This window comes from Parasteatoda tepidariorum, chromosome 1 (genome assembly GCF_043381705.1).
Source record: "Parasteatoda tepidariorum isolate YZ-2023 chromosome 1, CAS_Ptep_4.0, whole genome shotgun sequence".
Classification (NCBI taxonomy): Eukaryota; Metazoa; Arthropoda; class Arachnida; order Araneae; family Theridiidae; genus Parasteatoda; species Parasteatoda tepidariorum.
In genome coordinates this window covers 57,796,920-57,869,008 of record NC_092204.1, presented here as the reverse complement: position 1 = coordinate 57,869,008, position 72,089 = coordinate 57,796,920, and the positions used below count along the sequence as shown (strand labels likewise).

Below are 72,089 nucleotides of genomic sequence, written 5' to 3'. Positions count from 1 at the left end.
TTAACTAGTTTCACATGACAGTTTCTGAAATAAAGACAAAAGTTTTCTAAAAATTCATTGACTAAAGCTACGGTCAGAATTTTCAATAATTTAATAAATTAACTAACCTCTTCTAGGCTATTCTTAAATTTGGGGGACCATGGTAGCCCGGTGAATCGGACTCAACTCCAGGTTAGGGGTTCAGGTCCAGGTCAAGTCTTCGGATCATCCTCAGGAATGTTTCCCAAAAAGTCGACAATAATCCATTGTGCAGTAAGTGAGACGTAAATAAAGTATCTACCTAAGATTCTGAGATTCTTTCTTCAATTCTAAATTTGCGAGTTTCTTGTTTAGATCCATCTTTTTTAAGGAAAAAACCGAACTTACTATTTTGTAAGAGTTTTATATAAAAAAAAAATTCTCTTTCTTTCGTTTTTAATCTAAATCTGTAATTTCAATTGTACCTATACCCAGAACTGTTTATCCATTTTCTATTTTTTTTCTTTCGATTTTACTGTTATACACAAACTTCTTGCGAGAAGACATTTATCGAAAGATAGAGGATACAAAATCTAATAAAGAACGCTTTTCATCAACTTTCAATCGCATTCACAACGTTTTGAATAACTTGAAAATCCTCGTCAACTTGTTATGGTTATTTTATACCTTTCAGAGATGAGAATTAGTTGGATTTTCTGGATATCTTAAGAATTCGTATTTAATGAAAGTAGTTGAAATAAGTTCTCGCAAATCTACGTATTCATATCGTTTTTTTTTGTTTTTTTTTAAATGATCATAGAACAAATTTGTCTTGTTGATTGCGCTCATTAAATTTTAGTATACTTGAAAAGTATGTCGCAGTTAAAATGTGGAATTAAAGTTTGCAAAACTTTGATCATTGTTTTTCTTAATTCACATATCATGTTTTAAACCTCTGAAGAGTCAATTCTAAGGTCACCTCTGAAGAGTCAATTTTAAAATCGAAATGGCCTCCAATCAAAAATTCTTTTTTTTTTACTCCCGCACCTTTTAGTAAATATTTCTATTTAAAAGCCGTTAGGTATTGAATAAAAACGCAACAAGCATCGTTGATTTTAACCGTTTAAGGGACATTGAAGTCTCATTTCCTAAATTTTATTTGTGATTTAATCTCAATTATTATAAAGATTGGTTTTTTTTTTCATTAAATATTCATTTATTACCACTAATTTAAGAACGTTTATATCTTTAACAGGTGCTTTAAACAATAATTGTGGGATCATTCATCAGTATGTGGCTGACCGGCTTGTGTAGGAGGCAGGGAACGGTCCTTGCATCAGAAAGGTTCTGGGTTCGAATCCCGGGCAAAGCACATGGATGTTCTTTCCTTCTCTGTACTATCTGTCCTCACTGTTGGAGCGATGTTGGCCCACCTAATATGGTGCCCCTGAAAGAGAGGCCAACAAAATCGCCCTGTAAATGGCTGAATTGACGGATGTTAACACAGGTGGGCATTGGAAGAAAAAAAATCATCAGTGTTTCACAAGATTCTGATTCTTGCTTTTAAAAGTTTTGAAATGCTTATAAAACCTTTCAGATATTCATATTGAATGCCTAGTCTAATACCAAATCCAGAAAATTTAAACTATGATACGCGTCACAGAGATAACTAAACTATTATAAATTAAATATGGAAAGCAGTCTAATAAATTGTGACCTCTAAATAAATTGGTCTGATGATGATACATAAAACGAGTATTTTACTAAAAATAATGAATGTAGAATTCTGGTTAAAGCGTACATTTCAGCTAAGCGAACCTAAAATTTCAGTTTAGTAGGTGTTAAATATTCTTATACAATATGATAATTCTTCTGAAAATATATATAATTTTAGATTTTGCCATAACAAACCTTCAACGCTTAAATCTTTACTTTTCAGCTTCGTTGTATAAGAGACCAAGGATGCGTGAAAAAAATCGTGCCGAGGTAAAGAACTCTCAAGAAAACCTAAGGACTTGTCGGGGGCGTGCAGTTACCAAGGCAACAGCACACTAGAAGGCAACGTGAGAAGACCTCTGTCACGTGACTTACTATCGGAGATCACTTCATCTGTTCTCACACATCCCCCACACCATGACCAGCTAATGATGACACCGAGGGAACAATTCCTTTTAATCTTATAATTTTAAGGCCTGGGATGGTGTTTTGAAGGAAATCGAATGTGATTTGCAATATGTTCCTGTGGTACGAAAGAGGGGGTTGCATCGGCTGACGAGGGTGTTGAGGTGAAACCTCATTTGCGAAAATGAGCCATTAAAGGGCCGCTAATTGAATGGAGGAGAGAATCTGCGATGCATAATTTGGACGCACTTAAGAGATGAAATGCCATAGAAATCTTTTAAGTAGAATGATAAACACCCGCGCCAAATAGGCTTGACTCCGTTGATGTAAAAGGGGCTTAAAGCAAATCAAATGTGTTTTAGATTACATTTATGAAAGAGGACTTATTTATGCTGGTTGTTCTGTCTTTAATAAATAATTTCAGATTTTCTGTCAAAATATATACCCATTAGTATATTAATATTTACGAACTTTATTTATTTATCAAAACTTTATTGAAATCTAACGAAACACTACGTCAGGAGAGAGGATGGAAAACGTCAAAAGCTGTTGGATTGCGAAAGGAACAGAGAGCTGATGAAGGGCGGTTATTAAAAACATCGCGGTTTTATTTGGCAATTAAACAGGTTTTGTAGGTTTTCATTCTATTTTCCTCACTGGTAAAGTAAAGCATTCCCACAACAAGCCGTTGTGGGCTTGGGGGGAGGATGGTCATAGAGATTAAAACACCACAATTTCATGACCATCTGCATGATTGTAGCAATATGGTCAACACTGCGCACAGGCCTTCTTTACTTCTGAGACAGGCTGGTACCCATCAATCTGAAGCTAGATGGGCTTCAAACAGCCTCTGGGGATCGAAGCAATGCATCTTTAACAAAAGTAATTTGATAACATGAAGTAGTCCAACAACTGTTTTTAAAAAATTATGAAACTATTTAACCACAAACTAGTTGTTTTCTGTATACTATTTTTCATTGTGTTTACCGTCTAATTTTTAAAAAAATCTGACCTTGCTGTAACTTTAAAGTCATTTTAAATAGTTCAGAGAGAAAATTAATTCTTATAGTATGGCGAAATCTATTTTTGTTGGTATCTAAAAGAAATCTTCATTTACTATTTGCAACTTGCTTAAGCAAATATCTTGAACAAATTATTAGCACCAACCACACAATTAAAACTCTTAAGACCACCTAGTATATTTTCTCCATCTTTAAATGAGTACAGAAAATTAAACTTCGAGATAGGCAATTTACTAGTTGAAACAGATATTAAAAATGTTTCTTTAAAAAAATTCCGTTGCAATTTGTTTTAAAATAAATAAAGCCTGTGGCAGAATTCAATGTTATGGAAAGTCATAATATTACCATCAATATGGTTTATTTCGCAAAAAATATTTTAAACGACAGACATTTTAGTTTCTCACACATTTGCTGTTTTCAGATGAATTTAGCCAAAAAAGACCACGAGGAAGTAAATCAAGCTTATCTTTATTTCTTCTAAGTGCAGCAGTTGACTGATCGTAAAGACAGGGTTCTCAGTATAACATCACTGACTGCCGTTAGTAAGCGGGTATGTGAGTACTTTGCTTAGCCTCCGTGAGAACCGAGGGTGCACGGTATTGATCTTCGTTAAAATGTTCCTCGACTTCACGTGCAGGTCGTCGGGCTACCACAGCCATTCCCTCTGTAGATAATCAAAATTGTGATGGCATGTCTTCGGATGGCATGTCTCAGGGATGTTTGCTAGACCATCGCTAATAGCCCATTATGCAGCTCAAGTAAGGTGCAAATAAAGTACCTACCTACCTTATTTCTTATAAAATTTAATGAAATATTTACAAAGCTAACAGTTACAGTGTATAGTAGAAGGAGGGTTGTTCTGTGAGCGTTTTTTAAACTACTTGTTACTACTACGAACTACACGCCAGCAAACTGATGAACGATAACTTATACTATTAGTTTACAATTTGATTTGAACTAAGCACAAAATAGCTTTTCTTGTACTATTACAAAAAAAATGTTTAGCAGAAAACCAGGTTTCAATCTATAACCAGAATTTCACATCAGGAGTTCCCGAAACCCAAAACTTAATGAAAGACCAATCTCCGGATTTATTATATAACTCAAAACTATCCTTTCATTTCATTCTATTTATAGTAGATTATTAGACCGCGGTAGTTATCTAAAAGTTTTCATATTGTTGAACTCATTCTAAAATGTATCATTATATACGATTGTAATAAGTGCTTTTAAATACTACCCAAGACAAAATTTATGATGGTTTTTCTTTGATGGACCAACATGAATATGATGGTAACCATCATGAACTTCCATCAAAAACCATCATATTTTATGATGGTACCAACAAGACTGACCATCACCTCATATTAGGAATTGGAACATATATATATTTTATGAAATCTTAAGGAGAGTAGGTAGGGTATAAACCAATAATGCTAAAACTAACATTTTTCGATGTACCTTTTCTCAGCATCTAAATAAGATATTGTTTCAGTTGTTGTTTTTTTTCACAGTATATTTGCATATACATGTTTTCACTGTGACAACTGTTAATACATATCTTCGGCAGAATTTGTTTTTAAAAATTATGAACTGAGAACTTATAATTTTTTTAAAAGTTTTTATCATTTTTAAGCAAAAATCTTTCAAAAAGTATTCTTATTAACGCTAAAACATTATCACAGCATACAACTCAAATATCCCCAAAACATTTCAAAGTGATATTCAGTCGTAACCTTTTACAAAAGAAATAACGCAAAATTCTACAAAAAACTAATTCACCATTTTATTATTCTTTTTTCATCCATCGTTCAAAAACCAAAACAAAAAAAAAATCATATCTATAATATCAAGCTTTTAGCTCGCAACATCAGAAAATGCGTGTTATTACATCACGTGACCCTGACACCTTCCCCCCAGAGTCATATTAGATCCAAAGATCGAATATGGCAAATAATTTAAGGGTCACACTTTACACATAAACAAACTATGTTTCACATTCACCCAAATATTCACTGAATCTTAGGTTTAACTTAACACTAGGTATTTACTTTAATCACCTAATAATAATAATAGGAAAAAATGTTCAGAGTCTTATTTTAGTTTATATTTACAGTCTGGACAATGCATCTGCATTACTAAGTTTCGATCCTTTGATGTGACTTGCCTCAATATCATGGCGTTGAATGGCTAACGCCCATCTCTGCAACCTCGGGCTTTGGGGTGTCGCACTCGTCAGAAATACTAGGGGATTATGATCAGTTAATAAAATAATCTTAGCACCACAGAGTAAGGTTTCAAATCTCTGCAAAGCCCAAATAATAGCATAAGCTTCCCTTTCAATTGTAGACCATTTCTGTTGAGTTGAATTCAGCTTCTGGCTACCGAAAGCTATGGGACGAATATTTCCTTCTTCATCTAACTGACCTAAACAACATCCGACCGCATTTTGAGATGCANTTCCGTCCTTATACCAGCCCCCCCCCCCCCCTTTTCTTCCTAAGTTCTCATTCACTCGCGATAACAACTTTTTTGAAGCAGAAAAATGCAATTTTGGATAAACTTCGAAAATACGAGACAGAAAAAAATTCTCGAATAACTTTTGGTGTAATGGGATACCTGCAAGTGACGTAGTGCGGGTATCCTGATTAGTTGCTGAAACGTGGCACTTGCTTACGGTAGCAATTGTTGTGTTTCTATTCTATTTCAAGTAAGCTAAGCCCGTCAAGAATCAATTCTCTTAAATGACATATTCTATATTATTTGGCATATTGTGTGGTCAAACACAAAAGTTTATAATCGATAATCTAAAAAGTAATTCCAAATAGCAAACATTTAAAATATCGTTCGCTGGAAAAAACGATTTTTTTTTTCTCCTCATTTAAAAAAAAACCTTATAATGTAATGAGTAGCAAATTCCTATTATCCATGTGACATATTTGCCCCCTTTTTTTTATTTAGATCGAATTTTTTAATATAATATTACAGCATGAAAATTTCGAATCTCACATTTCAGTTATCACTTTTCAACGCACTCGATGCCATCTCAATTCCGCGTTTCCATCTTTTTTTTTTCTATTGCAGTTAGAGCAATAGATTTTCTCATAGTTTATAAAATTCCACTATATTACGACACTCTTAGTTTGAACTGCGCATTTGAGTAATCACTTTTTGACAGGCACAATTTGCGTCGATAAATCCATACGGTGTTTCGATCGTCTTATCGGTTCTGATTGCTACGAATTTTCTCAATGATTTTTTTCTATAAACTTTCTATATTTTTATACACTATTTTTACAACCATAAAAATTCAATTCGTGCAATTATTAGTCACTTTTTGACGCGACGATATTACCTTTTTTTCTTTTTGTTCGACATTTTCCCAGGTATTGCTACAGACATCATCCTGGCCTTTTTAAAAACGGATATTTTCATACGATAATATTAGAAACGAGAAATTCTAATCGAGCATTTGAGTAAATACTTTTTGGTTTCCCTCGATTTGCACTAAATTCCTGCGGCTTTTCGATCCGGGTTTTTCTGGCAGTTACTGCTGTTGATTTTTACTTTTTTTTTATAATCTCGATATGTTGATTTACGCTGCTATAGAGCTGCACAATGGGCAACTGGCGACGGTCTCGAAAACATCCCTGTGGGCATGCCATCACAATTTTGATCTTCTGCAGGAGGTTTGGTTCCCTCGCTTTGGTAGCCCGACGACCTGCAGGTGAAATCCAGCAGTTTAACGAGGACCGGAACAGCTCACCCTCGTTTCTTACGTAGACTGAACTAAGTGGATTTTCTACTGTCCACTGTACTTTATCACAATCCAAAAGCATAATGAATACGTGTTTTGGCACTGATAGAGGTTCTTCATCTCTATATATGTGGTATTGTTTGTGCAATTTTACATTTAGCTTTATTCATAATTCGTACATAGGTTTGTATATCTGAAGAAGTAAGGAGTTTTCCTGGGCCGACTCAGTACGAAATGAATTTAAGTTTGCCAGTACTGCTGCTCATTTTGAGATGGTTCCGGAAAAGAATAGTCGTCATAGTATAGCGAAACTATTACTTGATTCGCTTTAATACCAAGCAAGATCTCGTTCCGCCAAACGCTGTTTAGCAAGGAGGTAGTGGGCTCGAATACTGTTGCAATCTAAGATGTATATTTGTGATGACTCTCTCAAACTTGTGCGATTTGTCCATCAAATTAACAAGGACTTTCAAACCGTACTTCATAATAAGCACACAAGCTTGCACATGTATGTGCAACAATAAATTAAATAAATAAAAATTTCTAAGCTTTTGAAAAAATGTTATAGATGTGAGTAAAAAATTCGGGGTAAGAGGGGAAAACGGATTGAAGTTCGCTTCTCTAAAGAAGCAAAACAAAACACTTTCTCTCAAACTTCCTAATTCAATAAGATGAACAAAAACTAGTCGCACTTTTTAAACTAGACGAAGAGTCATAATTTAATTACAAGTTAGGAAACAGCTCTAAGCTTGAACTCAAACAAATGAATATTGATAATAGTCGCGCCCTTTTTTTTCTATCATTCTTTTTACATCAGAATGGAAGAAACTGTTGCTAATCTGTACGGCGTTTAATTCGAAACTGTTGTTCTGAGAGTGGAGGAAAAGCTTTTGATGTTGTCTTGGAAACCGGTGTCACCTTAGTAACAGCGTGGGCTCCGATCGGAATGCTTTAATGGTCGATCGGGTCGATATGTTGTGGCTTCGAACCTTCACGTCCATTAGAAATCACTGTCCCATTCTTCATTGCCCGCTTCTCTAGATTGATGGACAAAAGTATCAAATCGGAGTAGGTGAGAGCTCTCGCTTTTGTTTGGACACAGTTTCCGCTCTGGAGTTCCGAGGATAAGCTTTATCCCAGATTGGATGAAGAACTTCGAAAAGCCTGTCAGGAAAATTCAACGGATAGACCCAACAAAACCGATTAAGATTGAATGGGAACATTAGTGAAATCTCAGCAGATTTGATACATAAATATCTGACAATTGAATCGAATGGGTTTACAAAGTACGAGATTTCAAAGCGAATCAAATATTTGTCAGTAAAATAAGTAGTTTTTAAAAACCATAATTTACTTTCAGATTAAAATGAAGATTCTTTTTCAATCACGCTTAAAATGAAGAGCGTGGTGGATTTTCAAGTAATAAAATCATAACGAAAGAAATGCTCCTCCTCAAGACTATTCTATGATGGAATCAGAAATTTGCTCAAGTTTTTATTTATAATATAAATATTGATAAAATGATATTCAAATTTGATACAAAGATATTTCAGGCATATGTAAAGAATGTTTTTATTTTTAACACATATATTTCTTATTTTCATGCGTTCATTCGGGGGGAAATCGTGGAATCTGAAATGCTTTTCATTTTATGCGTGACAAAAGAAAAGAAGAAGAAAAAATATCCTCTTGAAAAACGAAGTTAAAATTATTTTACTACTTCTCAATTGCAATTTTGTGTGTGTTGTAAAGGAATCGAATTCCGAATGATCAACAAATCTCATTTGTGATGACTAGGAATGTCAACTTATATTACCACTAGAAACACAGTTCTAATTCTAATTTAAGCTCGATAATTTGTAGGAAACTGTACAAAGTTCCGATTGCAAGATTTTTGATCTCACAAACAGAGCAAGTGAAGTAAAACATGGTAATTAGTTGTTTTATGAATTTCTCAAGCCGCCAAAGAATGGAAAAGTTTTTTAAAGAATATGGTAACTATTTAGCATTAAAGTACATCGGAGTTTGAGAATGTACTGGATAATTGTAATAAGTTCAAATGTAATGATCAACACATTCAGAAACGTAAAATATGATAAGAATCAAAAGCTATTCGAGATAACGTTGGAAGCGTACCCCATGGTACCCATGGTCGTACCTCTTCTTTTGTGTTAATTGTTGTATTCTGTCCTGTATTTGTTAATCAATGTTTGGTTAAATTAGACCTTTCCTCCTACTATCCTGAAGAGAAAAAATCCCCTAGAAAACCCTGAGATGGATGATGAAAAATAGATAACGTACCTACAAATCCAGACGAAAATCAATCCAAAAAGACGTAACCAACCTTCTCATTAAGACGTTCACATATAGATTCCTGCTATTGTGACTTAAGGCTTATGTATTGGAAGATATATATAAAATCAAACTGGAAGAAAGAAATTTGTTCTGAGAAATTCAAAGTACGCTGAATGAAGAGATGTATTATATTCCTTCAAGTTCTTCTACAGATGTTAAAAGAAGAAACGATAATTTATTGAGGGACTGTTCCATACATCAAATATTCAAGGGCATCTTTTTCTTTAAACCAAAATTATTCATTAGGTAGACAAAATATGTGAACCCTTTTTCTTTTTCAAAGGAGTTAGCGAATTCGGAAATGAATTCATATTTCTGGTTATTTTTAAGAGATATTTCCTCCAATGGTAGAAAATTTTCGGGTGAAGATCTTTATTCCGTTAAAAGTTTTTTGGAGATGTTGAGAAAAATTTTGATTTATTTCCTGCAATAAGTTCCTCTCAGAAATTAAATTTTGCAAGACGTTTAATTTTTGAAACTGCTAAATCGTTTTTTGTTTTCAAAAAGAAAGAATTAATCAAAGAATCAATTAAAAAAAATCAGATACTGTTACTTCAATAGAAATTTACCAGGAATTTAAAAATGTTGAAATCCGAAATTTATATACACTGTTTTAATTCAATCAGTGGCGTACGCAAGGGAGGGGTTTAGGGGTTTAAACACCCCCCTTGAGCTCAGATAAAAGGGCAAAAATAACAATTTTTGCAGAAATTATGCGTGCTATTATTTTTTAAGACTATATATTTTTATTTGCCTTTTTTTCTCACGGTATTTCTCAGAATACTGAAAAAACATTTACTATAATAGGGTTGTACTTTTGAAACCAAATTCACGTGATACTGTTACGGACTGGCTCCTTTCTGTCCTGCCAGTACAGTTTTCGAGACTAGCTGTCATTCGCGAGGTCTTTACGCGTTGATTCTGGAATCCTAGACGTTCTGTCAATTCGAGAATTTTGAAGATGTGGTGAAAAATTATATAAAAGGGGGAACGGAGTACAGTGGAGTTAGTTAGTCAGACTAAGAGTTATCTCTGCCGCTTGTCTTTCGGAGCTCGTCGCTAAATCTGTTTTATTTTTGTCTTAACAAAAAGTTCATTCAATCGCCGAACCGGTCGTCGCCACTATTTCGACTAGTGAAAAAATCAGTAACAATACCATTGGAGATGCTGTGCTTATTGAAGTTATTCATTCCAGCTCGAAACTTTGAGATCCTAGCATAGCGGATATTTCTGTGCCAATATATNATTCAAGGACATCTTTTTCTTTAAACCAAAATTATTCATTAGGTAGACAAAATATGTGAACCCTTTTTCTTTTTCAAAGGAGTTAGCGAATTCGGAAATGAATTCATATTTCTGGTTACTTTTAAGACATATTTCTTCCAATGGTAGAAAATTTTCGGGTGAAGATCTTTATTCCGTTAAAAGTTTTTTCGAGATGTTGAGAAAAATTTTGATTTATTTCCTGCAATAAGTTCCTCTTAGAAATTAAATTTTACAAAACGTTTAATTTTCGAAACTGCTAAATCGTTNAAAATAAAATATTTTACCTCTTATTATAAAAAAAATTATATTCTTAAACTTAAAAAATAAAAACAAAATTTAACTAAACAATGTTGTCGAAATAAAAAGTTAAATTGTCTAAATTAGGGAAATAATAGTGCTTTATTACAGACACGAATTACTTTCAGTAGTTTCAGAAAATTATGAACAACCCCCTTGAAAAAATTCTGCGTACGCCACTGAATTCAATGCACAAATTGGTGAATAGACGCGATTCTACTATTGATGAATTATTTATAATTCAGTATGTCATAAATGGAATTAACGAAACTCATTCTGAAAATATTATTCTTCGTGAGGCGAATTCATTTTAAGAATCTAAGCAGATATTGCGTACGTATGAAACTGTTGTCAGCAATCGGATCAATAATCCTCAAACGTCCAATCTTCCCCATATACATGATAGCCTAAAACAAAACAACTATAGCAAACCTTCAAAACTGAATGTTTCAAAATCAGCTAAAGTTCCTCAACGTTGTATTAACTGCAATGATATCGATCATTTATCTAAATAGCGTTCTAATCATTCAGGAGGCCCCAAATGTCTATCATGTAATCTGTTTTGTCATAAAGCTACACGAGTGTGACAAAAATAATAATTCTGTGCCTCATGCCAATGTAAATATTGTTCACGAATTTCCTTCTCATATTAATAGGTGTAAAGAAGTAATTATTTCTAATCATAAACTTAACGATTTAAAAGATATACAAGTAAAAATTTGGCATTGCTAAGAAAAGTAGACACACCACCATTGGCTTTTCCTAAACAAACATCATCGGTTCCTTTGATTCAGAAATTATTATCGATGATTTCCCTATCACTATTTCTGTTGTGCCGAATAATTGTAAAAATTACGATCAAATAATAGGCCGCGACGTTATTCAATGAGCAAATCTCTCTATTTCACTAGCCGGAGTTCAATTTTCAAAGATTTCTAAGCCCTCTGATACTGTAATTGAAAATTATGTTATGACAATTGCTGATGATTCTCCCACTTATGATATCGGTCCTAACATTTCGAAACAAACTCGTGTAAAAGTTGAGCAACTTTTAATGACGTATTCGCCAGACAAGACGAAAACCGCGAATATTGAACTTGATATCGTGCTAACTGACGATGAACCAATTTTCCATAAATCCCTACGTTTGCCATTTGCTGAGCTTGATTGTAGACGAACAAGATGACGAATGGGTTAAAAATGGAATTGTTGAACAATGTTCATCTCCGTGCGCTATTCAAGTTGTACTAGTTCAAAAAAAAAGAAGGTAAATCTAGAGTTTGTATTGATTTTAGACGTTTAAATCGAAAGTTAATTAAAGAATAATTACCCTCTACCTTTAATTGATAATTTTAGATTGTCTTCAAAATTACAAAGTTTTCATTACACTTGACCTAAAAAATGAGTTCTTGCACGCTCCGGTCAGTGAAAGAAGTTGTAAATACGCTAGTTACACATAATGGTCACTATCAATTCAGACGTATGCCCTTCGGACTTAGTAACGGTTCAACTTTTATGCGTTATAATTGCTATTGTTATACCGGCTGCTAATGAATCTGAAACTCTCGAGTATTTCGAAAGTGTTCTTGACGTAGCTCATGAACTCGAAATAAATTTTCAAAAATGCCAATTTTTATGTAATAAGATTGAATTTCTTGTACATGTAATGGAAAACGGTACTTGGACACGTAAGAGAAACCCTTCCCCGTCCAAAACTAAAGCCGTTCTCAATCATCCAGATCTCAAAAATGTAAAAGACGTACGTCGATTTTACGGACTTACTGGTTATTTCAGAAAAGTCATGCCTTCTTTCCTATGTAAGGACAGCCCCTTTCAGTTTCAAACATATCAAAAAGCCGCATTTCATAAATTAAAATACCTAATTTCTCAAAAACCTCTCTTAAGTATTTTTAAACACGCATTTAGAGCTGTGTCCATTTTCATAAACACTCATTTTGAGCTGTGTCCAGATGTAAAAGCTTACTGTTGATGTTTACATAATTATTCTGCTTATATTTAAAGATATATTGAGAGATAAAAGGAATTTATGTTCACCAAGTTAGAAGGTTATTCTAACCAACCATTTGTAATACAAGTAATTTGCTTGTACCATTTGAATAATGGTAGAAGCAAAATTAAAAAATTGTTGATTAGTTAAAATATTAAAAATTAATAAATATGTACTAAACAAATATAACTACACTAACATGCATGATAATATAAATAACTAAACAATATTGAAAGTTTATAGAAACAGAGTGGAACCGAAATAAAGAATTTACTTGCAGTTTAAAATAATAATGAATAAAAAAATCGCACACTGAATATAGACCACTCACTCATCACAAATTCTTCAACTTCCCATGAAGTAAGAAAGCTAAATTTTGGATCATGTGTTGAATAGAATTAAAATAGAACTTATAATAATCGCAATTTTTTACAAAGTACAAGTATTTGGCTGGAACTAAATCAGAAATACAAAATTGTTCTTAAAATAAGTCAACTGATCGCAGCATCTTAAAAAAAATTAAATAAACCTAAACCTTTTAAACCTAACAAAATATTTCAATTTTAACTTTCACTTCATTTATGAAAAAAGCTCCAATTTCCAGACTACTTTCCTATTTGTAATAGGTCATAGCGATTAAAGTTAATAAAAATAAGAAAAAAAGTTTCTCATGCTGGTGAAAGAAGAAAGATAACCTTATAAGGAAAAACCTAAAATAATAATAATAATAAATAGCAGCTAAAAAATTATTTCTGGAATGTCTCAACCTTTTAAAGCTTTAAGCAACTGTTTTGACTTATTCATTACATAATGCTTAAGTTTAAACAAAATTTACATAAAATTTTTACCCCGATAAATGTTACCATAAATTTATTCATAAGATAATTTTTTTTTTAAAGAAAGAAAAAACTCATGAGAATATTTTTATTATGAACATTATACAAAACAATGAGATATTTTCATTCATAACGAAGACACACTTCAATGTTGTGATACAATAAAATATAACACTGGTCTAAGGTTTTTATACATTCATCTTGATTGAAAACAACAGGTCGTAAAACTTTATGGGTAAGACAAGCAAAGTGACCACTTTTGATAACTGAAACCGTTGGATGTTGTCAGTGTTTAGTGTAGCTTCATAGTCTGTGTCTGCTTTTAAACTCATTTTAATGCATATATGATATTATGGTGAACGCTCCATTGTATATTTAAAAATAATGGATGTCATAGCAACAGTGGATTTTTCTTACATAAGTCCATTTAAAAGTGTTTCTAGAAGCTCTTCTTTCAGGGAGAATAAAAAAGCTACCGTTTAACTCGTCAAAGCAGAGCTCTAATTTTAAACTATTATATTTACTCTCTTGCTAACAAGAAGGGTTTAGCATACAATTTTCGCATACAGTATTTGCTATTTTTTAAAAACTTTATTGTGTAATATAGACGATGCCCTAAAACATATACAGGGTATAAAAAAAAGTCTCCAAATGCGCAAATATCTCAAAAATATGCATCAGATTAAAAAAAAGTAAAAATTTATTTATTCAATTTCTTTAAAAGTTATTCAATTATACAAAACTCGACCTTCCATCTCAACCCCTGAGGCAACTTCCACCACAAGCTTGAGGACATTTTGAAATTATAAATTAGGACTCCTGTTCTTTATTGCAGATGAGTATTCTCCAGAAAAAAAGTGGCCCATAAGTTTGTGCATTTTGCTTCACAGATGTGCCATGAAAAATAAACATTGGGTACAAGCTGCTTAAAATGGTGATGTCTCGAGACTGATTATATTAAGAACATAAAAATATTTTGCATTAATTATTTTCAATTTTTTTTTTTGAAAAAGATATTGAACAATTTTTTTTTTCAGTCTAATAGATAGCATTTCATTTTAATTTTTGATGGTACAACTCCTCTTTGAAGCAAAATGCATATACAAATTAGTTTACTTTCTCACCAAGAATCCGAATCTATCCTAAAAAAAAATAATTAAGAGCTAATATTTAGAATTTTAATGTTGCTATTCATCTTGACTCTAGGTGATGACAGCGAAAGATCATGTTTAGTAACAATGGATAGCTTTTAAAAAACATTAAATGCGTGTGTCTATTTTCCCTTTTTCAATCCGATGGCTTCCAAAAAATTTTTTGACATCCAACTTGTAAGCTATTTTTAACAACTGTAATATATTTGGGAGTTTTAACACATAGTACTACTTTCTTTAAATGGACATTATTTCTTTCTGAACTGATTATTTGTCAAGTAAGTTAGGTACTAGATTACATTTCTGTACTTACACCATGTCAAACATAACACTAAGAGTATGTACTCAGAAAGCAAGAAAATGTGTATTCAATATTTTAAATGGTAAAAGAGCATATTGATTGTGACAAAAAATGAATTAGGATACATTATTTGCTTTATCATCTAAAAATTGAAAAATGATACATAATTAATTTTAAACCAAATCTTATTATGGGCAACTTAACTTATCTTCCACTTTAAAGTAACAACATGGGTATTTTTTTAAAAAATAATAACTTTTAATAATTAGTGATGTTGGAAAATAAAAACCTTAATGAACAATATATTAGTTGTATTACAAAAATACACTAGTTGCAAGACAAACTTGTGATTACTACAATTATCAAATAATAATATTACATTTTTAAAAATATATTATATCTTTTCTATTCAGCGAAATAGATGAAGCATTAACAATATTCTAAAACATAACAATTTGATTAATTTTCAAATAAATTTGAAAAACTTAATTAAAATAAAAAAAATAGCTTACACTTGTTTAGAGATACATATATAAGAAAATTATGATTTTTTTCACTGATAAAAATAGAGTTAATTCATGTTAAAAGCAGTTAGCCAATAGCATAATTTATTGCAGCTCTTTAAAGGCATGGGATGTAATGAGACATTAAATAGTTCTGTAAACTTTAATAAAATATTAAAAAGCAGTCGATAGAATTAAAAATTCATACTGATAAATACAATGGAAAAGATAAATTACACAATAACTTCAATAGATTGAGAATGTTGAAATAAATATTGCAAGTAAATTTAGAATGGAAACATCCAACATTTTCAAACAAGCTGGTCATTTGAAAAACATAAAAAAACAATATTTAAATTTCATATGAGATTTTAAATAATTAATCAGTAACACAACAATTTTATTGAATGCATTTCTTGAAATTGACAAACCTCATTTTATTCTACTAAGATTCAATACTCTCAAAAGCATTAAGAAAACAGATTCACAAAAGGCACGCATAATTATATTCATTTTAAAAAGGTTAAACTCTGATTCTCGTTGTTACTTCTCAGTTCTCTACAGCAAAATTTTTTTAACCAAATTAGCATTTATTAGTACTGCTTTGTAAATTGATTGTTATCCTGTTATGAAAACCAGGATCTCTCTATGAAAAATAGTACTTTGCGGAAAATATTGTATACAATTGCATTACTTGTAAGTCAATAGGTTTTTAGGACCAATTGTATATATTTCAAATATATATTTCATTGGCTATTACAGTATTCGATAATATGAAAATACCAGGTCTAGTTAAAAAATTAAAAAAAAGACACAGAATTGAATAATTTTCTGTGTTTCTCACAGAAAGCCAAGTATCTAATAACATAGAAAAATTGGTTTTGCTATGTGAGGAAGACTGCAGGTTAAAATACGTGCAGTACTTTTTACGTGCAGAACCAACAGTGGGTTAAATTTTTAAATACACTTGAAGAAAATTATCAATTTAAAGATACCGTTTGAATAATATTCACAAAAGAAATATCAAAAGTCATAAATGAAAATAGTTGATTACAAACTTTTTTTTTACAAGACTGTTTTTTCTTTTAAATATAACTGCTGAAAGCATCAAAATGGTAATAATAGTTTTATAAACAAACAGTTATAATTCTTTCTGTATTAAAAAATTTTTCCAGGCAAAAATTAAAAAAAAAGAAGAAAACTTTTCCTTCTCGAAGTATTTCAACTTTTTAAAAAATTCATCAAGTCTCCAATATTACAGTAAGTTAAATTACGTAAACATAATACAAAAGCTAAAATGACACAGAAACTATGATTCTGCCGTGATGGGTGGTTGCAATGTACCCTCTTCTAATTGCTGTTCTTCTTTAACTCTACGATAATAATTAGCTAAAGTGTGATGAATAGTGTCTTTAGAATATTTACATTTAGAACTGCCACAGTCACAAGTAAAGTATTTGTACTTGATTACCCAAAATTTTTCACAATAATCAAATCTGAAAAAAAAAAAAAAAAAAAAGAAACGNAAAAAAAAAAAAAAAAAAAAAAAAAAAAAAAAAACATTTGTGAAATATGTTATAAATACATCATTTTTAACAAAATAGTTATAAAAACAACTATTCTTTATAATAATTGCTTTTAATAAATATTTTATTACGTAGATGCCTATTTTTTACATAAATACTATTACTGAAAAATTAAATAAAAAGCTAACAGCCTTCTTTCCTCAATGAGGCCACAGCCCATTGTAGGCCTTTGTTTTCCTCAGAATTCCATTCCAAGCTACCCTATTTTTAGCCTTAAACTGACATAGGGCAGGTGGTTGGTCAACAAAACAGAAATTCAGGGGTTTAATTTTTCCTTTTACTTACTTTGCAAAGAGCCGTTACAGCTATTTATTTCTTATTAAGCATTTTAGTATTCATGGACAGTACGCATGCATTTTTTTAAACATTTGAAATACTAATCTTGACTTACTTCCATTTAATCATCAATTTTACGTAATTAGTCACTGAGTAGATAAAATTTGGAAAAGGGAAAGCTTTTTATGTTTTTTCTTTACAGTAAATATTACATACATTTTATAAACAATCTCTTAATTATTAAAGATAAAAACTCTTTATTAAAAACTATTAATTAAAAATTGAGTATTCAAAAGAAATATTTAATTTTCTAAGTACTTGGATGTGTAATATAGTTTGCAATAAATTTACATAATGAAATTATAATTTCTTGAAACTCAAAATATTTTTTGAGTCTACATTTTTACACCAGTGAAAAATTGGAAAACGTTTTAAAAAAACTCACACAATTAACTTTTACACACTAAAATACGGAAAATTACAACAGAAGAAAAAATTATATAATAACCAAACTTACCCTAGTTCTTCATATTGTTTTATGTCTCTAGAACTGAAGAAGGCTATCCGAGGAAAATTTAGATCCTGATGATCAACATACATTTTAACAGGGACTAAGTTAGGTTCACAAAGATGATTTATAAATCTACTAATATTTCCATAGTATCGAGCATCTAAACAATAGGTTTCTCCATCCTATGGACGAAAAAAAATCAAAACAGCTTCTATTTTTTACTTGCATTAAGAACAATTATGACTTTATTTAAAAACTTTACTTAAATGTCACTAAATTTAAAACTTTATTTAAAACTTTATTATTATGACTTTATTTAAATTTCACTAAATTTAACGAAAGAAAGTAAAATATTTTTTTGCAATTTCAAATAAAGATAAAAAGAGATACAGCAAAAGTATAAGGACATGAAATTTTATCAAACAATGCAAAAGTAATATTTTTTCTTGTTTCACACTTACTCGATTGTCTAGATCAAATAAATACGAATCATCAGCTCTTTTATCAGCAGCAGAGTCAGATATCATCTCACCCACATACCTAAATTTTATAATAGTTTTTTTTTATTAGATATGCAATTACATTTAAATCATTTTATATCAAATTTGTAAAAAAAGAAATAAAAATAATTCTAAAATATTATTTAATATACACAGTGTATAGTGAAAAAAAATCTCAAAACAATTTTAAACTTGTTTCACTTTAATGGAATGTCATCAATAGACTGGAATAGAATAAATGCTTTAAGAAAATACTAGAATTTCAAAAGTTAAAGTAGAAAATTGAAAAATCATGATTTATTATGATAGATCATCCATATAAAAAGTAACTAATTTATTATGAAAGAACTTACTCGCAAATAAATGTTCCTTTGGGGATATCTTTCAATGTTCTAACACCCCATCCTTTTCCTCTGGTACGTATGAGCTGCAGCCGACAACTATATTTAAAAAAAGAATATAATTTATCGTTGACTTTTAAAGGTTTATAAAAAGTGATAATAGTTAGAAGTAAAAATACAATAAAAATTGGTCTAGAGCTCTAGACCAAGGGGATAAGCAACAACAACAGTAAAAATAATACTTGTCACAAATGATTTTTGATTCAAATAATAATTTAATCTAAAAAAAAAATTCTCCTTATAAATGATTTAAGGCTGAAATAATACTTCAGTACAAAAATATTATTTGCTAGGGATGATCTTTGGTTCAAATAATAATTGTATACTGGATATAATTTGTGATTCAAATAGTTGAATAATTTTTATGACACAAAAAGAAATTAATAAAAATTTAATTGTAAAAAGAAGTATATAATTTTTGTATATTCTTCCTTATATAATTTTTTAATTGTAGTTGTAAATTTTTACAATACACTAGTAAAACTTCAATATTTTAAAACTTCAGAGGCAAAGAAAAACTACAATAAAGATGGCTGGAGCCATTTTAGCTCCACTCTTTAACTTAGTAATTCTAAAATAAGTTAATAAAAGTATTAAGTATTTTTGACGTTTCATAATTTCATTCAATTTAAGTGCCTATTTAATCATTCATGTGTTAACCTTAAAGGAATATATATAGAGAGTACTTTATACTCGGAATGACGAGGTGGGCCACAGTGATTCCTAATGTATTTTGGTTGGTACTCCATAACCCCAGGTAGGTTTGGGTACCTTTAATAGGTATGAGGTATCCGCAGTTTCATTAAAAACACATATGTATTTTAACTTAATATTTGTTCTTATTTATAGAAAAAAGTACAATCAATTATATCAGAAACTAATTTTGAAACTAATTATATCAGAAACTAAACATTTTGAGGTATAATTAAAAAGTCAGTCCTCCAATTATCCAATTTTTTTGTATCAAATTGTTATCAAATCAATTAAATTACCATAAGAATTTTAATGATCCGTTCTCTAATATATTTCATATGAAATTATTTATGATTATATTCCATGATTTTTGATGTTTTATTGATTTACACAAAAAAAATCTGGGAAGGACCAGACTGGTCCCTTAGGACTTTTTAGGTATGTTGAGCCTTTCTACTGTTAATGCTAAAAGACAAGCTTTTAAAGACATAAACTATTAAACTGATGAAAAGAAGGAAAAAAAGAAACACAATTGTAATACTAAAAAAGAATGAACTTGTTCCAAAGGATACAAAAAAATTTTTTTTTTCAAAATATAAGAAATAAATAACAAGTGTAAATGAACAAATTGAACATTTCTTTATACAAAATTTCCACATTTAAACACTGGATTTAAAACACATTTAACTTTTTTTCACATTAAAACATTTTCCACATTTAAAACATAAACTTAATGATTACTAAAAAATAAAACATAAAACAATAAATAAAACTTACGTTATGCCATTTTGGACAACTCTATTTCGACAACTAAGTGCCCAACATGAGCAAGCCCGATTACATTCAAATAACATAGGTGGATCAACTAAATTAAAATTGGGCAGAAGCAGGCCATCCTATAAAATAAGATAAGTTTAATTAATCTAACACTGCTATGCAATAGAAAAATCAATTGTAAGAAACAAAAAATTAAGTATTGAGATTTTTATGCAATTCACTTTTTCTGAATAAGCTACTTATTGCTAAAAATATTTTTTTTATAAGTTTTTCTGACATTTTATTTTAAACTTCATAGCATTAGAAAGGACAAAAAATAAAAAGTTGTCAAGTTGCTTTTCCTGAAATCTATTGTTATTTAGTTACATTGTTTTTTCAATTGCATAACAGAATATTTTTAATTAATCATAACAAACTAAAATATGAATCTCAATATAAGGAAAAAATAACCTCAAAAGTTACACTGAATTCTTTGAAAAAGAATATTAAATTAGGCCATTCATTGTAGTCGATTTAAGTTAGGTTTTTTCCTAAGCTCGAAATAAATTAAACTATTGTGCTGCTGATTAACTTTATTCTCATTTTTATAAAATATTTAGCTTCAGTTAATTAAAATAATAATTAAAATATAATTTTTTTTAAAAATCAATAAAAACATATGATATACATAACTTACCTTATCATACCAACACTGGTAACTAATGCTTGAACATACACAGTTGGATGACGAACAATCATCTTCACAACTGCAAGACTGAAAAAATACATAGATATATTATATATGAAAAAATATATATATTCAAAATAATATATTTCTTTTTTATTAAGATATTTCTTTTTTATTTGGAATTATTGTGAAAATCTTCTTGGATTAACTACAGTATATTCTTGATATCTCAAAGATTAAGGAATTCTAAAAAGATTTAGATAACAAGTTAAAATGTAAAAAAAAATGTGTGGGATAGCATTTTTTCTTGGGACACAGTAATGTTGAGTGGTGGTTCACGGTGATTTTTCCAAAAAAATTCGTTTTTTACCTTGAAAAGTATTTAACATAACAAAGTTTTGACAAGAAACTCTTCAACATAAATTGCAATTAATATTAAGTGGATATGTAAGATTTATTTATTTTTTTAAATAATGAGGTTTTCGAGATATCAAAGTTCGATATATTGAAAGTATACAGTACATACAATTTTTCTCTCATCTTCAAATATTCAACACAATTACATAAATATTTATTGTTAGTATGTTTCCTTTGCTACTTTTATCATAGTTTTCACTCATATAAAAATATTAATCATTTATGATAAATTGATTTAAAACAAATCAAGGTAGATGCAGTGCAAATTAAAGTAACCCAAAATCAAATATTTTTTTGCACAGCTAACAAAATTTTTACAGGCTGAGAATATTTTGGTAATGAATAGCTAATTGAGTAACTTAACTTTTGACAAGATAGAAAATTAACACTAATGTTGATCATTATTATGAGATAGGTTGGTATAAGTTCAATATCACAATAGCCAGATTTGGTGAACAATGATGAAATCACTTATTCAAATTACTAGATTAACAGTACCCAGTCATGGGATGTGGGCAGGGTGGAACTGGGCCGTGGATGCTGATCGAGAGTTAAAAATAAATCTTGGGATAAAAAAAAAAACAGTCTTTCCAGAAGATTTGCTACTACTAGTGAAATGTAGTATTTCTCAAAAACTTCACATGTCAAACTCAAAACAGTAAAATAACATAATAAATACAAACTTATGAAACCTAATTCCATTGCAATACAACTAGAACAATCTATTTTTTATTGATGTCTGGTGTATTTTTGAATTAACTTAAGTGTAATCAATACAACAGTAATGACAAAAATGATTACTAATTTTTTTAAACGTGTAAGCACCTTCTAAAAAAAAAACTATGAAAATTGAGTACCTGCAATGATGTTATAGTTCTGTCAATGTTCAGGGGCGTTGTTTCACAATTTTCTGTGACATAAAGGAAGTCTAGCGGTGGACCTTCATCATCCACTTCATTAACACAAGGTATAGCAATTTGCTCTTTGCCTCGTGAAATGTCCCTGAAATCAAAAAGTCATAAATTTACATAGTTTCTTAATAAATAAAACAAATTATCATAACAGTAAGTTAGGAAAAAATGTGAAAGACTAAAAGTGTATATTTATAAGTTTTTTAAGAAATAAAACTTACTTAGATAATATTTTTTCGGATCTATGTTGATATTTTCCAGCAATTTTTTTCAACAACATGTTTAGACTTAGTGATAAGTGAGTATCACTAGTCTTGTCTATCACACACTAAAAAATAAAGTTTTATTTTCATGACCGAGAATTAAAAATTAAGAAAAAGAAAACAGATTATAAAAATAGCATAGCCTTCATGAATCAATCCTAATACCTCAGCTGGTAATTGGTTGTTTTTATTTCGTATTTGGACATCAGCACCTCTAGACAAAAATAACCTGCATAAAGAAAAGAAATATATATTAAATAATTTCATAAGTAAGCAATGAAAAAAAAATTATGCAAGACAAAAAATAAACAAACACTTACGTGACACAAGCTAATGCATCTTGTCTGGCTGCAATATGACTAAAAAATTAAAATTTTAAAATCATTAACACAATGAGCTATTTTAACTTATTTCAAATAATTCAATATATCAACACTAAAAAATATAATAAACTCAAACAACATAAACTATATTATTAAGAGTATCAGATATCAAATAATAGTTATCCTTTATATATATATATATATTATAAAATTTTACTTACAAAAAGAAATACAAACTTTAATCAAATAAAGCGTTAATATATTATTAATTTCTTTTTCTCTCAAGTTTTTGACACGATGATGTGTTCTTAAAATATTTATTTTAAGGAAACATTTAATTAATATATCTGCCAAACTTTGAATGAAGGTCTTTGAGACAACTTTTAAACTTTCCAGATATATTTCCCTAACATATATTTAAAAAAATCTTGTAAACTGTCATATCTTATAACTGGGAAATATTCCGTTAAATTCTGTGTAGAAAAAATTTCTGATATGACTTTTTATAATTATTTCAAAAATATTACTCATAAAAATGTTATTTTAATAATTTTATTACTCTGAAAGTAGTCTGATAGCACTGATCTGAAACTGGGAAATATTTACACACCCATTGATTGATTAATATTATATTGATTTTTTATATTTCAAATTGTAAATAATTTATGGATATTACAGAACCTTTGTTAAGAAATTTCTTTTTCAATTTTTTAAATAAATGGCAATATTTTTCTTGGTTTCAATTCTAAAAGAAGGCACACAAACTTAAGATTTAGGAACAATTCTTTTTTTTATATTTACAATGGAAAGAAAAATAGCTGTAAAAAAAATCTTATTTTGAGAACATAGACAAAATCAACAAACGCAATCTAATTCATTATAATTTTCCTTTATTGTTATTGAAAATGCATAAATCTATGCTATAATCAGTTTTAAATCTGCTTATTATTAATAGTAATCAGAGATCATTAATAACCATAAACTTGGGTTATTGGTAAAAATAAATTAACGTTAATTACATAGACAGGTCATTATTAATATGAAGTTATTATAATGAAGTTAGGTAATTATCTATAATAACTGGTTAATGTGATAAATTCACAAAAATTATTCCCTTTAACCAACTTAATTGGTTCTTATAAATAGCCCTTTATTGTTGCCAATTAAAAAAGAAAAAGCACACTTGGGATCAGCCCCTGACCACGTTTTATAAGAGTGCTGCACTATGAGCAAACATTGTTTAAATATTATATTTGTACGAAGGGTTTAAAGGGCAAAGATAAATTAACTTTTAAACAACACCAGTATAGGGTACACTTGTCAAATGTATTGCTGGCAATAGCCTTTAACCTTATAATAACAATAGGGTACTTACATTTACTAATATATTTTAATACAAAACAAATTACGTTTTCTGAAAGCTTTTTTTTCTTCTTGTAACAATGTAAGTTACATAGATCAGTAAAATCTTTATTTCTGAGCAACACAAACTGACTAACACAAACAAAACATTTACAACAATAAAAAAATTGATAAAAAAAACTATATTCATGCTAAAAAATGATAATAATTTATCAAAATTGAAACATTGAAGAAATGGTCTTATAATTTATCAATTAATATTCAAATAGTACAAAGATAAAAAAAAAGAGAAATTTCTTTTAGATAATATAAATATATTATCTGTGTATTACTGAATTTAAGTTTTTTTTCCCCAACTGAATGCAGCATACAATAAATTATTTTATTAAAAAAAAGAAGAACTAATGTACTTACAGTGGGGTATCACCTCTTTCATTTCTAGCATTGATATCACAGCCATAATCTAAGTATAAGTAACTTATATCAACACTGCCAGAGAATGCTGACCAATGTAATCCTGTATTACCTTCCTAAAAATTAAAATAAGATAATCATTTCAAATTTCATTCAAAATTGTAATTGTAATACATAAGACATAGAATAAGCTTACTTTATCAAACCATTAAAGAATAAAAAAGTTTAATAATTAATGTATCTTTTATTTTTTTCTTCAAGAATTTAACTTCAAAATTCTCAAAGTTTCTTCATGTGTAAACTACTTTAATTTTGACAATGTGAACAAAATTTAAAAGTAGCCCCAAGGATTCATTAAGACAGTAAAAAATGTCACAAATTTTTAACTTAGTGATGAAAATTTGCATTAATCCATTCTTACACCTATACATTTGTGGCAAGAAAAATAAATTTTTATTTCTCAGTTTTCATATTTCTTTTGCACCAGTTTTTCCCTATCTGTTTATTAAACTTACAGTAAAATAATCGGAATTAATTATATTCAATTAAATATTTAAAGAATTTCATGAGTGCAAAAGCTCATGTAGCACATATTGCAGCTTAAATTTGATTTATCTACTTAATAAAAGAAAATACACTTAGGGAGCAAGGGAATGAAACAATTTTTATAAAAAAAGAAATTCACATTTAAATCACAAATCCCATTCTTTTTAACCAGAAATCTGAATCAATTAGCTTCAATTTAGTCACGGATGTTTATTTTCACTCCTCTTTTGCTTTTACTATCTTTTCCCACCTCTCCTCATTAGAGTGCTCCTGATATTATAAATAATTTATATTTATAGCAATGTTAAAATTTTATTGCAAAGCTTCTTCATTTACTTTACTTATTACATATTCTTTATGAAACAGAAAATAGACAGCCAATTTTATTTTTATGAATCTGGATTACATTATTTGAAGATAACGCATTGCGCTATTAATTATGAAAATCAAAATAAAATGACAGTCTCATCCTCTTAGTAATTATGATACACTCCAGCATGGAAACAGGCACTACAGATTATCACAACACCTGCAGATTATTTCCCACCACAAATTGTTTTCAAAATAAACAACAAATTGAAAAAAAGTTGCTTAAAAAAAGTAAAAATTGGAAAGAAAATTATTTTAAAAGAGTTTTAGAATAAAATGGAAGAAAAAAAAAGATTTTTTTTTTTTTTTTAATCTTTATTTATGAAAAATTAGGAACACTTTTCTTTTTTAAAATTTGTAAAAAATTTGATACTGAAATAAAGACACTTAATCATTATCAGCAAAGTACTTGTGATGATAAATGAATTTCCTTTAAATATCTTAAAGGAACTTTAAATAGGCACAAATCAGAACATCATGAATTACATTTGTAATTTTTTTTTAAATTAAAAGATTTTATTTTAATATTAACATTAGCATGTTCATCCTTTTGTTCTGATTTCTTTATTAGGCTTAGTATAAACATTCGTTTTTTCTTCTTTTGCAAAAAAATAAAGTATGATTTATGGAATTCATGTTAAACTTAAACAACTAAGTTTCTGAACATAACTGTATTATGATTAATATCTGCAAATTTTACAAAATTTGTGTTAGATTAGGCTCAATTTGTAAAATAATTTCTGCCTGACAGTGTCAAAGTTGCAGATAAATCTGATATCTTGAAGATAGAGCTGCATATTGACCCTGTAAATCCTACGTGAGTGGGCCTATAACTATAGTAAATTCTACAAAATAGTTAAATTGCAACAAATAAAAACAAAATAAAAAAATAAATAAAAATATCTTACACTATCTTTAATGTTAGGATTAGCCCCTCTCTTTAACAAATATTTAACTACTTCATAGTGGTCATGTTCAGATGCCCAAACAATAGGTGTCCAACCTCCATCATCCTAAAATGAAAACATAGAAGTTAAGAAATATTTTTAGCATTACCAAATCAAAATGTCATAATAAAATGATGACTTAAAATATACAAGACAATGTCACTTTACATACATGTTAATCAGCTTTAAAACTAAAGCTTTCAAAAATATTTTTAAACATCTTGATCATAAAAGGAGGAAACAAAATATTAGTGTTCTTTGAAACAATAGGAGAATTTGAATAATTAGAACAGTTATACACTATTATTTAATAGTTGTTGAAAATTGCAACAATTTCATAGTTATTTAAAATTTCAAGTGTTATAAAGGAATAAAAATTCTCTAACTTTAAACCATCCTCTAGGTTACTCAGATAACTTAAAAGAATTTTTGTAACTTAAAAAAAAAACTTTATTTGTACTAATTAATTAGCATAACAGAAGTTACTGCAGGAGATATCTTTTTTTTTTATAGTGCACTGTACACATAAAAATTACTAAATGAGCAATGTGTAACAGTTTATTTGAAATAAACTATAAAAATCTTTGTTAAATGGATATCAATATAAAATATTATGTACAAAAGAAAATAAAGGAAAAGTATGTTACCTGAGCATTTATATCCACATTCCTAGAGCTCATCAACATTTTTAATATGTCTAGGTTTCCATTTTTAGCAGCCATGTGAAAACTTGACATTCCATTTTCACCCTAACAAATTCATAAAATAATAATCAATTAATCATGCTGAAATTTTAAAAATTTCAAAGAAGGCTAGCTCAAATTTTAAGAAATTAAAGTCATAGAATAAATGCAAAATATTAATGGGTTTATAAGACAAAATTTATTTAACTTGTCTTGTGAAAAATAAATAATATGTTTTAGTACATTTTAAAATATATTCTCTTAAACTTTTTTTTTTTGATGCACTAGGTAAAATGTTCATCACTCAATTATTACCCAAATACATAGTGTTTTGATAAAAAAAAAAAGAAACAACATTACCAGTACCAGGTAAAGTTATATTGCTTTTTGCAATCACCTTTATCATAAATTTAATTTATATTTTCCTGATAAAACTAACATTAAGGGAACAGAAATTAAATAAAAAATCAACTGGATTACACAGGCATAGTTTTTAAATACAAGAAACAGTGCAAAAATAATATAATACAATAATTAAAGAGATAAGAAAATGGATATATTAAACCTCTTCTTTAGTCACACTGTGAATATCTATACAAATTTTCTGCCAACAGAAAATTTGGATTGAATTTCAGTAAAACATTTTGTAAGGTATCTATCAATTATCGCAAAATATAATTAAGCTTTTTTTTTTATTCTGAAAATAATTCTTATGGTTATGTTATTAATTTTAATTGCTTTTTTTTTTTTGAAAAAATAAAATAATTCACAATTGAAAAAAATTAAATAAATATTAAAAGATTATTTAATGTAAATAAACCTGCAATAAGTAAGCAATAGGTTAGATTAACTGCAAAATAGCAACAAAAATTATACATAATAAAAAATATTTAAATAATTTTTTTTTCTTCTAAAATGATATTCATCATTAAGCTTTCTTGTAGTACTGCAAGTTTGACAGCAAACATAAAATGGAGCTTTTAGTTTTTTATAATATAATACAGCTATTATAAAATCTGTACTGAAACATACGAGTAAAAAACAAGTTATTTCTGCATATAAATTTATAGAAAAATCTAAGCAACGAAATTCTCTAAAATTTCGAAAAAACATCCAACAAATAAAAGTGTAACTTATCTTGTGGGCCATACAAAATGTAAATTAATATGAAAGATTATATTCAAACTTACTTTAAAATCAGCTAATGCCCCATTTTTAATAAGATAAAAAACTACATCTTTATGATTATTTTCAACAGCTAGCATCAGTGGAGTGTATGTTCGTTCATTCAATGAATCATTAATTGCTCCAGCCTGTAAGAGTAAATGAATATGTACTTAACCTAAAATACCATAATTTATAATTTTAGAAAAAAATTAATAAAATTTAACATTTGCAGCTAAAAAAAAACTTGTTGGGATATACAGTTATCAAACATATACACATTTATATTTAGGCACAACTCCTAATTTACACATTCAAACTGAAAACTTTTTGCACTTACTTAATGGAACAGCTACAATCAATAACTATCCAAACATACACATAATTAGAAATTGTACACTTTTTCAAAACACAGCAATTTAGTGAAACACTAGTGAATTTGGAATTTTAAGTATGTACTGTACTGAGTAACTTTCGAAAATCTCCTTGCTACACGAAAGAAAATTCTTTTTCAATTCCAGACAAAATAGATACTGTAGTACACTTGAAAAGAAAAGCAACATTTCTTTAACAGAAATTTACAAGAATGAACTTTTTCCAGCTATTGAAATATGCTATAAATTAGGGTTTATTAGGTTATTTTGTCTCAATTTCAATTGAGAAAATAGAAAAAAAAATTAAATTAAGAAATTCATTATAAAGGGGTTAGTTAAATCTTGGCCCCACTGTACAGCTTTAGACGAATTTCCTTTTATTAATTTTATACAAAATTTAATTTTAGCAAAAAATGTGTTCACACACACGCAAAAGAGAGAGAGAGAGAAAAAAAGATGAAACAGCTGTAGCAAAAATCACAAATATATTTTCACAATCATCTATAAGTTTTTTACCTGTATAAGTAAATGAACTACAGTAGTTTGACCATTAGCAGCTGCAGCATGTAAAGCAGTATCATCCTCATGATCAGAAAATTTTAAGTTTGGATCAATTCCTCTGGCTGTAAGGAATTAAAATATATATAGAGAGAGAGTATTACATTAGAAAATTTTACAGTTTTTTTTAGTGTTGTTTTTATATGTCAACTAATGAAATTTCCCATGAGAAAACAGTTGTTAAATACGTACACATAATAAATTTCAGAAATATTTTGCCCAACATAGTGTTGTTTTTAAAGGTCAACATAAATTAAATGGATTAATTTCTGCCATTATATTAATTATTCGATATTAAAACAAAATGTAAAGTAGTTCTAAATTAAATACATTAAGATTAAAATACTACCATTAAATTGAAATGAAAACTATAAAATGAAAATTATTATATCTCATTTTTTTAAGCAAATGAAAAAGATTTCCCTTCTTTTCTCTCATGCTGTTTAATTTTCACAAAGCAAATTTATGAAACAAAACATTGCATTATTATTGTACATTGTATTACATAAGTTTCCATTGTATTATTACTTTTTAAAATTGCTCTTTCAACAAAGTGAAAACTTATTTTTGAATAACAACATAGGTGCATTTGTACTTTGTACCCTTATTAATATTTCAAGGTAAATATAATTAATACTTTACAAAAAATAAAATCTTAATTATTCACTTGCTAATAGCATAATACACAAAAACATCGTGTTACCAACATAAAAATCATGTTTTCCACAAACAAACAAAATTTTTGAAAAATATTTTTTTAAACAGTATGAAAATGTGGTTCAACATTACAATTTTTGTGAGCCCTTCAATTGGAAATTACAAACATTTATTTTTCATAATGTTTGACTTTCAGGTATATCATGTTCTTCTGCTTTCCCTCTTCGAGCAAAATATAATAATACTGTTTTTACATAATAATGAATGCTATCTTTTAAGTTTAATACCTAATATGTTCAAAACTTTTAATAAGTCGCCTTCAGCTGAAGCAGTATAAAATTCTTCATGAGTATGATAGTTTGGAATGTCACGATTTTCATTCATCATTTGAAGTAATTTATCCAATTCATCTTTTTCTGGTCCATTTTTCAAGCCAACTAAAATAAAATAAAAAATTTATTTTTCAAATTGAAACAAAATAACAAAAAATACTGTCTCACGTTCATCATATTTTAAAAGCAAAAGAGATTAATTTTGAACCCCAATTTTAGATAGAAGAAAAACTATTGAATCATAAACTAAATGCACACATACTGTTTGCAAAGATAACCACTTTTAACTTTAAGTAAAGTAAAAGGTAAAAAATACTAAAAAATGTTAGAGATTGGAAATTATATTGAATTCTCAAAAAATAAAATTATAAAAATTTAAGAAGTTTTATTGCAGTTTATATGAATGAAAAGAATTAATTTCCAAACTCACCAGATGACAATACTTTTCCTGTGTCTTCTATTCTGTAAGAAAAATCAACAACTTCGTCATCTTTCATACGCTCTACAGCATTAGAAATTGATATTCTTGCTTTCTCAACATGGGGTCTGAAATTGCAAAAATGTGGTATATAAGTAATGAAGAAAGGTTGCATAAGTATAAGCAATTACAAAGAATCAAAATCATTTGTAATACAAATACTTAATAAATATGCTTATATAAATAGATGCTTAATAATAATGCATAAATATATGCTTATATAATTATATGCTTAATAAATATGCTTATATTAAATAGCACAAAAATATTGAAATAAATCAAATAATTTACATAGAAAACTTTGAGAAAATATTTTTTAAATTACTTATAATATAAAACCACATAATAATAATACATTTTATACATAACATGCTGCTGTGTGATTCAGCTATAAGTATTCATATTTATGAATTTTAACATTAAAAGGTCCTCTATTGAGTAATTAATATTGATTTCAATTTACCCATATCGTAGAAGAATTTTCTTTAATAAGGTTGAAAATGATCAAGTACAAATTTAAAGAAAATGGAATTGTTGTGGAAGCCATTTGCAAAGATTATTCTCAACAAATTAATCTGTACTTTTAATTTTTTTTAATTTTTATTTATACAGATTGATACTTACAATGGTTGATTAGTTAGCTGACTTAAGAAAAATGAAGGTGGACTAGCCATATGCATTTCTAAAGTGACATGCTTTAAACCTGAAGTTGCACCACAATGCAAACAAAATGTCCCAATGCCTTCTTCTTTGGACTGACACTGCTCATGATACAGGTGAACAACTCTACGTTTATTTTTAAAAGTCACACATTGGATAAAAGAGCCCTATTGGGGAATAAAAGACATATTAATGAACTCATGCGATTGAGGTAGAAACAAAACAAATTAATAAGAAACACAGACCTGTGAGCAAAAAAGACCACAATAAGGACAAGAATGGTGATGTTTAAGCCTCCATAAATGCATTTCACACATAATAGTGAAAGGTATTTTCACTGAAGTTCGAACAAGTTTATTAGTCACTACAGGATTAGAGCATCCAACCAGCTAAAATAAAAAAAACTACACATTTAAAAAAGTTATTATTATTTTACAAAAAATTAAACACATTTTACACAAGACTATCCCTTGTGCAAACCTAACAATAACCAAACTTTAAAATAGTGCTATCAGATTACTTTCAAACTATAATATTAAGAGTAATAACATTATTTAAATATCATTTTTATGAGTAATATTTTTGAAATAATGCTAAGAGTCATATCACAAACTTTTTCTACACGGAATTTATCGGAAATATTACATAAATTAGACATTACACCTAACATTATCACTTTTCTTTAATCAAATTGCCTCAAACATAACAAAGAATAACACATAAGCAAGAAATTATCTGTTAAATAGTTGCAGGTTTTGACAATTATTTTAAATTATTATTTTATGAGTCAGAGTTTAGAACTTACCTTATCATCAATAGAATCAACAGCTTGGCAAAATACTCCTTCTTCCTCACTTCCTAAATTTGCCTCATATGTATCACCTTCACAAGTACAATTCATTACTGGAGACTGACGACTATTAAACTAAACAAGGAAAAAAAAAACAATAAAATTTAGTACAAAAACACTCACTAAATTAAGCATAGTTTATTATTCTATTATTGTTGCAGAAATATGTTACGATACATTGAGTATGCTGTGAGATAAAATTATATACAATCAAATCTTATTAATATGAACTAATTTTTGATTCCTTATCAAATTATATACAGATACATTGCTTTTAAGCACTTATAACAAGGATATGCGTAATGCGAAATATCTTTAAAGGTGAAATCTAGGTCAAAATATTACGTTTAACGCAAATTATACATTACTATTTACTTCTGTTATCGTAGGGGAACCTGAGTTTGATAACAAAAAGAATAAATATTTTTGATATTGTTATTTTTAGTGTTGATTATTTCATCATTACTGATGCAAAATGAAAGATAATAATTAAATCAGTCTTATGTCTTCGTAACTAAAATAACTTTTATATTGAAAAAGTAGAAGGAAAAAAAAGCCTTTATATGAATGTGGAGGAGGAAGGATATTTTTTCAATAAATCCTAGTCTTTCATTTTTTTTAAACTAAAAATAAGATATTTTGAATTACAAATGAACTATAAAATTATTGTAAAATATACACAAACATAACAGTAAGAATATTTAATACTTTCTATAAAATGAAACAAGTATATAAAATAAAACCAAGGAATTAGTTAGGTTTATAGTTTCTAAAACACATAGCAATATGAAGTAAATGATACAAAATTTTAGAATCCCTGATTTAAATAACCAGTTTGTTAATTTTTATTATCTGAAATATAACTAATGCTTAATCAATAACTGTTTACAATTATACTTCATTTAGTAAAACTAGAAATATTATAAGACCCTACATAAAATAAATCATTGTTCTTTATATATAATAAGCCCAAATTTTTTATAAATAAAATAAAATTAGCTTTGGTCTAATTTTTCAAATATGTTGAGTTGCATTAAAAACTTTTTTGTGTTTTTGAGTATGAAAAAAAGTTTCTCAATTTTTATTACTATTTAATTAATACTTACAATTATATCAATTTTTGTAATGGGGCCTTTCTTTGCTTCACTGTGAGTAATCGGTTGAAATGTCTCAATAACATCTGAAATAAAAATCCTCTTTGGAATTCTTTCTCTGACAAAAGCAATATAAAAAAGCAAGATTATAAAAGTATCGTATTTTACCTTTAGGTGGATCTGGCTTTGGAACAGGAACCTTACGAGGAGCAGGCATAGGATTTAAAGAAAGTAAGCCAACTTCTGTGTCCACAATATCATCTGTGAAACGTCGTTTTATACGTTGCCTGGATTTCACACAAGTTGCAATGGTGGATTGAGCATCAGAATCTATAATTTTATAGAATACAAGTCATTAGCAGGTCTATACTATCAAAAACAAGTAGCTAGTTTAGCTTGAAGCAACATCCAAACTAAAATATATTTTAGAAAAAATTAATTTAGCTAAATAATTTTTTAATAATAAGATATAAAACAAACTATGAATAATTTTAAATAATACATAAAAATAATATTGTACCTTTTTCTGGACTTTCACTGGGGGAAAATACTCCTTCACTATCTTGTTCATCACCACTTTTCAAAGCATTGTCCTGTTCATCACCACTTTTGAAGTTATTGTCTTGTTCATCACCACTTTTGTTATTACTGTCCTGTTCATCCCCACTTTTGACAGCACTGTCCTGCTCATCACCACTTTTGAAACCATCAGTCATTTTTTCATCTTGATCAGATTGATCATCTTGATCTATGTCCATATTTTCAGCAATGTCTTTGGAACTATCATTTATTTTACCCATACTAGAAGAAGAATCCATTTTTTCAGAATCATTTAATTCATCTGTAGTTTGTTCTTCTTTAACAGATACAGGAGATAGCACTTTGGTCTTCTCACTTGAATTCTCTCCTGGAGATTCTTTACTAGGAAAAACAGAATTTGAAAAACTTTCATTGCTTATATCGTCATATTGCATTGTTTTAGGAGTTTCAGATAAGAACTGTTTTTCAGAGTTAGCATTATTTGAATCATCCCACTGCATTTGATCTAAACTTTCAAGGACATCAGCAACATTTTGGATTGACTCACTACACTCACTTACAATTGCAGATTCAGGCTTATTTTCATCAAGTTCGCAGCTTTGTTCAGTATTTTCATCTTGCTGCACATTGTCTTCATCTTGCTCAACATTATCTTCATCTTGCTGTATATTGTCTACACGTTGCTGTATAGTGTTTTCATCTTGCTGATCAATATTTTCTTCTTGTTTTGCAACAGTTTCAGCTGGCTGAGAAACATTTTCATCAGCATTTTTACTCCTGCTTGTATTCTCTTCTTGCTCTTTTACCTCGTTGAGTTTTTTGTCAGCATCTGTGCTAGTAACATCTTGTTTTGATTCTATGGTTTCTACAGAAACTGGAACAGGTGAATTTCTTGAATCGACATTATGGTCATCATCAGCGAGAGATTTTTCTGAAGCACTATACAGATCTTCACTCATCATGCTATTGCCTTCATCAGAATCAAGATAACTACTATTTTCAGTGCCAGCAAGACTGCAGTTATCATCTTTGGATTCATCATTAGATTTAATTATTTTTCGTTTCTTCTTTGACAAATATAAACCATAAGTGCCTCCACGAAAAAACCTTTTCTTCTTTTTCTTTAATTTGCCACTAGAATTGTTACTTTGATTTAAATTACTATTATCTGCATCATCAACTGGAGATGAAGAAACTATTGAAGTAGTATTAGAAAAAGTCAGTTGTCTGGAGACGGATTGGAGACTTTTATTGGAAGAAACTTCATTAGCTTCACTGACATCTTTACGCTTATCACTCAAAGCAGCACTTTGATTATTATCAGAAGTTTTTCTTAAACCAGATCTTAGACTAGATGGAGCAGACTTGGCTGCGTGAGTAGGTTGTTTCTGTAACCTTCTCAATGGCCTTGATGATTCACTTTCTGCAAAACTCTTTTTAGCCCTTTGATTTGATCTTAGTCTCTCAGCAGGATTTTCACTCACAGCATCCTTTTTTGTAATATTTTTTTCTGACTCAGATTTATTTGAAGTCTTACCATCTTCAGTAACTTGATCTTTTTTAGCTTCATTTGATTTAATATTTTTTCTTAAAACTTGACCCAGAGGAGTTTTAAGAGCTGACATGATATTTCCCTGCAACTTTTCCTTGGCTTGTGAAATTAGTTCCGATTTTTGACTTTGTTCTGCAGTTGATTTGAGCTCTTGACTCTTGCCTCTTAAAGATACACCCTCTTTACTTTTTAGTTTTTGCAAAATTTCTTTCTGTTTACCATCTCCAGGTTTTGAAGCGCACATTTTAGCCCGACCTTCACCCCTAAGCACTGGGAAAAATGTAGTTATTTTATGGGAATTTGAAACTGAGCCACTTTGTTCTTCTTTGGAAGTTCCAGAATCATCTTTAGAGGCATTCTTTATTGCAGGGCTGTTAGATGGTGTGGATGCCATTTCATAAATGTGTTGCTATATGTTTGTTTCCTAGATAAGAAAAAATACATGCACAATAAGTAATCAATTAATAAAGATTGTAAATGAAAATTTAAAAAAAAAAAGAGTTGAGCTAAAAACTGAACTATACTTATTCAGCTGCAAACATACAATAAACACAATTCATTCTCACAGAAAAGAGGAAAACTAAAATATCTAGCCATACTGAGCTATTGTTAGTTAATATTTAATTTAGCTACTGTTTTAGACGCTTAACATTGCATTACATTTTACTTTAATCTAAGGAATTTATTCTTTTAAAAATTTTGCATTGAATAATTATTATGAATACATAGAAAGCGCATTGAAAAAAATGATAGGAAAGAAAATTAAACAGTAAACACCTAATTTAAAAATAAATTATCTTATTAACTTATGACAAAAAATACCATGCAAGATGAATTACAGTTCAGTGAGAAAAAGCAAGAGAGTTGAAATTCATTATAATTACAGTAAATATGTGATGTTGATGACTTTATTTGAAAATACTGAATTGTCCATATTTAACCAAACAGTTTCAGTAAAATTTAAGACTAGATATTAGCCATACATTGTAATTTTTTGAAAGAAAGAATTTTTTTTAAAATTTAATGAGTCAGATGTTTAATTTTGTTAATAATATTAAGTATTCCTACATTTTACCAGATGATTTGGTTGGGACATATGAACAAATTAAAATCTAATTTATATAAAAAATATCAGGCTTACATCAAATAAATCCAATTTTTTTTATTAAAAAAAAATCACAAATTTTGCCAATCCTGAGAGTTAGAGCAGTATATTGATTTTTTTTTAAAAAGTGTATAGGTACATTTGGTTTGCTTTTGATCAGACTTAAAACAATTTTATTTAGCTTTTAATCAACTTTTATAAAAAGTTTAAAAGATAAATTCTAAATAATTGTAATTTGAAGAGAAAGAAAAAAAATTAAAAAACAAATTACATTTTTACATTCTGCTTAATGAATTCTATGTGAGCAATCTCTGCATACTATAACTTATAAAGTGAACTGAAATCATTCCTGAGTTAATTTATAGTGTTTAGAAAGGAAAAAAATCTTAAATCTATTACAAAATAAATATTTAATCATAAAAATTATTTATTTAAGGAACATAAATATTTAGGTACACCTTGTTCAACTCAAGGTTAATGGATAGATATAGTTGTGTTCTTTCTAATGCATTTTCTAAATTAAATAATTAAAGGGAGAAGGAGTTTTAGAAGAATTATCACACCTTTTTCTCTTAAAAACTTTTGTAAGCACAAAAAATTTGATGAGAACAGCCATTGACAAGGAAATAACCCCAAAGCTTTGAATTATTCTTAGGTTTTACTATGTTTTGAGACTATAAAAGTATGAAGGAAACTGAGACCAAATACAGGCCTTAGTTATAGTGCAGATGAAAACTTTCTTGTTTGAAAACACAGAAAGGGTTAATATTCATAAAGTAATAACTAAATACAGAATGGGTTTTCAAGCAAATGGAGTATCGGGACTGCATTCAGGCTCAGTGTTCAACTTAATTGAACCTCAGATATGAGAATCAAGATTAAGTATAAAGAGAAAGGTAAGGAAATAATTATAATGAACAGTATGATAACTTTTATTTATATTGTGTTTTTATCAAAAAAGTGATTTAAAAACTGTAAACTGATAAGGAATATTATTACATACAGAAAAATATTTATACATATTTTAATCCTGACATACTAACAATATTCAATTGAACATTAGAAATCAACATTAAGAAAAAAATGTTCTATTGAGCATTTTTTTCTTCAGTACAACAGTAATTGAAAAGTTATTGAATTTAACTACCAATAAATGTTTAAATTTGACTCGAATCTTGTTATTTCACACGTTTGAGTAATTATTTAAAAAATATAATTAAATATTTGAGTTAGCGGTCCACTGACCGTTTTCACCAAGCTAAACAAAAACAATTCACATATGTGCAGTTACCGTTAATATATGTTGTAAAATAAAAATTATTAAAATATTTAAATAACTTTTGATTGAAGTAATGTATTTTTAAAAAGTATGATGGTGAAAAAAATGAAATTTATGCTTGCTTTAGGTGATTGTTTTAACACCTGAAGGCTGGGTGTAACAGTTTCACTGTGACTGTGGTTAAATCTTGTAAGTAAACAAAACAATCAATCAGTAAAGATCATTCATTAGATTTAGTTATAATTAAACAAGGGAAAGTATATCACAATTTTTTTCATATAACCATGATAGCTTACAGAAGGCTTGCAAATTTTATTCCTCTTGCTGTAAGAAATTCCGCAGTAAGTTTTATGCTTCTTATAACTTTTATTCTAATTTTCCTCAAATTTATGCAAAATTTTATTTTAAATTTTGCATTTTTATACTATACAAAATACACCATGAATTAATTGGTTTTCTTCGAAATCAATGTCTAAAATCATTATTTATTGATTCAAACACATTTTTGATTGTCAAAGTATTATGAAAGTCACCTTTAATAGTCTATAATTCAAATATGGAATTAAATTATAAATAATCTCTTGATGGAAAAAGAAGATTCAGAATTAGTATATTGAAGAAAACCTATTGCCATTTTTTACATTGTAATTAGATCTCTACTATTTCTAAACCTCTAGCTTTGCGATATGATGACAGAAAAAAATTTATTAGAGCAATAATTTGGCCTTATTTCATTTGGTCAACAATTGAGAATATGATGTTATTTAAAAGTTCTCTAAATGGACTGAGTAATTCTTTTTTTTCCCTTTCCTAACAGGTTTATTCTCACTCAAGAAGATTAAAAAAAGTAGTCTGCCAAAGCACCTGTCAGCATTTGAGAGCAATTGAATACCGCAACTATTTTACATCAAAAAGTGAGTATTACTGTAAACTGCTAAAAATCATAACAAAAATGCAAGACATTTTTTTGTCAGTGAAAAGTCATTAGCCTACACAGAGTTCAATTTTATAAAAATATCAAATATTATGGTAATTACACTTATCTCATTTATAAAACTTGAGGTGAATATAGCGAATAGTGAATGCATTATATTGCATTGATTTTATTTTATAGTATCAAGGTTTCAGATTTTAGTCTTTTAGATGTTAAACTGGTTACAACTAGATTTCAAATTATTTCATAGAACATAATTAAAAATGTTCTGATTAATGATTGTGATTCTGATTAATGAAATGTTCTTTTATGATTGTTGCAAATTATTATTATTATATATATTTTTTTCAAATAACAAACTTTTCTACCAAGTTTTTTTAAAATTATTTTTCTATTAAAAGAAAAAGCAATAAATATTAGTTTAATCATCTATGTCTGAGGTTGTGAAGCGGCTGTTTATAAATTACAAGCTTGTAAAAAAAATGTGTTATTTGAAATAATAATTAATAACATGTAATACTGAATTATTAAGAGTGAGATTAAGAGATTATTCAATTCAAAACTACTAGCCATACACTACATTGCTAACTATGAAAAAAAAGTAGTGACTACAGTAGTTTCACTATATGTAGTGCACTACTTTGGGCTATCTGGTCGGTCTCTTAATCACCTATCAATTAAGTGCTTAATGCAAACTGGATGTATTTACAAACGTAGGAAATTTTTTTTAAACTAATTTTCTTCCATTTTTTTTTATACTGCAACCTTTACATCACATTTTATAAAAGATATGCTTAGTTTTTAAAATTAGCAATCCTTGAACTGTTGTTGTCAAAAATAACTTTTCTCTCATTAATAGTTTTAATGTATATCATATTTATTTATTTTTATTTGAAATTCTAAAATTTATAATGACATTGATTCTGAAAATACTCTACTTTTTAAGCAAACTAAAAAAATTTCCCTAGGAAAACTAGCAGATATACACAATTTTTAAACTTTGAGGAACAACAATTTTCTTCATAACTTTTATTAAGGACTGGCAGAATAACTTATTTTTCTAAATTTTATTTTGGGAATCTTGATTTAGTAGCTAAAAAAGTTGTGTGTTTGACCTCCAAACAAACATAAAATCTGTGATAGTTTTGTTTTGAACTTACAAATTATGTATCATACTTCGTTAGTTTTTTATGTAAAGATTCTAGTCTCTTTTGAGGGGTCTGCTCAGGCCAAATTTACTACCGTTAAGCAGTACCTTCACAAATTCAACTTTAGAAAAAACGGTAGTTTCACAAAATACTTTATCTTAAAATTTTATTTTTGTATCCCGTAAGAAACGATAAATTTCTATTTTTACCATATTTTTGTGTTGATTTTTTTTATGAAATTTTTATTTTTGACAAATTATGACTAAATTTTCACAAAATAGGTACCTACCAGAAAAACCTAGACAGTCCCCTGCCGTTACAAACTATTTTTTTTCTGAGGCAACTTCAACAGAAAAAAAAAATACCAAAATTTACAAACAAATACTGAAATTTATGAATACATTGATATTATAAATTTTAAGTTAAACAGAATGATATTTTCAGATCATAATTGCCTTTTCAATACAATAGGCCCAACACATAAAATAATCTAACTCAAACTAATTGGAAATTAAACTTTGATGCAGATTTTGGCAACCAGGATATAGAACTAGTAAGATTTGGCAGCAAGAAGAATGACCTGAAAAAATGTTCTAGAGAAAGCCACGGCCCAACCGAGGCTGTCATAACAGTGATAATAATTATAGTCTCCAAATACCCAAATTTCTCTTTTAATTATTTAGCTTGATGTGAATTATTTTCATTCTTATAAGCAATAATTATCATACAAATCAAAATTAAATTTTTATTTCTTAATTCATTAAATTCTTTTGAAGACCATCCAAAGATTAAAATAATAAAAGTTACTTAATTCAGAAATATTTCATGCATATGTAGTTGTGATAAACTACACAAATGATGAATATATTTATAAAATTTCACACATTTTTAATCACTTTTGAAATATATAAATTATGTTTCATCTAACTTTTTTTATTACAGTTTGTTTTGGAAAACTTGTTAGCTTTAATTTATCTGATATTGGAGAAGGAATACGGGAAGTTACCCTCAAAGAATGGTACATTTTATCTTTTTATAATAAACTTCATCTTACAGTATGAAACATGTAAAGAATATGTATTATAACTACTTTCTAATCTAGGGCATTGATTCAAAAACTGACTAATTGCTTGTTCCTTTTTGCTTGAATTGGCTTCATTATTTATCTATATCTATACATATATACAAGTATTTCTTACAAAGATATTATCAAATCAAACTTTTTTATTTATTTAAAACTATGTTATTTTTATGCTACATCAGCTGTATTGTTTTCAAAACATGTTACCTCATTTTCAGAAAAAACTGTGGGAAAGCATATGGTGCAGCAAAGATTTTGCTAAACTTTGAAAACGACATGTTTTTAGGTGCAATTACTTCTGATTCGTTTTACTAAAAGTTCGTCCCTATTTAAAGTAAAAGTAATACAAATCTCCACTGTAAAGATATACATATATAAAAAATTTGTGATTAGTAATTGATTCAGTGATAATAATTCAACAATGAATTATAACCAAAATATGTTTTCAAGAATGCACCAAATAATATTCAGAACATTTGACACACTATAGCATGTAAGTGAGATTACTAGTTCAGAAAACATTGAATAAATACTTCTTGTCTTTTTAAATAATTTGCTAAAATGCTGCCTAGAAATTAGAAAATTAAGGGACAAGACTGACTACTTTGGAATTAAATTGTTAGGGAGGTGACGGTTTAACATGTTGACTGTTGTACTTGGGAGTAAAAAAATAATTTAAAAGTTTTTAAAGTTTAAAAGGGAGTATCTTGGAAAGTTTCACTAGAAAATTTAATTTCATAAAAATTGAGCAATTTGTGATATTCTTATTACCATAAAGTTCATTAAAACTGATCTTCTTTATTTTATCTGTGTTAGCATTGCTTTAAAAATACTTTGATAATCATATTTATAATTTGTTGTTAGTTAATCTATAATTCTTATTTTTTATGCATATATTTATTAATTTTTTACCTGGGAAATAGGAATGAGATTATTTTATATATTATAGTCATTAAAGTACTTCTCAGTTATTGGGATCATGCTTTTCCAAGTTATTGCCAAAGAAATCATTACACACGCATGTACATGTAACTATATACTATACAAGTATATTTATGGCAGTCTTGGCTATATGGTCTCTATAACAGATAAATACCATCATTATTTTTATTAGCTACTTGTTTAATATGATATTTCTAGATTTTCAAACAAAATTCATTTAAAAATTGAGCTATTTTTAATATGTTACATAGGTATGTCAAAGAAGGAGACAAAGTTAATCAGTTTGATAGCATTTGTGAAGTGCAAAGTGATAAGGCTTCAGTAACTATTACTAGTCGGTTTGATGGATATATTAGAAAATTGCACTATGAAATAGACAGTACTGCTACAGTTGGCTCACCTTTAGTAGAGATTGAACTGTTTGAATCTGGTAACTGTATTTTGATTTATGTAATTGTTTTTATATTGAAAATAAATAAGATGAATTGAAATTTTTATACATTTGATTCTCAGCAAAATGTACTTTTTCTAGGAAAAAGTTACCTTTAAATAATAAAGTATTTAATTTGGTTTTGCTACTTTTCTTCTTCTAATGCCCAAGTAAATTTATTCCCCAATTTTTTTTTTACTGTTAATGTAAACTTGAAAAATGATCCTATGTAGTTGATGCTAATTTATTTGTCTTATTAAATATTAACTAACTATTTGCATTATTGCTAATTATTAAGAAGCTAATTTGCATTATTGCTAATAATTAAGAAACTAATATTTGACTTTTAAAATTCTTATCTTAAATTTTACTGTTAAAAAGAATTGCACGTCATAAAAGGTTTCTATGTCCTGATTTTCCTGTTTCAAAATATTCTGTTTTTATTTGTCCTAATTTTTAACATTTAGTTCTGATACTTTAGTTATTTATTTTTTCTGAACATACCACTTTGACAAATGTGCTATTTTTAAAGGATAATTCAGATTTTTGAAAAATATTTCATTCAAAAGAAATCAGAAAAATTAGACATAATGTCAAAACTAACGTTTTTATTCAAATAATGAAACCTGAAACATATTTCAAATGAAAAGGAGTTACTGTGAGCAACAAAATCCCTGTCTTTATCTTCCATTTTTCTTTTAAAGAATGAATTATTTCTGAATCAATATTGGAACAAAAATTATCTTTATTAACCCCACCCTTTTTACGGAATATTTTTCTCAGTGAATACCTCTTTTCATCGTAAGTCAGTAACAGACGCTTGTCCTTCAGGTCATGAACAATAGGTATCTCAAACTCTTGAAGAAGAATTAACTTTTTAAAGAAATAAAACCTTTCATCCCCATTAGATTTTTTTTTCTTCATAAAAATATCTAACTCTCCACTTGTTGAAATTCAAAATATGCCTAATAAAAAAAAAAGCTAAAAACTGTAAATATCCTATTGTGGCTCATTTTATTTTGATGATCTTTGTAACCAGATAACCACACATTATGTTTTCTTTAATTTGTATACATTTATTCTTTAGTATGTAGATTTTATATGATATAGTTTTGAAGTAATATATTGTTGCATGAAAATAACTCTAAATATCAGTTTATGGTTATTTTGATCTCTTTTTATATTGAGGGATCTATTTCCAATGTCAAGAAAATTAGGTTCTGATTATTCTCCACATATGTATGTGGGAGATTGCACCACTTTATATAATTTCTGATCAACTTTTTTCCATGTTTGTTTTATATTTTAATGAGATGAGTTATTGTATTTTTTTTTTTTTAATGTTGTGGAGAGCTAAAAAAATATGCCTCACAAAGCAAAATTTTCAGAGCAGTGGATTATACCATTTTTTGCCCCTTTGTTTCAACTTCTTAAAAATTGTCTAGTGTGTATTGCACCAAAAAACATCTTGATTTTTTTGTAAAATGTTTTTCTTAATTTTATTATGAAGCCTGCCATCTAGATTATTACAACAGTATATTACTTTCTTTTTCCATCAACATGGTATTTTACAGAATCTGTGGCTTGCTATCACGAAATGAAATATTTAGAAATGTGGATTGCACTATTTTTTATAGCCGTTTGTTTCAACTTCTTAAAAATAGTCTACAGTGCATTACACCAAGAACGTCCTGAGGTTTTGTGAAATTTTGTCCTGTCTTTTAATTTGAACCACTTTGAAGCCTGCAATATATGTTATTACAACAGTAGATTTCTTTCATTTTCCATCAACATGACATTTTATGATGTTTGTGATTGCTATCTAAATAAAATTGTTCAACTCTAACTTTCAGTATTAATTCAAGAATTAAATTGTCAAGTTTCAAAATTTTTATTTAACTAAAATTATTATATTCCATTATGTTTACAAGTTTTATTATTAGATATATTTAGTATATCAATTGTTTCATTCATAATTATTTAAATAGAAGGGGGTTGCAAATTTTTTTTTTATTTTTTTAATATTATTTTTTTTTTTTATGTGTCTAGATGACTCTGAGGAGCAGATTGATCAAGTTCAAGATCAACTTGCTGCACCATCAGGCTTAGAAATTGACTTTTCTAGGAAATCTGCCAAAGTTCTTGCTGCCCCTGCTGTAAGACGTATAGCAATGGAAAATAATGTAATTTCCCTTTCCTCAATTAGTCATCTTGTTGCTTGAATGGAAAATATTAGAACAAAATTTTTCTATATTTTGCTTTGCAGGAAAACTGCTTTATCACAAAATTAACTAGTTTTTAATGTTTTTCTTTTCATAACTAATATATATATATNTATCAGTCCTATATATACATACATACATATATATATATACGAAGCAATAAACAACAAAAGAAAAGAATTTAAAAGGAAGTTTAAAAATTTAAGATTTATTAACTGCAAATGATCTGCAAGTACATAGAATTCATAAAATATGATGAAAACATAAAGAAAACAATAAAAGAAGCCAAAAAAAAAATAAGAAAAAAAGGATTTTTAATTAAAAAAAGAAAAATTATTAGATGTAAAAAAATTTTAAAAAAGTGAAAATTAAAAAATTAATGAAATAAATAATAATTAGAAAAATTTTAACTATGAAATGATATCTTGTAGTCAGCCCACATAATTATAAGTGCAAAAAATAATACTTCCTAATATTGCATAAATATAACCAAAACAAAATATTATTATATCAAAATACTATTATGTGAGGAACACCAAAAAAAGAAAGACTGATTTGCAAATATATTTTTATCAAGAAAAAATGCATAGTAAAATTCGCGAGAAAGCTGCAAAGGCATTGTGTATTTACAAAAATCTTGCGGAAGTGATTATAGATGCAGTGGAAAATCTATATAACGCAATTCTCCTACCACACTAGCTGTGAGGGTGTAAACAATGATGTTTGCAGTTAAGAAATTTCTATAACTAAGCAAGAGCTATAAACTTTTTACATTTGTTATTTATTTGCTATGAGGTTAAAATTTCGAAAGCTAGGCGAACCAAAATTTATTATAATTTGTTTGTCGTCATTCTAATAATGCAGTAAATTTAAACTTTTTTCTGTAAATAATAATTTTTTTTTAATTTAAATTTTATTTTAAAGCATTTTATAATTGATCTGTTCCAAACAAACATTGCCATATTTAGTAGGTAAGTTTAAAGATAAGTAAAATGATGTATGTAACACAAAATTCCATAAATCGCAAAGCCCCAAATTTCAAGGTTTTGTCTTTGAAAGATCTTGTCTACTCTTATTGTAGTTGAATTCTCTAACATTCACATACTTTGGTAATATATAAATTTATATGTGAATTCAATTTTTAAAAACTATTGCTTTTTAAAAATGTTTACTATTTTGTTTCTGAATTAGATTTTGAATTATTGTTCTAATAAACTTAAATAAAAATTTGTAATTATTATTTTATAAATTAAATTTGTGGTTTTAGAAAAATATTTTAAAAGACTGTTGCAAGACATCACTTAATACAATGACAAGCCACCAATAATTGTGTATAAATGCATAAGGGTCATTCTCATGAAAATTTTACATTATCCAGATTTTTCATTTTTAGTTACTGTAATGTTTACATTTATTTTATGAAAGAAAAGGCTCATTTTTAAGATATTATTACTTTACATTTAAATGTAGAAACTTTACATTTAATTTTAATTCTGAAATGATATTCAGAACTTAATATTCATTTTATTTTTTTAAGTTGTTATGGATTGTAATTTAGACTTTATGACTTGCTTCTATTTCAATTAATTTTAATGTTTGTCATGACATCACAATATTTTTCTGCAAATTGTATGCTGCTTTTCATGTGTTTAGGTGAAGCTTAGTGATGTTAAAGGAACAGGAAAAGATGGCAGGATAATGAGAGAAGATATATTTGCTCACCTTGAACTTCTTAAGAGCAAAGAAACTATTGGTAAGGGATGAAAAAAAGAATCATTTTATTAGTAATTACTAAGCTCCTTACTTTTAAAAAATTTTATGAGTATCGATTTACAAAGCAAGAATCCAAATATGTATAGTAAAGCTTTTTTTATCTATCCATTATGCTTTTCCAGTACCCAGAACTAAAGGCCGTCAACAAATAACAAGAATAGCCACCTGTGCACACCGCTTTTAAATCCAACTGTATTCTTATGTTCGATGTGTTTTTGGTACAATGATCCTAATAGGACTTATGATTTCCTAAAAGAGTTTGTGACACATTTGCAACTCTGTATTAAGACTGAAGGGCATCACTTCGAAATATGTTAATGTAGTACTGGTAGTAATCTTTTTATATTTATTTGAGCTTTTGGTTTGTGGTATTGTAAGCATTAAAATGGTGTGTATGTGTATAAGCGGCTTCTTGTCACCTTGTATTCTTTGCAGTTCTCTTATTGACTTTCCTCTTTATTGCTCATTAAAGAAATTGCAAAAAGTAGAAAAGTATTTTGACTATTTTTCCTTAAAATCAAACTTATTAAAAATTTAGGAAAAAAACAACATCAAGTTTATGAATGTTAATGTTACACAGCCATTTCTTTTTGCCATCATTGTGGATAAAATAAATGTAAAAAAATTATGTAAAAAATTGCATCATTATTTTCATGTTGAGTGCCACATCTGTCAATGGTAACTAACACTGAACTACTTCCTGTTTTGGCCGTGTCGGACACTAATGACAGTAAAATATTTAACTGACAGTGTAAAATACGATACAAAATTAAAAATTTGCATTGTTTTAAGAAATTACTAAAATTTTAGTTAAAATTTACTTAATTTTTATTTATTACAAATCAAATTTTTGTTCATTTTCATCTATTTCTAATGTAAACATTCCTATACTTAATTATGAATGCTTCTAAGCAGGGCATGTGGCTTAGTGGAAGTTTCCTTTAAAATATGTGCTGCGTTCAATTTGTTAATCAGTGTTAAAATTCCCTGGAGTTAGACAGCTGACAAAAAAATATTTTATGCAATATTTCTTTGTCTTTTTTATTGTTAATCTTTTTTTGCAGCTCAAGTATCCAATGAAATTTCTATGCAGCATTCTCCAGAACAAATTGTTAAAGAACTTACAAAAGTGACACTGCCATTTGTTGAGCAACGTGAAGAAATGCCTGTGCAAAGCCCTTTACCTGCTGGAAAAGATGTAACTGAAGTGATTAAGGGGTATAAAAAGGCTATGGTGAAAACTATGACCAAGAGCCTCTCTGTGCCAACTTTTGGTTATTCTGATGAAATAGATGTCTCTAGATTTTTTGAACTAAAGGCATTTTTTAAAAAAATGATGGAGGAAAGAGGCTTAAAGTTTACTTTTATGCCTTTCTTTGTAAAAGTAAGGAAACTGCATTCAATTTCGCACTGTATAAAATATAGCAATTATTATTGATTAATATTTTAAAAATGATTTTGTTGCTGTTTTTTTAAATCATTGTTCACGTCATTTTAGCATGTTTGTTTATACATATTTTTTTTAAAATTAATTACATCTAAATAGCCCTTTTAATTACCTATACCCTATTTTTATTGATTCCTGTTCTTGTTTCCTTGCTTTTATGAAAGAAGCTTTAAAAATATATATTTCTTTATTTGCCCATAGTAGAGACTATTGACATTGAGAGACTGTTTGTAAGAGTAATTTATAAGAAATGTTATCAAATTCTTTTAAAGAATGCTACATTTTCTACTGCTTTTTCTGTATAATTTAGAATTTACCAATTTTGTAAAATGTCACAAATGCTTAATTTTTTTTTTATGTTAGAAATATTTTTTGAAAAAGAGTAAAAGTAAATCAATTGTTTTTACTCTTGCTTTAATATTAGAATGTTTTGTTGTATTTATAAAAAATAGAGAATTATACTTAAATATGAAATAATACTGAATTAGGACAAAAAAAGCGTAATGCTATATAAAACTTTTTCTATGGGAACTCTACATGCATTTGTGTGCAAACTTTTCTGTGAATGACTGTTTAAAAAACAAAAGTTTTATTTATTTTCCAAACTCCCACTTGGAAAAAACACATAAAATTTAGAAGAAATAGTAATAACTTGAAAAGTAAAGTGTACGAAAACATGAAAGCAAATGAAAAGCAATTATACAAAAATCTATTAAGTATACAGGTAGAAATCTCAATGAACTCATTGAAGAACAAAATGCAAATCAAAAATTGGTTTAAAATTAAAATAGTTTAATCATATTTTTATAAATATATTTGAAAATGAATTTTGGGCATATGTTGCTTTAGCCCTTTCCCAGATTTGACATAGATTTTGTTAGAATGCTACATCTTCAAACTGACTTTTAACAGATTTTTATTTAAGAATATGATTTTTTTATATATTTATTTTATTTTATAATATCAGAACAGATCAACAGCGGAGTATTTATATAATCTGGCTATTGCTAATTATGCTGTATATACTGACCAGATGCAATTTGTCGACATAATATCCATTGCAATCCCTTTTATTTTTCTTCCAGGCTTTATCTTTATCCTTGCTTCAGTTTCCAATTTTGAATGCAACTGTTGATGAAAAGTGTGAAAATATTACTTACAAGGTAAACTTACATGTTGCATCATTTACCCTTTGAAATATTTTGTGAGGTTTAACAAAATCTGAAAATATGCAATCTTAAATCAATGTTTCTTTTGTCTAGTTAGTTTTCTATCTTATGTTGATAATCATTCATTATGAACTATTTGACATTTTTTATCTTATTTAGTTTTGCTTTAGAAAGTTGGATTTTGTATTAAATTGATGTAGCAATGTTTTACTTTTATGGAGTCAATTATGGCAATCTTAATTCATTTCTTATTACTTTTTAGTTTCTAAATTAAAGAGGTATTGGAATGCAGATTGAAATATTCATTGAATTAAAAGCTCTTTTAAATGCTTTATTTTTGGATTAAATGAATGCTTTGTTTAATATTTATTTCATTTAAATTATTTTTAAAATTCATTTTTATTCACAAATGTTCCTCATGTACAGATGATAGGTCTTATTTTTTTACTAAACCCATTTTGATTAAAGGTTAATTTAATAATGTTTGTTAAAATAAACATTAAAAAAAGCTTTCTTTTATTTTAAAACCTTAGTTTTAAATGGCAAAATTTTTATGTTTCAAGACCAAGGGTTAAGAGCAGTTTATGTCCATGAAAGCTGATTCTGAATAAAAAATAAAGGGTGCATGCTCAGACAATGCATATTTTCACTACATGATAACTTTCTAAGTAGAAACTGATTTTCCATGTTATTGGTTTATCAAAACGTAGTAATCTTAAAAATCCAACAGATGGCGATTCAACTGAAATTTTTGTAACAAAATGGACATAAACGTTCTTCCCCCTTGATTTTCATTTGTTTTCTTTCTCATTTAATTTGAAAAAAAAACTGTAAATAACAGATTATACACTTTTTTGTGCAATAATAGTTTGAATAATTTTTTGAAAGATGACCTATTAATCAATCAATTTGAACAAGTGAATATAAAAATTTAACCCTCAATACAAATAATTTTTATCGATAAAATTTTTTTTCTTCCGCAAATAAAACAATAACTGTAAAATTTCTTTAGGCATTGTAATGCTTTCATTGCTGAACTAATTGGTTGAATTATTTTTTAACTACTGTACTACTTGGACAACTTGATACTAAACCAGTTTGTTGAGCAAAAAGAGTCTTAGCTAAGTTTACATATCAGATGATCGCACATCAGATAATTGTTTTGATATTGAAATTCTTTTTTCCCCATCTGATTTTAATAGCAATCTTATAATGTTTTACATGAAAATAATTTTCGTTAAAGCAAACTATTACATTTGACAAACATTATATTCAATGCATGAGAATGAATTATGTGTTTAAAGTTAAATGTTTCTTTTTTTAAACCCTATAAGGCATCTCATAACATTGGTGTAGCAGTGGATACCATTCATGGATTGATTGTTCCCAATATTAAAAATGTTCAGCAGTTGAATGTTCTGCAAATAGCTTCTGAATTAAACCGACTTCGTGATTTAGGTAGCAGAGGTAATCTTGGACAAGGCGATTTAACTGGTGGAACTTTCACTCTGTCCAATATTGGATCTGTAAGTTTATTTTAAGAATATTTTTCCTTATTTTTCTAATATTCATTATCTTACATCTGGCTTAAGCTGACTTTAACTCTTGATCTCTTGTAATTGCTATGATTTGTTTGAAATTCGCGTCTGAAGTTGTTATTCTTTTAATCTTTACTGAATTAATGTATTCATACTTGTATTGATTCTTGAATTATATGTCACAACCTGCATATTAAGGGCGTATATGTGGCATATAATATGCCACAATCAGATACTATGTGTCACAACCAAAGTTGTGGCATAACTTTGGAAGAATTTTTGAGTTGAAAAAAAAAATTTCTTAATTAGAATTAGAAAACTTCTTTAGACTTTGTAATGTTACCAAAGGATTAAAAATATGATTCATAGATTATAATTTAGTTCTAATTGTATTTATTATAAAAAATTCTTGTTTTAATTAGTTAAGATGTTTTTAATTATATTTTTTAATAAAACGTCATGAATTGCTATTTAAAATTTTGGAACCTCTTCCTAAACCATTATTATGTTTATATAGGTATAAATGCATCTTTAATTGTATGTTTGAATGAACTTTTAGATTGGAGGAACTTACACCAAGCCTGTGATATTTCTTCCTGAAGTAGCTATTGGAGCAATTGGTAAAGTTCAAGTAAGTATATTTTAATTTAATCTGCAGAAATTTTCACTTTTTTTCATTTTTTAACATTTAATTTTTTTAAAAAGAATTTTAATCTGAAACTTGGTCAGTCATTTTGTTGAAAATCTGTAATCATGGTCTGTAATTTTGGGAAAAATTTTACTAGAAAATCTGGGAATTTCATTTCTCAAAATAAATAGTAACCTTGACTTATTCAGTTCATGTATACTTCAAGATTTCAATGTTTTGCACCAAGTTTACATCTTTACAGTTTTATAGGGAATTTCGCATTGTTCTCATTTGTATTGTTTCTTAATGAAGATTTTTGTGTTGTAGAGTCTTCCTAGATATGATGACCAAGACAATGTTGTGAAGCGTCATATTATGGTTATCAGTTGGACTGCTGACCACAGGGTGATTGATGGTGCCACCATGTGCCGATTTTCAAACCTATGGAAATCTTACTTGGAAGATCCTGCATTTATGATTTTGCATATGAGATAAAAAGGAAAATCAACAACATATGACATTGTTCCTTGTTTCAAGTTTTGAAAAATTTATAAATGTTAGTCTTTTTAATGTGTTACACTTTTCAAAAATTTAATTTGTTTTAATATTTTTTTAGAGAATATGGGTGATAAAGCTAGTTACAGTGCCATTTTTCCTCTGTTTTTCATCGTTAAAGTCAAATCAAAACATTACAAAGCATTTTTTTCTTAACTGCTATCTTATAGCTAATCAAGGAAATCAAATTATTTTTACTGACTTTATAAGTGTTTCCTCGTTTTTATTTTTAAATTTTTGTCCAGGTTTTTTATATTTTCCATTAAAATTGAGTTTAATTGGATTAAACCTGAATATAAAATTAATGAAACTTTAATTAAATCAAACTAGGTTTAATTGAAAGTATTTATTTATTGTTCATCGGTTATAAGAGTTAAAAAGCTATATTCTTTTTTAATTAATAGTAATTTTTCATCCATACTTTTCATAAGATAAGCTTAACTTCTAATGTTATATTTTAATAATAAAATTGTTTAATGTACAATTTCAATTTCAAAAATTATTTACAATTCGCAACTAATAAATCATCCTATTGATAAATCATCCGGTAAGACTTCACAAATTTACATCAAAAGAGTGATTGTGTTATAATTTCAGTGTTTAACAATTCTCATTTCTTGCAACGTTTGGTTCGGTTTTTTTTTTCCTTTTTTTTTACATCCTAAAATTAGTTTATTTCAACTTAATGAACAAGTTTAAAGATTAATAGGATTGAAAGTGCTTAAAGTTTCACAAAAAAAAAACTTTTGCCATTTGTTAATCAAATCCAATTCTTTCCACTGCAGTTTTAGATCTGAGCATCCTTGAATATTGCTTTGTTGTTGATGGAAAATCGCATGCCCTGATCGTAAAGAGTTTTGTGTTGTGCCAATTGCTAAGAGCGAATCTTTAATTTCAGTTCAATATGCATTTTATTTAAAATTTGATTGTGTTCCTCTATGTGGCAACAGCATTTGCTGATGGTATTCTATTACTTTTAGCTATGGGAAAAATCATACAATATCATAGTAAACATATGCCATATAAATAATGGTGCACATTTTAAAAATTGTTATGAAGAACTATGTTAGTTTATTTTCAATTTAATGTATGATTTGTTGTAAAACTAATTTAACTGTTAAAATATATCATTGATACTGAGACTTTCAATTTAAATCCCCCTGTATATTAGTTATTGAGAATTACCTTTCAACAACTTGATCGATTTCCAAATAACGCTTCCTATCTTGTTTGAGCTCTGTTTTTGTTTACTTAACCAAGCCAAGTAACAGTTATCATAGGTTGTGTTATCTTGGCCAGAGTTGTCTCCAGCATTTAAGGTAAGGGGTTAATATCTATAAGTTTCCCTAATGTTATTTTTGTTCTTGATACTCTCAACAATATTATCTTCATTCATTTCATTTTAAACATAAATTTTACAATTTGTAATATGCTTCTTTATGTGAGTTAGTTTCTCTTAAAATTTTTATGTAAGTTAGTTTTTTTTTTTTTAAACTTACATTTCAAAATATTTAATGCCTAGTCGTCACTCTTAATAACTTTAACTTCGTTTTCATAATTTTTTTATTGTATAATTGAATACGGATAATCTATGTATAAGATCATAGTTGATATCTCTCCTTATGATTTGTCTGATGGAATGTAATTCTCAAGATTTATTGATACGTGAATTTATTTTTAGAATAACAATTTTTGCATTTATATAATATATGAATTATACTATATGTTATAAATATTTTTGTATTTAATGTTATATGTTTTATATTTAATAAAAAAATATTTTGCATATTATTTTTTGCTTTATTCAATAGCTTAACATGTACATTGAATTTTAATCAGTAAGCTGAATCCTTGGATTTGCTTACTGATATATTTGTATTGATTTGTTTGATTTGTTTGTACTGATTTGTTTGTACTTATAATATTTGTATCACCCTTTTTGTTATAAGAACTAAATTTATCCTGAAATATTACCACCTATTATTACTTACCAAAAAAAATTTTGGTGAGTAATAATAGGTGGTAATTTGTGCTGGCAATTTGACTCCTACGTAATGCATTCCATAACATTTTATTTTGTGCAAATATGCACTTGTGTGTCATATGCATTAATTTATTTATTTATTTTGTTTTGCAAATTAACTGCAATTTTCTAATTTTAATATTTTTTTAAATTTAAGCGATGCATAATAAATGTTCATAACTATGGAATGAAATATAATTTTTCGAATTGATATTTGAATTTAGCGTGACTTATATAAAATTTCCTGCGCAGTATTTTTGCTATTTCAAAATGCATTTTAAGCTGTATCAAAATGAGTTTAAATATTTTTTTTTTGACTAATACATATTTGTCACATTTTTTCCATGCATGTTATGTTATTTCGACAATTTCTCGCAAACTTTTCAGACAATTATACTGCAATCATTTCAAATTTTCGCAACTTAAAATTGCGATCCATATATTTGAAAAAATTAATACAATGATTGTCATGACATATATCCTATCCCTTCTATTATCATTTAATAATTAAATTTACCATTATATTTGATCCTCTAATAATTTTCTCAATGGAAGAATCCAGAGTTTCTCCACAGCAATAATCTTCATCCTTTTTATAATGATAATAAAGTATGTTTTTTAAAAATTATTCTAGCAAAGTTTGTAAATATGTGCAAATAATATTTTGAATTATCTTTTAAAATCATAATTTGTAATAATTATTTATTATAAATGCAATTAAAAACTTAAACTTTTTTCTCACTTTAACCATTTTCTGTTCTTAACCTGCATATGTTTTTTTTTATTATTATTATTTTTCTTTCAGTATCCTTATATACTGTAATTGCTTTAAATATCACCATATTAAATTAATAAAACAGAAATAATGACAGCTTTATGAAAACAAGCTTTGTACAGATTTAAAGATGTATATTTTTTTTTGGAAGAAAGAATTCAAGTAAATATTTAATTTATAAAGATGGAATATTTAATTTCAAGTGTTTTTATTATTATTAACTTTATAAATGTAATTTGCAGATTCAAAATAAAATGAAATATCGATTTCAAATGAAAAAAAAAATATTTTTGTTATCGTTTTAAATTAATGAGGAATATAACATTTAAGAGTCAACATTGTCTAGTAATGCATAAGAATTTGCAATCATATGAGAAATGTAAATGACGAAATGAAGCTGGGGATTTTTTTCAAGAGATTTCATATAGCTAAGAAATTGTAAATAAATTCATTTGCAAGCAGAATATGTTAACTGATGAATTTACTTTGCAGCCAAACATATTTTTTAAATTATAAAATACCAAACGTTTTTTTTCTTCAGTATTTTAAATAACTCAAGTTTGGTTTTGTGGTTCAGTATGTATTTTCTGTTGACAGTGAAATCTTAGTTTTAAGACTTATTTTCGAACAATACTATCATAATTTTTCTTAACTGAAATAGCCAGAAAAAAATGGATAAAAAGTGTAAAACGTCGTCTTCGAAAATCACATCTCATTTTATATATATATTTTTTTTTAAGAAAGTAAGAAAATGATTATGAACAGAAGAAAAAAAATTAACAAGGAATATAATCGGAGGTAGTTTCAAATTTTAATTATATTGTTTTATTCTTGAATTTTACAAATATTTTGAGTAATTTATTAACGTTTAATGTAAATGTTTTTACATTTAATATGGTTTTCAAAAATATTTAATCTGTAGTTTCTTTTTAATTTAGTTTCTTATTATGCATAAAATAGTTACATATAGCTAAATTTTAATATATTATTAATTTGTATATTTTTAACATGAACTAAAAACAGGTAGATTTCCATATTGGTACCTCTGCGCCAAGTTTTCAGGCAGTTTCCAAAATCAGGCAGTGGCATACCAGAAACTTAAAAATGGCAGTTTACAGCCTTCTCGATTGATGTTGGTACAAACTGTTGATATGGGAACTACCCATTAGTAAAATGGGTCTTGATTTGGATTTCATGCTCACTTTTCAACTACAATAATCAAGAGTAATAGTAAACAGTGCGCATGCGTTGCTATGGCGACGACTGCTGTTTGATAACTTCTTTAGAATTTTTTTTTCACTTTTAATTTTGTTATGCATTAAATTGGTGAGTATTTGTGAGATATGGGACCAGAGAGATCCCATAAATACTTCTTGAGTTGTGTATAAAAGAGAATTTCATCATTAGAAAGATATTTTTGTTTTTATTGTTTTAATTAAATATCAGAAATTCTAACTTACAGTTCAAACTGGATCGTTTTCAATTCTAATTCAGGTGAATATCACAAATAAAGAGGGTCCCAAAAGTTAGAGTTGAAGCAGCAACAAAAAAAACGATGCCAAGGTCTAAACTTAGTCTGAAAAAGCCAAAGAGCGTAGACGGGAATACCTTAAGCGTTAGACACAAACGGAAAAACGAAAGGATTCCGTTCGCAAGCATGATGCCCGTCCCTCACAAAAATACCATAGTGGTTGAGAGAATTGGACCCTACCGAAGAGCGAATGGTGACTTTCCGAACCCCTTTCATGCAAATAGGAGAACTGGGTGTTGATCACCAGTTAGGAATAAAAGGATCCATTGTCAACGTACCCAATAAATTGCGCAAGACTGTAGATTTTTTTTCCACGCAATATAAATGATTCATTCACTATTCATGCAAAATTGAATAAAAGCCTAACTTTCAAATCATATTACATGTATGAACTTGTGATTCCGAAACGGGTGTTTGATGCAGCTTACAATCTGCATCAAACACCAATTTGTACCAATCCAAAAATGTTAATATTGATCGTGATTAGCTGTTTAATGTATATTCAGTCATCAAAAGAATTTACAGAGAATGTGTCTGGAGCTGCATTTAAATATGTCTGCGAAATTGTGTACCGAGCAGTTCAGGATTACCAGTTAAAGATATCCAAGAAAAAACACAATGAAAATTCTTTTCCAAAAAAAATTAGACAACAACCATTTTGTCAATGGGTAACCTGTAATCGCCGCCACAATTTTCTTCACTTTGTAGTGAATCGTATTTTATTACTTTCTTTTTTTCTCTCGATGGATTCGGATTCTTGACCCTCATATTATATTTCGTATTATACGATTTAAAACTACTATAAAGGTAATTAGTACGATCTACATCATATTTCCGTGTTATATGTAAGCATGGTGTATATATTGATGCAGTTGTAGTTATAAACAGAAGTGACTTTATTTCAGGCTTTTACTTTTTCCCATCCTTATTTTACGTATTCTAATATTTTTTTTCTTCCCTGCCCTAGTTGGGAAAGATGTAAGTTCTTTATTGTAATTATATTTTTGTATATAGGCTTACTTAAAGTATATATTTAGTTCTTTTTGGTTTTCTTTTCGTTCAGTTTTGACATAAAATCAAGGCGTCTTTTAGTTGGCCACACTTTACCATGCAATTTTAATGGTTCGAGGGTTTTGATTTTTTCTAAATATCACAAAATAGGAAGACATCGTTGTAGTTAATAAGACAAGATAATTACATTATGAATAAAAATAACCATACGTTAAAAATAAATGTGGAAACGAAACGTTTAGTGTAAAAACGCATCTTGTTTAGCACAAAACGATGTAATAATCGTTCTTTAAAATAAAACTTTTCTTTGAGATACAGAAAGAGGAAAAAATACCTAAGTTAAGACGTGACATAACTTGTTTTTTCTTTGTCTGCGTTTATTTTTTACTTGTTCTTTTTTTACTTCATTAAAAAAAAGGATTAAGTGTACCAACTATAAAAATGTAAGAAAAAGGAAGATCAAGACAAATTTAATTGGTTTTAAAAACGAAAATGGAAAAAAAAGGTATAAAATAAACAACAGGATGCAACTTTTGTTCGAATTCTCTTTTTCGATCAGTGTCTCACGGGGATGGATGAGTGTGTTTTTAGCTTTGTAAAACACAAAAACCTAACTTTGAAACTTTTTCATCTTGATTGGAATCAATTTACAGTTCATAGTTTTCTAAATTGAACACAATTTGAAAATTCCTTTAAGTTTCATTATAGGATTGATAATTTTTTTAAACGCAAAGTTTTGTGATTTTAATTATTCATCCCATTATACAATTGTAATAAAATAATAAACATTTAACATAAGAAGAAGAAAGAAAGTATAGGTTATTATTAGACAAAATTCTTTCATTTAAGATAACAGGTATAAAAATGTTTATTCGTTAACCCGATTAATTGAAAATAGCTTTATAACTACAATACACCATTATACTAATTCTCGATTCAAATTTTATGTTTTACAAACAAGTGAAGTAAATAAATATTATTTAAAAGGGGGAAGAGAGGAATAAAATAGCTCTTAAAATTTAAAGAATATGTCAGTGGGTTTAAAAAAAAATAGCGCCATTTTTATAAAATTGATATAGTCAATTTTAATACTTTCTTAAACGTGCAGAGAGAGAAAGAGAGTTAAGGAAACAAAAGAATAGAGGATAAAAACTTATTTCTCTCTATATTACAAAATTGTAAGAGTCCCCTCCGTTGCTATTTTGGGAATTCAGCTTATGATAATAATTTTTTTTTTTTTTGCACGAAAACTATATGACTTAGAAATTTGAAATGACGATATGAAGAAAAATGTACAAGGAGTATGATGGAATAAAAAAAAAATATAGCATTCGTCAATGATTTCGAGAATTGTTGGAAAATTTCGGGGGAACATGCTGCGCGGACTGCTCTGCAGCAACTCTTTGCAGTAACTTTCATCTCTATACTACCAAAATATTACTTATATTATTTATAAATAATATACCACTTATATTTTTAGAACCATTCGGGAAAGGTTCCTGAAATTTGGACTGCAGGTTAAAAGGGGAATTTAAGTCTCCGATCCCAAAAATCGTTCAAAAGTTACAATAGTTCGGAAGGAATATTTATTTATTTTAGCATTAGACATTTATTTGAATTAAACTACAGATGATTCAGTTTAATCAAATATTTTAAAGATAACATCAGTGAAGTTTACAAGGAAAAAGAAAATTTTATTATACGTTCTTTAATATATATATATATATTTTTACTCGTTATGTCAGGTAAGTTCAAATATTAACGTTGATGCATTTGAGGACTGCGTCATCTAATTAGTATTTCTAATATTATCTAAGATCACATATTTATTTTTATTGTAGATTCGCTTTTAAGGGTTTTCTTTAGGACTAAATAGCTTAAAAATCAAGGGTAATTGAAATTTAAAAAAATAATTTTTTTACAAAAAAAGCAAAATTATTTGAGAAATTTGTTTAGGGGAACCGTCAAAAATGCTAAACTATTAATTGACGATAATGGTGTTTGAATAATTTTGGTAGTATTAAACTTCAATTAGGGGAGAGTCGAGTACCCCCGCCCACAGTCAATTTCATATGTATAGAATATTTTTTCAGACCAATGGGCCATCGGACATTAATTGTTAAATTAAAAAAAGATTATTTTCAAAGTTTCAAGTATTTATGCAGCTGTTAACATGGTAAACAATAGTTTTGAAAATATGTTGAATACAGTAGTCTTGAAATTAGTAAAATTGATTGAATGTTTCGATTAAACTTCATTTTAATACTAAAAAAATAATTTTTTTCTTTTACATACAGGATTAAAGTATGTAGTCTTAAGTTTAATTTGCACGAAGAAAGAAGTTTATATGTGAAAAATTGTTCGAGTAATTACAAATTTACAAAAAAATTGGATTTCGGGTAGCCCCGCTCACTTGAATGTCGGGTATCACAGCCCAAGTTTATTTCGTAGATAAATGTACGGTTGCAAAGATTATTATTTTATTGCTTCAAATTTGAATGTTATATGCATTTTTAACAACAAATATTGTTGTTATTAAATGATTGTTATTAAATGATAGAATTCACTAAAAGTATATAAATATGTAATAAATAAAATAATTTTGTGATGAAGATGATTTATCTATTGTCAATACATTGATCACTTTCATTTATACCTGAAAAAAAAATCAAAAAACATAATTTTTGTAACTGGGCGGGGCTACCCGACGCATTTTGAAAAGAAATGAAAAACATGTTTTTTAAATTTCTAGTTTTTTAAGTTAAACTATTCTTTTTTTGGTTTATTCTTTTTGCATTGTTTAATTAGATAATTAAACAATAGAAACATACAAAAATATTGATTATTACTCAATATTGTACGGAAATATAAGTAATACTTCTTAAGTGGGCGGGGCTACCCGACTCTCCCCTATTAGTTATTAATTGAAGCAAAATAAGCTATGTACTAAACGGCAAAACTAATGGACACATGTTGCTAATTCGTTTAAGAGAGCGTAAAAAGTCGGCAAACTATTATTATCGTCAATGATGCTTAATTATTTTTTGTCATAGGTACCAACTTAAATTTAAAAGAAAAAAAAAGGAAAAAACTATGAACTAAAAAACAAAATGTGGAGAATAGGTACTTATTCGTTTCGGGAAATCTTAACTAATTTTTTCCCCCGTAAAAAGAACGGGTATTCAGCTAAATTATGAATAAAAACAAACTTGGAATTATTTTAGCTTTATTAATTGCGTCCGTATATGTTTTTCACTTTCATGTAGACTTGTGTATTATTGATTATTTGATTATTTACTTTATTACATCCTGTACGAAAAAGAAGTATTTGTCTTGTAGATAGTAATGTAATTATTAAAAGCAAAAAGAAATAATATTACTATTTAAGAATTGTTTTCGTAAGTTGCTAACGAACAAAGCATTTGCAAAGAAGCTTAGATAATTGTTTTAATGTAATATTATTAAATATAAATGTAAAAAACAAATAAATATAAATGTAAAAAACAAATAAATATAATAATTTCTTAGATAAAACTTTTTTTCAGCGCTGAAAAATTAAAATAATGTTATAGTTTAAAGAAAGAAAAAAAACTTAATTCTTTTGTTCGCGTGTGTTATATTTCTTATTAATTTCAATAAACTAAATCTTCTCTATAGAAGCTGATTGAGTTTTTTTTTATAAAAAGGATTGAAAAGGGAAAAAAAAAGCTTCTTCAGGATTTAAACCTCTAAACAAAATACTTCATTTACAGAACACTAATTATCTGTTTTTTTCCTTTAAAATGTTATTCAAATAAGTTTTATTTTTACTATTGTTCTTTTAAGTTAATTTTTAGAAGATTTTTTGTTCTTTATTTCCAAACATCCGGTTCTTTTAATCCTTTGATAAGTTTAAATTACTCTCACTCGAAGAAACATAGTTTCTCTTTTTTTCAATGCTTGTAAGGAATATTTATTATTATTATTTAAAACATTTTATGTTTTGTTACTTTCATAGAGACGTTATGTTAACGAGCATTTCTTCATGAAAATGTATATTTTGTTGCGATATTGAATTTATACAATTCTTTTGTAAATAGGCAAAATGCAAAAATAAAAATATTATTGTATCATTCTTATGTATTTATGCATTCAGAAATGAATTTCTCTTAGTAGTTCTTCGTCTGGGATGAAAAAATGTGTATGTTTCTCTTTGCTTTATTCGAAGTAAGGCATACTGTATAATAATTCAATTCATATTCTAAGCAATGTGTTCCTTAATGCGGATCTTTATATGTATCTCTCTCTCTCTCTCTCTCTCTCTCTCTCTCTGTGACTGTATCTCTCTGTCTNAGAGAGAGAGAGAGAGAGAGAGAGAGTTGAGCATTAACAGTCACAAACTAATTTCCATATAATAAAAAATTTAAGTACAACTGAGTAAGTAACAAAAATTAAAGCTCTGATCAATCCCTGTTAAGATCTGTAAAAACAAGGGAGAAATTAAAATCATATAAAGCTAGCATATTTGAGGGATAAAGCTTGAAAGTGAAAAGTATACTTTTACTATAGTAGCGGTTCAGAAGAGAACGTTTGATCAAAGTTCAGCAAAGGATTAGGTAGTCCCCCATCCATGACCCGTCCTAAATTATAAAGACTCCAGATAGGACTTGAAACTATGCGGAAACGGAGGGAGTGTTTTGAGAGACAGTCATATGGCCTGTGTCGAGCCTAAACTCAGCCACCAATTGTTAACTGGGCCATTTTGAGACAAACGATAATCTATTTTTTTCAAGATTTTTGAATGTTCTTTTTGAACTCCTCAGACGTGGTATTTTTGATTAATCGTATTGTTCCAATATATGTACTGAAATGAGATCTTTGTTGAATCAAGGTATCCTTTTTGGCTAGTGAACTAACAATCTCACAGTTGTGGATTACAGCTCAAGAGTAGGAGGTGTTACCTCGAATACCTTCCTTCCTATATGCTCTCCAGTCATAAAACAGGTATTTCATGCTTGATTTTTTTTTACAAAAAGCTCGGAAGTTATACGATGTTCAGACGTTATCAATTCTTTGACTTGGAATTGTAGCCTGCAGATTTGATTAGGTTCCTCTGTTAAAACGTTCTGAATTTCTTAGTATTGAGACCAAAAGTAGCAACGAATAACCATATCCCTATTCAGCATCTGTGGAAAAATTCAGAACGGATATTTAAAAAAGTCAATACTCAGGCCAAGATGCTTTTATTTAAGTTTTGGATGCAGCTTTAATTTCTTTAAACATAACATGATTTCTATGAGCTTAGAAAAGTGGTCCTTCAGTGCAATCGTGGAAATACTATAACTAAGTAGAATATGAATTATTTTAGAAAGAGCTTTAATTGATCCTTTTTTACTTCAAAAAATAAATAAATGAATAATACAAATTTTTTTTAACTTTTAGTAGTATATGTACTTTTGTAGAAACTTATTCATGGATCAAAATAATCATAAAAGAATTCTTAATTAATGACATCGAAAGCCACTTTCTTGTCATGAAGCGTATAATAATGAATAGGATTAGACTCATAGAGTCCTAGAGACTGCGGTTCAAATATTGGTGAAGTTCATTTAAAACATAACTGCAGTGTTAGTGAGACATTTCAGAAATGTAAATGAAATTGTTTATTAGTGGTTGCGTAAAAGAACACGTTTCTATATTTTAAAGGAATGAGCGCTTCTGGGATAATCTGAAGCATTTCTTCACAATTATTTGCATAAACTTCCGAAGCATAAATTTCACAATTATTTCAAATAATTCTTTATGTTTAAGTTATAATTTCTTTGGAAAGAGGGATATATGGTCCTTAAATATTAAATAAATGTGTTTCGAATCTAAATGTCGTGTGGGTACTTTATTGCCATATAATTGTGGATTTTTATTGTACGCTTGAATTGTACGCTTTTATTTTGATGAAGATCATTTGAAATGCACTGTGTAGATTAGTTCATGCATGTAACAATTGACATAATTTGTGGATTTTTACTTTTTTTTTAATTAAAGAAAATTATCTAAAGCACTTTTTATTTATTAGAATATTAGTGATTAAATTTCTATATGCTATACTCATCATTGAATTTTTGCATGGAAGTTATAATGCTTCGCAATTTAAAACAACTTTCTCGCATAAGTCTTGAGCCTATGCATAACTAGTCCTTTTGCTATTTTCATTAAGCTGTGATAATCCTTATTTTGTGATAACAAATTTTAATAACTATGATTTGTTTGTGTTCAGTATAACAGTATTATTGTTTTAAATTTATATTTTTGTTAAAGGGAAAAATTGTATTGGTTTCATATAAGAAAGTGTATCCATGCATAGAAATGCATCTATCTAGTCTAACAAACTGTATATTTAATGCAAAATTAATTCTAAAAGATTCGCTATAGTTGTAGCTGATGATAATTAATGTTGGAATTCCCTTATTTCAATGAAACTCAAATGCAGTAACATCTAGCGGATTTATGAAAGATAGAGCTGTTTATAATGCAACAGAGTTTATTTACTAATTTATTTATTTGAAATGATGGAACTCATTTACTGTAACTAACCCTATCCATTACATTATTTATTAAGTAAATTTTAAAGAAAAGCCCTATTGAGCAATAACAGACAATACATCAAAAGTTATTTTCTATATGTAAAACAACTTTTTGATCAAAAACTAAAGGTTTGAACCTATAAAATAAATTCAGTTTAAAAGCTCAAATTATAACTATTTCTAATTGATGAAATGTATTGTAAATTGAATCAAACTTTCTTTTGTAATTTAATTAATTTTCATTAAATTACTAACTGTCTTATGTTCCAGTATGGTTAAATTATAAGAATCTAATTAACTAATAAATTAATTATTTACACTTACGCTGTTCAGGTTATAAAATAAAACTAATTATGCGTGGGCAAAATTGTTTTTTTAGCAAATATTTTATCTTTTAAAATCGATTCAGTTTAAAAGAAAGAACTGTGATTATCTCTAATTGATAAAATTTGTTCATTCAGTCAAACTTTTCTGTAAAATATATTTAAAATTCCATTTAATGAATAAGTTAATTTGTTTTACATGTATAACGTATTTAAAATTTCACTAAATGACTAAATCAATTTGTTTTTTGATGTATAACATATTAAAAATGACATTGAATGACTAAATCGATTTTTTTTATGCATAGCATATTTAAAATTCCATTAAATTATTAAGTCATTTTTTTATGTCCTGCATAAGCAGGAATAAGGAAAATATCTGTACATACTTTTTGATTAATGTCGCTAACCCTCTTTAAGACCAGTATTTACGTTAATTAGGTTAGTTCCAAATGCGAAAAATCCCTCATTTTTCGAGACATAAAAAACATCTTTCGATATCCCCTACATTAACTATAACTATCTGTACAAAGAGCTACTTGAACACAGCCGTTGACTAACCGAAAGAATAATCTTCGTTTACTACATGATACATGGGAAAAAAGATTTTTCAATTAACTTATTTAGTGAGTTACGAGTCTGTATTTATAACCTTATCAAATGATACTTCCAACATATAAAAGAGTTTCATTAATTAGAATGAGAATTATTCTCGGTGGAAAAAGAGATTCATAACAATTGACAGGCGATTCGGTTGCGAAGTTAAAAGAGGGAATTGGGAAAGTTATTTATCTCATTTGCTAAATTAACTTCATAAATAAGAGAATAAATGGGAACAGAGATTCCTGAATGTGAGAAGAATTCAGGCTTTGCGAAAGGATTTTGGTCCTGAGTAATCAGAATTCTGGGTGTTATTAAATATTGTATGAGGTTTCTTTTTCTTTTTTTAGCATGAAAACACTCTCTAAATTACATACAAACATCGAAATATAAAATTTGAATATTATGCAAAAACTTTTAAAGAAACTTATAAAGAAACTTATAAAGAAAAATAATAAATTGTATATGATGCCAAAGGCAACAAAAAGAAAACAACGTTTTTTAAGTTGCAATATCAAATAAAAAGTGCTACAAAACATTAAAAATAAGCGCATGTATGTACAAATGTTGCTAGTATGAATGACGCTACGAGTTGAGTCGGCGAATGACAAGACTGGTAACACCAGACTTTCTTTGTATAAATAAAGGATATCTAATTTTTATGACATTACTCACACCGCTGGTATGGAGTTGGGGGTTATGAGTTCGATCCTGGGAACGACTAAGCAACTGACATATATAAGCAGTGGCAAGACGCATTTTGAGTCTGTTGTTGCTGTAAGTTTTCTCTTTGGTGGATTTTGTATAAATGGAGAGAAATGCACCAGCGTAGATGCTGTCCCCGTCATCTGTCTGGGGTCAGAAAAACGCATGTCGCTCCTACTATGGCTGTTAAAAGATAAAACACGGAAAAATGGGGCTAGGAGTTGAGTTGGGTGCGTGCGCAAAGAGAGGTTTAAATGTGATTTTAAAAATGTGAAATGCAGAATATCATAAATGCAATGTTTTTCAGTTTCACTGACGCAGTAACTGGATGTAGCAAATGCTTTTATTTTCTATTTAGTAACATAGCGTTCATGGCCCTTACTAAATTTACTATAAAATTTACATTAAAAACCTTTAAAAATTACCAGAAAAATGTTTTACTTTTTATTTTGATAGTTATGTTTAGTTTTTATTTTTACTCTCCAGAAGGTATAAGAAGATGGCTTAATCCACATTCAATTGATAACTTGATAGCTACAAGAGATACTCGTAATTAAGCAGATGGTTATAGGATCAATTTAAATTCATATATGTTAATGCAATTGCATTACACATGAATAAATAAATTTCCCTTATTAGTTTCAATCGCAAAAAGTATTTGCTCTTAAAGGAATTCACATTGAATTAAAATACGATTTTTCTAAAATTACATAATTCACAAGTATTTTCTGCATATTGCTATCACAGCTTTATCCATTGGCAGTCATTTCTTTCTTTTACAAAGGTTGCGCTGAATCGCCTAAGAATACAAAAGAATTTTACACATTTACAAACGAACTATACATTGAAGATGCAATGTAAAGAAGATTGATTTTAAAGCAGGATTTCATTAAATCTGTTTCGAAATATGTTTAAATCATGAGTATTTCTGATTCACATTGAAAGTTTAAATCGAAAATGCGATTTCCGAGAAATACGAAAGCGTTAAAATGCTTCCTTATTTTACAAAAAGTTAAGAAACATTGGAAGAAAAGTGACTTTTTTAATTTAGAGTGTATAAAATTCAGGACAAATAACGCTAGTTTTATATGCAAAGATCAAACTATTTTTATAAGATATTAAGTTTTCAAAAATTAAATTAAATTTTTTAAAAAATCAATATTTTTAATACAATTTTTGAGAATTCATTTTAATGCATTTGTAGATACTTAAGAAATAGTTTTATCTTAAGATAATTCGTATATATGAAGAATATTGCACGCAGAGAATGGAATTCTGGTGAAATTACCATTTTGTATGGTAGTGAAATTTCTGGTAAAAAATTCTGGTTAATAAAGCCAATACATACTTTATTTAAAACATACATTTCGGAATTTTTTTCATATTGTAACGGGGTATCGGTAGTTCTGGATTTCAGTCCTTATTACGATACATTTAATAAAAATAAAGAATTGGAAAGTAAATTTAACCAAATAAATGGCTTTTATGACGTGCTCTAAGATATGATAAAATTACCAAATTTTCCAAATTTGATCACATATTATAAAATACTTTATAGTTAATTTTACCAAAATTATTACCAAAGCGCTTCAGTAAAAATTATCGACTATTTTAGTGTTCCCTTAGAGTCAGAAACACGGTAAATTTCATCATATTCCATTTGTTTCGACCATACTTTTTCCCCTGTGTACAAAGCGCAAACTAATTTGATCTAAAATAAAATAAAATTGGGTGTTTCTTCTACTCGACATGTAACAGAGATTTAGAAATAATCAAGATGAATCAGATAAAATACGATAAGGCATGAACTGTGAGGAGACGCTTGGTTTGTTTTTAATTAGACTAGACTCTACAGTTTAGAGTAACAATGAAAAAACTACTTTATAGAATTATAGTTGCAGCAGTCTTAAGTGGAACATTTTGTTATGTATTTAAAACGACTAAAATCACATATGATACTGAATTCCAATGGATTGTAGAAAACCTAAACGAATTGCCTGGTGAATATAAGAGCTTGCCTTTATTTCAATCAAAAAACAATATCTTTGATGGTATACTTATTTTAACAGCAGATACTCGTCATAATGATCTGAAGATTAGTCTAAATCCCCAGAAACTTAGAGAGCAAGTCAGAGTAAATGGAACACTTGCCTTAAAAAATTCGACTGATCATATTATTTCGAAAGTGAAAATTGAAAAAAAAATTATCCACAATTATCTCAACCATTTATTACTTCACATGAATATTTTGAAATTATTTGGAACTTCTAGTTTGCCAGAAGTGTTTGAAATTCTTAATAATACTTTGATTTTGGACTTTTCTTTAACACTTACTGCACCATTTACGAAAAAGGTAAAGGAGCTTTAAAAATGTTTTTTTTTCATCAAAGTAAAATCAAAACTTTTATCAACAAAAATGGAGACATTCTAAAAATGGAGACATTCTAAAAATGAAGACATTGTTAATCGAAGAATATATACCGAATATAATATGCAAAATTTCTACGAATATTAGTACTTATTCTTTATTTTATTAAACAACTTTGACTTGAACTTTACTTTTTTATTTAATAGGAATAAAATTTTAATCATTATTACAGACTTTTTACCCTCCTGATGACCAAGTTTTAAATAATGGCATAAAATGCAATTTTTACTAAGCACTAATGTTTACCTATCGCTACTGTAATTCATGAAATGAAATTAAATTTTTTAGTTGTTTTAATATATTACATAAAATCAGAGTAGTTTTAATTTTTATCACTTTTCATATGTTGAAGTATATTTTTGTTTTGTAATTCTTCCCATTTTTCTCTTGAAACCGAATCCACAAGACTCAAACAGTAAGATATTTTAAGTGTTATAAAACTGACAGAAATCCAATTTTCTACCTGTTTCAAATATTTTTATTGTATTTTATAAATTTTACAAAATTTTTTATTGTATTTAAAACCAATTATGTACTTCTTCATAGACAGTCGTTTTATAAAGACATACAAGAAGAAAAACAAATCTTAAAATATTATTTCTCAACAAATAAAATTGAACTTGATGCTGTACGGGTGGTCTCAGAAGGTTAAATGAAAATTTAATAAATTGCTCTCATAGTAAATGATAAATATTTTCAATTTATTAAGTTTGTAAAGCATTAAAAAAAATTCGAGTCAATTTATTGGTTTTTGGTAGAAAAAGTTGATTTATTTTTATTTCACAACATATATTTAATAAGTATAATTATTAATATTTTGTAATAGCATTCAGAGAAAAGAATTTCAGAAGATATTTATATTTATTTTGAAAATAATTATGCTTTTTATAACTTAATAGGTCACGATAAGGATTAGTTGTACTTAAAGTTCAACTAGTAATGCAACAATATTTTCTGTCACTGAAGTCATTTTTGACATAAAGGATGTATGTATATCCATAGTAAGTATGCGATAATGCATACATAATTTTGAACTAGTTCACTAACAATGTATCCTGTTTAATACATATTTTTATAATGAACAATCAATGTGCACATATTATTTTTATATTCAAATATGGTAATTATCCCATTAATGTTCATTAAAATAGTAACTTATAAGGATATGTTTAAAAAATAGGGAGAAAATTCTATTGAAAAAAAAATTACTCATTTTTTCAAAAAAAAAAAAAAAAAAAAAACTCTATAAACTGCTCTTACTTTGTTTTTTGTTTGTATTTGAATACTTTTTTTTATCTTTTATGACATTGTTTTTTAATTAAGATGCCTTTTTTCTTAATATTTTCATTGCCTTAAAAATTCCAAATACTTTTGTTTTTAAAATTAATTAATTCTAAATATCATCATTTCTTAATTTTCTTTTAATCTTAAGAATAAAATTTTCTGAAATTAATTAAGGATTTTCACTTGCAATACTTTTCTAAGGTATGAATAAAATTAATTGAGTTCTACGATGTAACTGATAAATTATCATAATAATTACATAAAAATGCATATTGCTATTAAAATATAGCAATATTATATTTTGTAAGAAAAATTTTAAAAATATTTATAAATTTATGCTTTTTTCAAGTACACAATATGCATATTTCAACGCCCCGCGATGTTTTAAATTAATGCAATTCAATACAACAATTATTCAAGACGAAACGGAATGAAAATAATTAGTTTCGTTAAATACAGCAGGAAAGTCAACTCATTTTTGTAATTGTGTGCATTTAAATTTAAGTATGTGCCATACATAACATTTTAATTTTTATTGTTGGATAATTCAAAATGTACGGTTGAAGTGTATATAAAATTTAACTTTTCGTGAATATTAAAACTACACTAAACTAAGTACTATTATTAATTTTAATAGCATTTAATCCTACAAGTAATTTTCAATAGCATTTCAAAAACATTTTTGTTAAAAAGAAATTAACATAAATTTTACATAAAATTTTATGTTTATGTTTCTATTATAAAATGCAATCTGCATTATTAATTTTTTGCGATAAAGTAATAAAAATAAATTTAACTATGTTACTTACATATGATATTGAATGATAAAGTACTATCCTTACTTTAGATTCTATTCTTTCATTTACGTTATTTATTTAGTGGATTTCAAATTAATTGCAAGTTTTTTGAGGAGCTGATTTAATAAAAAAAATATTCTTTTGTATTTTTATTAAATGGTTGCAATTAATTGTTCTAAATCTATCTACAACGCACGTTAAATACATTTTATATTATATATATGTAATTAATTATTTTATATATGCTTTTTATTACATGTAATTTCGATAACAATCATTGAAATTATTTTTAAAAATTATATTTCTTTTTTTAAAATAGCTAAATGTATTTTTTTTATTATACACTAAACTAATTCTCTTTCTTTTAAATAAAAATACCGATTGTTTAGTTATTTGATATTAATATTTAGAAAATAAAAAAATTTTAAAATTAAATTAGCACAATTTTTTTTCATTATTATTTCTTAAAAAAAATTTTAATCGAAAGTTACATTTTGTTCCAAATTCCGGAAATAAGAAGTAAAATATTCAAAATATATAAATCTTAGATTTCACAGCATTGTCTTGCGTAAGTTTTTGAAATATATTATTTTGAAGGTGAAAAACAGGAACACTGAAAAGAAAAATCATTCGAAGTTATAGGGATAAACAAAATTAATTCTTACTTCAGGTTTTAAGTGAGCTTTTAAGCTTTAAGCTTTTTTTTTTACTGTTCGTGTTATTTACTTTTTAAATATTATCTTAAAAATTTCAATCTTTTTGTGTTCCAGACACCCAGAAGTATAAATTTTGATTTTTTAACGAGCAATTTTTTAGTGATGAATCTTAAGGTGTTATATTGCTTCCCAGTCTACTCTAAAGGATCATAGTTACGATAAAAGGCAAACTTTGTCAGTCCAAATAATCGCAAAACAGTAAAAAGACTGTAAAGTGAAAATGTTTTAAAGTATTCAAATATTTATTTTTTAAGCAAAATCATGCAAAAATCCATTTTTCATACACTTTTATAGTCGTTTTATTTAAGCTTTTAAAGCATCTCACAAAAGCTCGCAAAATCGTATCAAACTGCTTTAAATGCTATGAAGTAAAAGATATTATGTCATCATTTATTCATAGGTAAAATACATCAATGGAGGGAAAAGAATACATTCGAACGATCTGAGGAGTTAAAATTTCATTGACCATCAAATTCAAATTTTAATGACTTTCAAAGAAATTTCCTTTTAATTTTTGCCAGTAAAGCATTCAAAAATATTTCTCCGATTTTCATTTTATGCTCATAAAATAGTAGATAACTGGGGTAGACTAAGATATTTTTTATATATTTCTGATTCTTTCATTCTTTTAAGCTTCAAATGTGAACTTTTTGCAACAAGAACAAAATTAATTTTTGAAACCTTTCTTCGATTTTTTATTACTTTACCATTTATTATATTAAATATTTTGCTAAATTGCCCACAAATGACTATCGAATGTTGCGCAAGCAACTTTAACTTCTAAATATATCATCTATTAGTTATTCTCTTCATATTATATTAAGTTTATTGATTAGCTAATAATTTTCCAAAATATATTCATTAAAGTCTACTTTATTTAAATAATTGTTTAAAACGCAATTTTTTTGAATTTCTATAAAATGAATTTTTCATCTAAAACAATTTATAGAAAATAAAATATTCAATTAACGAAATATTTTTACATAAATTAAACGGGGCACAATTTTTGTTATGTTTCTTTGTTTTCTGGTACATAAGATTTTTTAACAGATCTTAGATACTTTTTTATCGCTGATTCCGAATCTGCAATCGATTTCTCTCTCCAAGCTACAGATTTTCTTTTAAATTATAGTTTTCGTCCATCTTTTGTCGAAATGTACAAGATTATAAACATTATATATAACAATATACGTTGTGACGAACTTTTAAGGAAGCTAAAGAACAGGATTAAAACTACACACACAGGAGAGTTTCGTTTTGATGAACTGTTTCGTCGTGTGCTTCTGAACAAGTTATGATAGAGAAGCGCCCATAGCTGCGTACGACGACATTTCCTAGCATAATTTTCTGTGCAGTTTTCATATAAATGATGTGCCTTAACTCTCCTAGAAATTTGTAGCAACATCCATGCGACCACGTGTTATATATGTTACGGCCAAAGCCCGAAGTCGGCCAATTCGTGATCTTTGCCGGCCAGATCGCGAAGTGGCCACAATGTTCCGGTCAATGTTCGATATTTTCTTGATTTCATTTGAGACAAAGTAAAAAATTAAATTTTTTAAATTTCAATTTAAGAAATTTCTATTTTTTTAATATTTTTAAATT

The 72,089-nt window shown here is 27.6% G+C and overlaps 2 protein-coding genes across 3 annotated transcripts; one reads left to right on the top strand and one right to left on the bottom strand.

The window, feature by feature from the left end:
• Positions 1 to 16,850: 16,850 nt before the first annotated feature.
• LOC107441994 (histone-lysine N-methyltransferase EHMT2) lies at positions 16,851 to 38,013 on the bottom strand. Of its 2 annotated transcripts, none has more exons than XM_016055423.4 (24): positions 37,733 to 38,013; positions 33,909 to 35,904; positions 33,557 to 33,718; positions 33,401 to 33,474; positions 32,250 to 32,369; positions 31,690 to 31,833; positions 31,409 to 31,611; positions 30,737 to 30,852; positions 30,262 to 30,411; positions 29,276 to 29,382; positions 28,412 to 28,534; positions 27,186 to 27,287; positions 26,500 to 26,604; positions 24,677 to 24,792; positions 22,898 to 22,936; positions 22,743 to 22,806; positions 22,536 to 22,642; positions 22,261 to 22,405; positions 20,996 to 21,073; positions 20,320 to 20,438; positions 18,802 to 18,888; positions 18,410 to 18,488; positions 17,955 to 18,130; positions 16,851 to 17,071 (listed from the first exon to the last, which is right to left on the bottom strand). In XM_016055423.4, exons 2-24 carry the CDS (start codon positions 35,872 to 35,874, stop codon positions 16,885 to 16,887), a joined length of 4,569 nt encoding a protein of 1,522 aa, XP_015910909.1. In that variant the 5' UTR covers positions 35,875 to 35,904; positions 37,733 to 38,013; the 3' UTR covers positions 16,851 to 16,884. The 2 variants fall into 2 exon arrangements, with proteins under 2 accessions (XP_015910909.1, XP_071036817.1); XM_071180716.1 differs by having other exon boundaries at positions 37,589 to 37,855.
• LOC107441995 (Dihydrolipoamide branched chain transacylase E2) lies at positions 37,960 to 52,305 on the top strand. The gene is made up of 11 exons (XM_016055424.3): positions 37,960 to 38,205; positions 38,682 to 38,778; positions 40,889 to 40,964; positions 42,221 to 42,399; positions 44,449 to 44,582; positions 46,275 to 46,374; positions 47,459 to 47,778; positions 48,927 to 49,004; positions 50,345 to 50,536; positions 51,108 to 51,179; positions 51,504 to 52,305. Exons 1-11 carry the CDS (start codon positions 38,149 to 38,151, stop codon positions 51,669 to 51,671), a joined length of 1,473 nt encoding a protein of 490 aa, XP_015910910.1. The 5' UTR covers positions 37,960 to 38,148; the 3' UTR covers positions 51,672 to 52,305.
• The last annotated feature ends 19,784 nt before the right edge of the window (positions 52,306 to 72,089 follow it).

Coding starts and splice junctions, on each gene's coding strand:
- LOC107441994 (XM_016055423.4), bottom strand. CDS start 35,874: ATGGCATCCACACCATCTAACAGCCCTGCAATAAAGAATGCCTCTAAA. Junction 31,612..31,689: donor GTGGTCTTTTTTGCTCACAG/GTCTGTGTTTCT, acceptor ATTCCCCAATAG/GGCTCTTTTATCCAATGTGT. Junction 20,439..20,995: donor ACCAGTGTTGGTATGATAAG/GTAAGTTATGTA, acceptor CTTATTTTATAG/GATGGCCTGCTTCTGCCCAA.
- LOC107441995 (XM_016055424.3), top strand. CDS start 38,149: ATGATAGCTTACAGAAGGCTTGCAAATTTTATTCCTCTTGCTGTAAGA. Junction 44,583..46,274: donor GTATAGCAATGGAAAATAAT/GTAATTTCCCTT, acceptor TCATGTGTTTAG/GTGAAGCTTAGTGATGTTAA. Junction 47,779..48,926: donor TTATGCCTTTCTTTGTAAAA/GTAAGGAAACTG, acceptor TTTTTCTTCCAG/GCTTTATCTTTATCCTTGCT.